Source organism: Danio aesculapii, chromosome 14, assembly GCF_903798145.1.
Source record: "Danio aesculapii chromosome 14, fDanAes4.1, whole genome shotgun sequence".
Classification (NCBI taxonomy): domain Eukaryota; kingdom Metazoa; phylum Chordata; class Actinopteri; order Cypriniformes; family Danionidae; genus Danio; species Danio aesculapii.
The window spans coordinates 4,422,807-4,483,754 of NC_079448.1; the positions used below are offsets into that span (position 1 = coordinate 4,422,807).

Sequence of the window (60,948 nt, forward strand, 5' to 3'; positions counted from 1 at the left end):
CTAATTTCGAGAGGAGCACGTGATATGATTGAGCACGTCTGGCCACTCATCTGTAATCAGTAATAATCCAATCAGAGTGATCCTAGTTTACCATAAATGGATCATTTTTTCCTTACTGTTCTATCTTCGTTTGGAAGAATCCCCCCTTCCACCCCATCTCCTCCTTTTCCTTCCTTTTCTAAAGGGGGAGCTCTCGAGAGCTACCTGATCTCGGATCTCCTGATATGCTTATCGACCGGGCGGGAGCCCTGGGCTCAAATATCTTCGAGCTCAAGGTTCTCTCCCGGGACAGCATGCTAAACCTGCTTTATACGCCAAGCATATCTAAGTGGGAACTCTTGAAATTACATTGTTAAATTGATTAATAACATTAAAAAATCCTAAAAATAAAATATATGTTCTTTGGAAGAGTGCACTTGCATTGTGATGATATTATATTGTCATTCTGGCATTATTTAAATGACAATAATATCGTTTATCGCAGTATATTTTGGTGCAATATATCGTACAACAACAAATAGGTATCATGACAGGCCTATGTTTGGATGAGTTGATGGTGAAAAAGTAATGTTTTCCCTAAAAGCTAAGCAGATTGGTGTGTTTTTGACACTGATCTTGATCTTCTGACACCTTCAAGACTGCAGTAAATAAACACAGAAAAGTGAAACTCTGAAAAGGACAGTATTTATTATTATAAGACTTACTCATTGAAGGCATTTTCGTGATCAGCAGTCACAGACATCCAGTGCTCTCACAACAATCACTCCAAAAATATAATGTACTTTTACCGTTAACAGCATTCGCTTTACACTGTTTATTAGTAGCATTCAGTAGTATTTATATTAAAAATAAAAAACACAGTTGAGGAAATGCGAGGTGCAGCTTTCATTCATGATAAGGCTTTGAAGGACTATTAACACACAGATAAACAGTAAGACATGACATGAATATAATCAACAAATCTCATATACAACACGTTGACCATTAAAAAAAAAGATTGCATAAACATTTCTCATAATATGAACATATAAACATGGCAGTTTGTGCTTTCAGAAAGAAAACATCGGGTCTTTTCTGCTTATACAGTAGACCGCTGGTTAATCACATTTTAATGCAATCTATAAAGATTCTCTGGCAGTGTTTAATGCTACAGTGAAGGAAAATACTTGGAGAAATAAAGGTAAAGATTTATTTTGAGAACTACATTTTCTAGATATACTATAACTATATATACACACGAGTAGTAATATATATATATGTGTGTGTGTGTGTGTGTGTGTGTGAAGGCAAAAACATGCTAAGAGGATCCACTTTCTGTAAAAATACTATTCCATAATCCACAAACGAACAGGAACAGAGAAAACAACAGGAGCTCGTACATAAGAGCAACATTAACAACACTGACTGAAACACAAGGGTCTTTTATACAGGTGCCAACAGTTAGGGTAAACAAGGGGGAGGAGACAATAATTAACAGTTAACAAGGGCGTGGCACTATGGAGTTAGCTTTGTGACAATTCCGCTCACAAAATTTCATGTTTCTGTGCAAAAAAAAGGTCATTTTTTGAGCGGGCAAGAAGCATTTGTGCGTGTGATGGTGATGGTGAAATGAATCTTTCTGAACTAGTGAACCGTTCGACTCAATTGTATCGGAAAAAGGTTCGTTAGTCGAAGCTTTCCAAATCAGAGCTCAATTAGGACCTCTTCTTGTTAAAGCAGTGTTTCCCAACCCTGTTCCTGGAGGCACACCAACAGTACATATTTTGGATGTCTCTGTTATCTGACCCATTAACTTCAGGTTTTGGAGTCTCTTCTGATGTTGTGAGAAGATGATTCAGGTGTGTTTGATTAGGGAGAGGTTGAAAATGTGGACTGTTGGTGTGCCTTCAGGAACAGGGTTGGGAAACACTAGGTTTAAGCATGGGAAAGCAGCGTGTTGAAATATGTTAAACGTTTACAACTGACCAGCTCATTCATGTAGTAATAGAACAATGGTAATATAAAAATTACTGTATTAACATGTGAGGGGTTACATTACACCACCGATGACTGTAGTAAAATCCAAGGTGTTCAAACGTATACGTTTATGGTATTCCAATCGGTCCTACACCCACACACTCGTTCCTAGCGGGCATCGAACCAGCGAGTCCTGCATGGGAGGTGAACGCTCTAACCGTATGTTCACAGCGAAAGCAGTGAGAGCATCAAAGTAGCCGGAAGTCATTCATTTTCAATGCGAGCCGGCTGCGATAAGCGGCAAGGAGCAGCGCGACGCGTCTTTGCTGGTGTGGGCGTTGAGAAAAAATCAAGTCAACTTTATGGTAATGAACTATGATGCGGTTCGGGGGCAACCAATCAGAATGTATAAGTCCACCGCATTAGAAGAGTCCAGAAAATAAAGTCCTGTGAACTTGTGAACAGTTGCTCCCAAGGGTTTGATTATTGCTTTCGTCAGTTTTCCAATTGTTTGTTTTCTTACATAAACATACATTTAAAAAGTTACTGATGTGCATTAATGTTATAAATTTGTCTTTAAAAAAGCGGGAATCTCATGCGACAGTACAAAACAGTATTGCTGCTTCAGGATATTTCAGACATGTGGAGACATTGGATAATTAAGTGGAGCAAAGCTGCACCACATGCAACTTGATCTTCCATTGTTAATTAAATTTGATAAGAAGTGCGCAACATTTTCACGCTACAAAGCATGTTGTATGTGGAAGTGTAACTGATATGATATGCTGCAACGGCTCCTTTAAATACGAGATCAATGTAGCGAATTTTAACGCTCTTGCCCCCGGAGCTGAAGACAGACAGCGTTGACGCCAGGGCGGCCAGAGCGACCTTTGACGCTCTCACCGCCTTCGGTGTGAGTGCACTGTAAGGAGGAGGCTATGGGAGTGAGGCTTTTGGACTGGGCTAGCCAGCTAGCTTCCGTTACACACTATACTATAATATGCAGTGGCCTTCTTTAAAAACATACATAAATAATACACTTTAATATAGTTCAAAAGCTTTTTACTATAAATTACTACTGTATTTTAGTTGAATTACTGGTGCGTGGGACCGGTGCAGTGCTTTGAAACAGCAGAGATGTATGTAATCGACGCGTAATCTCTCGCTATAAACGTTACTAACTCACAAAGGTGTTTAAACCTTTGAATCAAAATCTGAAGCAGTCACGTGGGTATAGGTGAAAATGAAGCTTCGGACGTCACTGATCACATGATTATGGCAAACAAATCAAGCTCCGGTATACTGCTTTACTGCGAGATGAATCTTTTTTTTGATATATGCTTTGAAGCCTCAGTTCACAACATCACATCACTACAAAACATGATCTTATGCGTGCAGAATTGCTAATGCGTGTGCAACGACATTTTGCACACTCAAAACATGACCTTTTGCATACAGAACTGCTAATGTGTGTGCAACAAGGCTTTTTGCACACTCAAAACAAGATCTTTTGCAAGTAGAGTTGCAAATAAGGCTTTTTGCACACTCAAAATATGATATTTTGCTCTCAAAATTGCTAACACTTGTGCAACAAGACATTTTGAGCATTCTAAACATGATATTTTGTGCACAGAACTGCTAATGTATGTTTAACAAGTCATTTCGAACGCTCAAAACATGATCTTTCGCACACAGAATTGTTAATGCTTGTGCAAGAAGTCACTTTAAATGCTCAAAACATGATCTTTTGTGCACAGATTTGTTAACGCAAGTGCAAGATGTCATTTTTAATGGTTAAAACATGATTTTTTGTGCAAAGAATTGTTAATGCACGTTCAAAAAGTCATTTTAAATGCTCAAAACATGATCTTTTGTGCACAGAATTGTTAACAAACATACAATAAGTCATTTTGAATGTTCAAAACATGATCTTTTGCTCACAGAAATGCTACTCACATCCAACAAGGCATTTTGCACACTCAAAACATGAACTTTTGTGTACAGAACTGCTAACGAGTGCGCAACAAGCCATTTTAAATGCTCAAAACATGACCTTTTGCATACAGAACTGCTAATGTGTGTGCAACAAGGCGTTTTGCACACTCAAAACATGAACTTTTGTGTGCTGTATTACTAACGGATGTGCAATAAGCCAATTTGCGCTCTAAAAACATGATCTCTTGCATACAGAACTGCTAACGAGTGTGCAACAAGACATTTTAAATGCTCAAAACATGATCTTTTACACACAGAATTGTCACAAATCTAACCCCATATGGCACAGGGGAGAACAACACACATAACAAAACTGGGGCCTGTACTATAGAACTGAATTAGCTGGCTAGCCAGTTAAGTTTCAGTTTAGTTTGCACCAATCTTGAGTCTTAGGTGAGATGAAAGCAGCTCAAGTTTAATCACTAGTTTATTACATTTTAGTTATTCGAAAAGCAAAATAACCTGTCTAAAGTATGAACAAAATAATAAAGATTCTGATTAAAAACAGTAATGGTATTTCTTATATTAATGCTATCTGTTTTCCAATACAAACACCTAAACATTCTTAAATCAACGTACATTTACTAGCAATGCAATATGAACTGAAATAAGAGTTTAACAATTGCATTACCTCACTGCTAACTTTAAGCATAAACACTTAATACAGTTTATTAGTAGCAGTTTTGCATTAAAAATAAACACACAGAGATGTGAGGTGCAGAATTCCTTCATGATAAGTAAGTAAATACATTATTATCCAAGTAAACAAGCACATTTTTCATAAAAGAAGATTTTAAATCATTATTCTCAAGTAACAGCAGCTCGATTTTAAGTCTAATGTGATGTTTGTTCTGTAATATGAGATAAAAACAAGTATAGCTGAGTATGCGTTCACAATAACATGAAATGAAACCTGTTTAGCTGTCATTTTAAGTTAGAGGAAAAACAAATGCTTAGTTTTCCTTCCTATTAAACGTGTGCGGTCAGTCAGTATCGTTCTGAAGGCTTTTTAGGGTTGTGGTTAATGAGAACGCCCGATTGACCTGCAGTTAATCTGGAGACGTGAACGTGTCCTGTAAACCTGCGCTGACCTCAACTATCATTGCAATAAAACAGCATTTAGATTCGGAACTGGAGCAGGAGACACAGATTATGGAGTGCTTGACCTGCGCTTCTTACATTCAGGCCAAACAAATCCTGATTTTCTGATGGAAAACTTCATATTACAGATGTGACGACAGATGTTTGTTTGTTTCTTTCCGGTGACTGGAGAAGAAGTGCATGTAAAGTGGAAGTGGAACATGCAGCGTTTGCACATCGAAACGCTGAACAAGCTGCTTTCCAAACATCCATGACAGAGAAGTTCAAGTAACAAAACAAAAAAAGACACACGTTTGCCAAAAAAAGCACGTTGGACGACACAGATTTAAGCTCTGTGTTTTTCCACTTACGCATTTGGTGGGGAAGTGAAACCGGATGTTTTTTTTTTTTAAACATGCCTTTACTTAGTTTTCCAGTATATCTAAATATTTATAAAGTATATATAATATAAATATTATATATAATAATAAGTATATTATAATATTAAGTTATTTGAGATGTAAAATGTCTCATGATACTACTTAAAGAAAGTTTTAAAAATATATCCCGGACGAGCCCCCACTCCCCAAAATCTTGTTACAATCTTGCATATAGAGGGTCATATAGATAGAGATTAGGTAGCATAAATAAAAATGATTGAACTATATAAATAATTTGGTAAAAATTGTCACTTTTAACAAATTATTAACTAAGACCTTTAGCTCAATTAACTCCTAATTTGCTGCTTATTAATATTTATTAAGGTAGTTGTTGGGTTTAGGACAGGAATGGGGATGTAGAATAGGATATGTAAAATAATCATAAATCAGGATTAATTTATTTGAGATGATCTCACGATACTTTTTTAAGATTTTATTTAAATATCCCGGATGAGCCCCCCAAAACTTTTACAGCCTTGCATATAGAGGGTCATTTATTTATTTATTTTATTTATTTATACAGGGACATGGTACAACATGTTGTACCAGAGTTAGCTATAAAGCTAATTTACATCTGTAGTCCCAGGGCAGGAAGTTGTAACAAATTTAATAGTAAAAAATAATACATTATACACTTACAATACAATACATCATTGTCAGTAAAATCAAATCAGTGGCTGTATATTTGATTTTGTTTAAGCCAAATTTTAACCATTTTAAAATTAGTAAAAGTAGTACTCTCTCTGATATGTGCTGGTATTTTATTCCATCTTTTTGCTGCTCTGACGGAAAAAAACTGATTGTCCAGTTTAAAGATAGATAGTTCATATAGATAGAGATTGGGTAACGTAAATAAAAATGAGTAAACTGTATAAATAATTAGGTACAATTGTCACTATTAACAAACCATTACCTAAGACTTTTAGCTTGATTAACTCCTAATTTGCTGCTTATTGTTAGTTAATAAGGTAGTTGTTGGGTTTAGGGCAGGAATATGGATGTATAATAAGATATGTAAATCAGGATTAATATATTTGAGATGTAAAATGTCTCATGATACTTTTAAAGAAAATAAAAAAATAGATGCCGGACGACCCCCTAAAATCACGTGTTTCTTTGCACATATAGAGGGTCATATACAAAGGGATTACATAACGTAAATATAATTTTAAGGTATAATTGTCACTATTGACAAACCATTACCTAAGAGTTTTAGCTCAATAAACTCCTAATTTGCTGCTTATTAATAGTTAAGGTAGTAGTCCGGTTTAAGATTTTTAAAATATCCCGGACGAGCCCCCAAAATTGTTACAACCTTGCATATAGAGGGTCATATAGAAAGAGATTACGTAACGTAAATATTAATAAGTGGACTAGATAATTAATTAAGATCACACTCTATTTTTAAGGTACAATTTTTGATAATTAGACTTTTAGCTCAATAAACTCCAAATTGGCTGCTTATTAGTAATTATTAACGTAGTAGTTGGGTTTAAACTGGGCAGGATTAGGGATGTACAATAAGATCATACTTTATAAGAACTAATAAACAGCTAATATCTTATTTATAAGCTGGTAATAAGGCAGTAGTTATTAGTGAAAACTGGTACTTAAATTAAAGTGTTACCTTGCGGGGAAAAATTCATGTCCGTGGTGTCAGAAAATACATTTAATTAAAAAACACGAGACTTCTTGTTTAAAATGTAAAGATACTTCTTTCAAAATAAGATTTCATGAATTGATTTGACTCATTAAAGTAAATACCTCTTGATTTAAGAACAGAATTAGATATTTGTACTGGAAAACAACATATAGACTTGTTCAGGACTGTTTACGAGATATAAATCACCCAGAACCAGCATGTAAAATCACCCAGTGAGTGTATACGAGGACAGACAGAATGAATGCTGGCTTTACGTGTGTGTGTCTGCAGCTGTTGTGCTGTTAGTTACTTGGTTGATTAGTTCTAGATGCTCAACAGAACTGGTAGTTGTTGGGCTTCATGAGCGGCTGGTCCTCTTCTTCCTGGTCACATGACGTCTCGAATGACTCGTCTTCATGCTTCACGGGGTCACATGACTCCAGCTGCTGCTCTGATTCAGCTTCAGCCGGGATGTTCTTGTATTCCTGAGTGTCCTGTGAAGGATTATAAGGGGATATGAGTCACTCATTACTCACAGACACTCTGGCCTGGGTTGAAAATAACAGTCTTTCTGTCTAGTACATCATTGAATGCCTTCTCAGTTGTAAGTCTCTGTGGACAAAAGCGCCTGCTAAATGACTAAAATGACATACTCAGTGTAATATTCATAACAATTACTAAATTATTGCAGATAATAAATAGCTCTGTAAATGAGCATGACAGTGTTTTTGAGTGCAGGTTTTGAGTTTACCTGTTGCTCAGGTGTTTCTCCCAGCATCCTCTGGATCATCTGGCTGATCTTGCTGAATGTGGGTCTCTCAGCGGCGTCCAGGTTCCAGCACATCTTCATGATCGTGTACCTGCGGCCACAAACAAAGCCTGAATCGGACTCACCACCAATGACAGACATAAGCATGTCTATACTGCATTTAATAAAAGAACCCTCTGTTTTTGTTAAACTACTTTTACATGGTGTCATTAGACGGTTTTCTATCCTAATGTGAAGCTAAACCTTTCAAAGGTTGCAAAAAAAGCTCAAATGGAAACTAGGTGTGCTTTAATCAAGTTGTTAGAGTAGTCGACTGTAGTATTGGTTACTTAGCAACCAATAGTAAACAAGACAGGAGACATGGAGACCATAGATCAGAGGTGGGCAAACTACGGCCCGCGGGCCATATGCGGCCCGCTGAACACTTTCATCCGGCCCGCGAGGGAGTTTTTAAAATGCTGCTTCTGAGTAACGGTTTGGTTCAGAATTAGTAAATTAATGATGCAATACAAGTGAACGCCATTTGATGGCAGTATTGCATGTGGTACAGTTAGTGCAACCAGTAGAATTAGAACAAACTCTCGGATATTAAAATGCACTCAACCGTTAATTAGGGATGGCTGACGTGAAACTGACGTTTTGACACAGTGTCGAAATCCCGAAGCGCAAGTGTTTCGAAATACTGCACCGAAGCATGATCCGAAACACCCAGGTCACGTGACTAAAGTGATTCGAAACACCTGGTCACGTGACTAAAGCGATTCAAAACATCGATCAGTTCAGAAGCGCTTCGAGACCTGGAGAATCTGCATTTGACGAACAGAGTCTGTTAAATTTTCTGTCTAATATAGCCTAGTGGACTTTGCGTGTGCATGTTGTTACTCAAATTACTTTTGGGTTCGAATCCCGCCTTTTACAAATACTCCGAATTCATGATTTTATGTATTTTAATAATGTTACTGTGTTATAGTGTTGTCTAGATAGGATACTGCAGCTGATACGCCATCAATTCAGCATCATTTTTGAAACACTGTAAAACAATAATGAATATGTCACAGAACTGTGATGGTTGTTAATAAAATACAATGGGAAATTTATTGAATAATATAAATAATTCTTGTTAACTTCTGGCCACAACCATGTCTGATCTAGCAACAACCCAGTTTTATGACCAAAACAAGACATATTTATTCACAAAGTGTTTATTCGGATGTCAGACCAATGTTGAAACAAAACGATACAAGAACAAAGCATCTCAAACTGATATTAAAGTATTTCAAAATAGCTTCATCAGCCTGGATTCGAAGCCAGCATCACCACACGGTAGTCAGCAACCCTAACCGCTCATCTAATTCACTAGTAGATCCTATCTTACAAAGGGGGGTTTAATACCTCAGTTTGCTCAACTGTTCTTAGCTGAAGCTATTTCAGTGCAATACATAAAAATGACCACTATGTGTCACCGTAGAGTGGCGTTTCGAAACGTTTCGACACATTTGCTCCGACTGTTTCAGTGTTTCATGAAGCCTCGCTTTGCCCACCACTACCGTTAATGACTGAAAATGAGTCATGCAAAAAAAAAAAATTGCCTCTGAATGTTGTGTGTTTAAGGAAGAATGGACAGCACAATACTTCTTCACAAATATCGGACGGAAAGCGGTAGGTCTAATATGCCAAGAAAGTATTGCTGTTTTTAAAGACTACAACCTTAGGGACTGTTCATACCGAACGTGCATTTACGTTCCAAAATCGTGAGGTGCACCGCACTGCCTTTTTGTTGACGAAAAAAAGAGCACGGCGCACTTGTTTTATGTCGTTAGGCAACGACTGAATCAGCTAGGTATTTTGCGAGGGTGTTGCTGTCGATATTAATATAACTTTATTTTCAGGCTCATTGTTCACATTACACACCTCATAATAACATTGACTTGACATAACAAAGACTAAGATTCTTCTTCGTTTATAATGGTTGATTTGAGCATATTAATACTAGCTCAAATGAGATTATTGTGAATTTGACTCAAATTATATCATAATTGCTGGTTAAATGTGTTCATTTTTGTCATAGAATATATTTTCCATGCATATATCCACATTAAAAAGTTCTTTCATCAAAGATTTGTTGTTTTATCATGTTTTATGATGATTGAGCTGTATATTCTAAAAGCAGTGCAAATTAGATTATTGTACATTTGACTGAATAATAAACTTTAGGAATTATTTTTAATGTGTTAATATGAGATTTTTTCTATCTGACAATCTTTTCTATTCTCCACTGAAAAAAAGGATTACATTATTATTATTATATTTTAATATACGTATTTTATTGTTTTATGATGATTAATAAGTGAATAGCAGTGCAAAATTCATTTGACTTGTAAATTTGACCCAATAATAACCATTAAAAAATCTGTTTTGTGTTAGTGTGACATGTTTCTGTCCGATATTATAGAAATAAAAAATATTATTAGAAATAAAAGTTCTTTTTTGAAGGACTTGACATGTGGCCCTTCACTTGCTTTGCAAAACTTGATGTGGCCCTCGGCTGTAAAAAGTTTGCCCACCACTGCCATAGATATTTACATTAGATGTTACCTATGCTGTTGCTGTCTATTGGAAGGAATGCATCAATAGAGCCGCCATTTTAGTACAGGGTAGCGCTCCTTTAAAATGAATGTGGGACCAAGGTGCAGTGGAGCAATGGCCATCCGCTGCTAGCCACAGCAAGCTGAACTGGCGCTCTTGGCAAACGACGATCACACCGCCCTCAACCCGAAAGTGACCAGTTCGCGAAGTGAAGAGTGTGGGGAGGCATTCGGGGGTCCTGCGGATGAAAGTGAGGACTGTGGGAGAACGCGCCGGCCCTGCACACAATCATGTTGCACTACTTGTTCTCTTCAACCTTAAATAGCTCTTTTGCACATTATTATTCTGTCTTATGTAAACTTACTTGTATAGTCTGTCTTATGCTGCGTTCACATCAGACGCGGAAGAAGCGTCAAGCACCATTGATTTACATCTTAAGTCAATGCAAAGACACGAATAGACATCTTGCGGCGTGATTAGCGAATGAGGCATCGTGAATGACGTGATTCACGCGAATGCAGCGGTGCGAGTTGAGCATTTTGCGCGTTTGATGTGAATCGCTCGTGTTGAAAAATCTGAACTTCAGCGGACATTCGTACTGCGTTAACCAATCAGGAGCTTTCTCTTGTAGGGACGTGATTATGACGTAATGCCTGTTGTTGGTGTGCCAGGGGAAAATCCTTCTGCCGACACCAGACAACAGTTCATCAAACTGAGCTGGGCTTCCATCATCCAGGTAGTTTCTGGAGGAGTTGATGAGCTCACAGAGCTGGGTGCACCTCAGAAAGGATCTAGCGGACTCAGACACGACTCCAAACGAATCAACGCTGTTTTTCAGCCTTCCTAAAGCACATAAACACAGCTACTCTCTTAATAAAATCCATGTTAGCCATTTAGCAACGAAGCTACAGTCACCGGGCAGACAGAAGCCCTGCCCATGACGCAAATCTGCATCTGTTGTGAAGTGAATTTGATGCGCGAATGAAGCAGATTTGACGAGCGAATGAAGCGAGTAAACTCAAAATGTCCACGCGTCTATTTACAAGCAAATAGTATCTGGTGTGAACACAGCATCAGGTTACGTATATAGATACATATTTAAAGTATACGTATAGTTAGATTACCGCTCCGGTAAATTAGTTATGTAAAGGTTTAAAATAGCTTTTACGTCGAGTGTTGTTCATATTTATGATCTTGTTTAAATGTAAATTTGATGTAAATTTATGTTATATTTATTCGTTCCACTGTATGTCCACACACACATGTAGTCCACTGACAATAAACCCCGACTTGACTTGAAGATACTAGTATTCAACTTATTTCCTTATTTATCAGGGGTCGCCACAGTGGAATGAACCGATAACTATTCCAGCATATGTTTTATGTAGCAGATGCCCTTCCAGCCGTAACCCAGTATTGGGAAATACCTAAACACTCTCACATTCACACACACACTCATACACTACAGCCGATTATGTTTACCCAATTCACCTATAGCGTATGTCTTTGGACTGTGGGGGAAACCGGAGCACCCGGAGGGAAACCCACACCAACACGGAGAACACGCAAACTCCACATAGAAATGCCAACTGACCCAGCCGGGGCTCGAACCAGCGACCTTTTTGCTCTGAGGCGACAGTGCTAACCACTGAGCCACCTTGCCACCCTCAACTTATTCAATATATATGAAAAAAATAAGTAATTATTTATTATAAACAATAGGAAATACTGTGAAAAATGTCTTAGATGAGTACACATTAAGCACATCTACTGTTACTCAAAGCTCAATCCATTTCTTTTTCTGTGACAAATTTTCAAAGGGAAACCAACACAAGAGTTTTCTTATTGCTTTGAGTTGATGGCAGCGTAACTAAACACTTGTTTTTGGGTCACATTGTGTTTCGTACGCAGCTCTACTGCCGTGAAACTGAAGAAACAATCACATAATCTCTCCACGAGAACATCAGCTCAATCAATTCTCTTCACTTCTGTTTCATAACTCTGTTATAACCATGCTTTAACTCTTCAGAGTTGTTTCAAAGTTATGAAAAATACCGTTTACATATTTTGATACTGTATATATAGAGCGTGTATATAGTCTTATGTTACACGGGTATATTTTTCATCAATGACCAAAAAAATATAACCAATTGTATGCACCAAAATGATCATTAAAAATGACCAAAAATCATTATAATATTTAGCAAAGATCATGTTTCATGAAGATGTCTTGCACATTTTCACTTGTAAATATTTAAAAAGTGAATTTTATGAGTATTATTGTGCATTTATAAGCACTTCAATATTTGGGTAATTAAAATAAGTATAGTCCATTTTGAGGGATGTAAACAATAACAGTTGTCCTAATCTATTTCTTGTATTACATTTTTATTTTCCAAAGCTTCCAAGAATCCAAAAAGGTCCACATATTGATAACCAATTTTATGACAATGTTTTAATGTTAAGATATGATTAAATTGCCTCTCGTTACAGTTCTGCATTTCGTTGCCTTGTACTTGTACATGTGTGATGACAATAAATTGAATCTAATCTAATCTAATCTAATGAAATAGTTTAGCAACAACATGGCCTAGTGACAGCGCCACATTGAAATGGTCTATATCTCAAGCAAACATTTTCCATTCTATAAACCATACATCAGTGGAAAGCTTATTAATTCAGTTTTCAGATGGTGATCATGTGGTTCAGGGTCACATATTATATAATCTACTCTGTAACAATATTTTTAACACCTGCAGAAAGAATTTAATAATCTCGGAAACTTTACCTTTAATTCATGCAAATTTAAAGAATGTAATTTTTGTATTTAATTATTTACATATTATTATGATAATTATTAATTCTTTGAATTAGCTTTAACTGTAATATTTCAATTTTTATCCTCTCAGTATTTTGATTTTCACATTTTTATTAATATACATTTTTGCTTATAAAAGCCTTTAGCAAAACATTAATTTAGCTTGAGTCATTTAATGTATAAACTATTATAAAAATGATTCATATTTTGAGAAGGCCTTTATATTTTAAATTTAGTACTCTTTTTTTTATAATTTTTCGCTTATATTTGTATATTGGGGGCAGCATGGTGGCACAGTGGGTAGCACAATCACCTCACAGCAAGAAGGTCACTGGTTCGACCCCCGGTTTGTTGGCATTTCTGTGTTGAGTTTGCATGTTCTCTCAATGTAATGCTTAACATAAAATTTAAAAGGCAGATTTTATTGAAACAGGGCAAGATGGTGGCTTAGTGGTTAGCACTGTCGCCTCACAGCAAGAAGGTCGCTGGTTCGAGTTTGGGTCAGTGGGCATTTTTGTGTGGAGTTTGCATGTTCTCTCCATGTTGGCGTGGGTTTCCGTGGGTATGAGTGTGACTGAGTGTGTATGGATGTTTCCCAGTGATGGATTGCAGCTGGAAGGATATCCATTGTGTAAAACATATGCTGGATAAGTTGGCGGTTCATTCCGCTGTGGCGACCCCTGATTAATAAAGGGACTAAGCTGAAAAGAAAAAGAATGAATGAATGAATTTGTATATTGACTTATATTTGTGATTCAAGTTTTTATTTTTGCTTGTTTATTTATGGCAGGGGTCAGCAATCTCTGTCCTGGAGGGCCGGTGTCCCTGCAGGATTTAGCTCCAACGTGATTCAACACACCTGTCTGGATGTTTCAAGTATACCTAGTAAGACCTTGATTAGCTTGTTCAGGTGTGTTTGATTTGGGTTGGAGCTAAAATCTGCAGGACACCGGCCCTCCAGGAACAAGTTTGGTGACCCCTGATTTATGGTTTTGAATTGCATTATGGGACCTTGATCTCTCTTTCAACAACTTTTAACCTTAAAAAAAAGGACTTTTTATTTTTTTAATAGTATAAATTGATATATTGTCTGGGTGTTGTATATTTTTATAAACCGGCAGAACATTTTCTGTTATTTTACAGACTTATTTCTCTATGTATTTATTATTTCTTATACATTATATTATTTCAAGCTACTAAAATGTCGATAAAAGTCACTTTGTTAAACTGTAGAGTTGAATTTTCAACATCAAAATATGTAAATCACAAAATACGGAAACTGCTCATTAACAGATTATTTTTTACAATACATATACACTGATAGTTTTTTAAATATATATAAATAATTAGTACTTTTACATCTAATATTAATATATTTTGTATGTCTAAAATTTATTTTTTATTTACAGCATCTATGCTGGTGTTGCAACACTTAGGACTACTCTTCTGTATAGTACATTAGGTTAGGGGCGAGTGCCACCCCTTGTGCTTTTTGGATAAACAGATAGAGTAGACAGTCAGGACTCGGAAGACTCTTCGCGTGTTAATTATTTTGTTTTCACATAGTTAGTTAGCTAGATGCTTCTGGGAAGTTAGATTTAGTTTGGGTTTTGTTCTTCGTTTTTTTAGCGCCGCCCACGTCCCTTCTGCCAGCTCTCCTGTTTTCCCCGTCTTTGTATTTGTCTCAGTGTTGTAAATAGTATATTTTTGCCTTACTCTATTTTGGATTAATTCGTTGTTTTTGTTCACTTTTGGGTATTAATAAAGTCACAATTTTTGGTATTATTTTGGTTGTCTTTTGCACTTATTCACTGTTTGTATAAATATATTTTAATTACATAAATGTCAAACCCCACCATCCCCTAGACCAGTGTTTCCCAATCCTGTTCCTGGAGGCACACCAACAGTTCATGTTTTGGATGTCTCCCTCATCTGACCCATTAACTTCAGGTTTTGGAGTCTCTTCTAATGTTCTGATGAGTTGTTTCTGGTGTGTTTGATTAGGGAGAGAATGAAAATGTGTACTGTTAGCGTGCCTTCAGGAACAGGGTTGGGAAACTCTGCATTAGAAGAGACTCTAAAACCTGAAGATAATGGGTCAGATGAGGGAGACATCCAAAACATGAACTGTTGGTGTGCCTCCAGGAACAGGGTTGGGAAACACTGCCCTAGACTAACATCAGGGGTTTGTAACAACAGTAAAGAGTCAGACGGCGTGGCTAAATCTGTGTGAAATGTGTGGAAAATCCAGGCCTTGGAGTGGGATCATGTGTTCAACAAGCAGAACGGAAGATCTGTATAAATAAAGGGCAGATGTGAGTCACAGACAGACGCGGAAAATCACACTCTTTTTCTCTTCTTTTTTAAGTTTTGTTTAGAGTTTGACGAATTGTGCTGCGTTTTGTCGTTTCCATCAGAGACTCCAAACTGATAAGTTTAATCACCGCCTGTTAATTATTAGTTAATTATTATTATTAGTCTGTTTTTTTTCTGCTGAACACAAAATATATACAGTATTTGTGGTGTTGGAAGCAAACGTTTGTCTCTGTTGTTTAGCACTGTGGCCATGTTTGCATGTTCTCCCCATGTTGGCGTTGGTTTCCTCCGGGTGCTCCGGTTTCCCCCACAGTCCAAACACATGCGCTATAGGAGAATTGGGTAAGCTAAATTGACCGTAGTGTATGGTGTGTGTGTGAATGTGACAGTGTATGGGTGTTTCCTAGTACTGGGTTGCAGCTGGAAGGGGTATCCGCTATGTAAAAAAACATATGCTGAAATAGTTGGCGGTTCATTCTGCTGTGGCGACCCCAAACTAAGCTGAAGGAAAGTGAATGAATAATTTATATTCTTCAACTGCACATGGTGGTTGGATATTTGACAATTGCTACACATTTGCATTGTATTATTAGCACTATCATTGTTAATTGTGGTAAATATTCCTAATAAAGACAGGTTTTGTTTGTATCTGCACTCACTCTCTGGAGGAGCGAAGTCAGGTCTGGACATCTGATAGCCACACTTGATCATTTTATAAAACTTTGAGTCCACCAGGATGTTTGGATACGGACTCTTTCCTGCAGAAACAAGAATTTTAGACATTCGATCAAACATTTGTGCATCATTGTGTTCACATGAATCACATTGACTCCTGTATATCAGCATCAGCCAACACATAGAAACACATGACTGTCTTTATCCTCTACATCAGTGTTTCCCAACCCTGTTCCTGGAGGCACACCAACAGTACATATTTTGAGTGTCTCCCTTATCTGACCCATTAACTTCAGGTTTTGGAGTCTCTTCTAATCTTCTGATGAGTTGATTCAGGTGTGTTTGATTAGGGAGAGGTTGAAAATGTGTACTGTTGGTGTGCCTTCAGGAACAGGGTTTGGAAACACTGCTCTACATTACATCTTCTGATTTTGCATTTCAAACCATACAATCTCCTTTTTGCTCAAATCTGAATGTAAATGATGTTTGGAAAAAACAAAAAAAAATGTTGTTAAAAACTGACCTCCACTAATTTCAAAATATTCACTAAAAAGCGTTAAAAATATTAATAGTTAATACTTCTCTTCACACACAAATCCCTAAATTTATTATTATTATTATAAATAATTATATTAGTTCATTCATTCATTGTCTTTTCGCTTAGTCCCTTTATTAATCTGGGGTCGCCACAGTGGAATGAACCACCAACTTATCCAGCACATGTTTACGCAGCGGGATGCCCTTCCAGCTGCAACCCATCTCTGGGAAACATCCATACACACCCATACACTATGGACAATTTAGCCTTCCCAATTCTCCTGTACCGCATGTCTTTGGACTGTGGGGGAAGCACCCAGAGGAAACCCACTCAAACGCAGGGAGAACATGCAAACTCCACACAGAACGCCGACTGACCTAGCCGAGGCTCGAACCAGCAACCTTCTTGCTGGTGAGGCGACAGCACTACCTACTGCGTCACCCCGATTATATTAGTTACATTTTATTATTATATTCTTAACTCAAACCATACATCTAAAACCGTTTTATTAATTTGTTTATTAATAAATAGAAATGATTAACACCACAGAAGAAAATAAACAAATCTGAAAATTCAATGAAAACTCATAATGTATTCAAACTAGTCATCAGTAATTTACTGGATACTGAAATGAATAAATATGAGCACACAATTTGATTATTTTATGATTATTGTTATTTTGAACAATTTATTTTACCTTAAACCTTTTCTCATAAATGTATATTTTTTATTATGAGTACAGTTAATAAATTAGATTAAAATATTCAACTATATATAACAATAAAGATGTACAGGGATTATGTAAATTTCCTCTGATGCATTTGTCAAATGCTTCATTCATTCATTCATTCATTTTGTTTTCGGGTTGGTCTCTTTATTAATCCGGGGTCGCCACAGCGGAATGAACCGCCAACTTATCCAGCATATGTTTTATGCAGCGGATGCCTTTCTAGCTGCAACCCGTCATTGGGAAACATCCACACACACTCATTCACACTCATACACTATGGCAAATTTTGCTTACCCAATTCACCTATAGCGCATGTCTTTGGACTGTGGGGGAAACCGGAGCACCCGGAGGAAACCCACGTGAAACTCCCACACAGAAATGCCAACTGACTCAGCCTTTTTGCTGTGAGGTGAACATGCTACCCACTGCGCCACCATGACGCCCTCAAATGCTTCAAACATTACATTTTGTTTTAGCCTCTTGTGTTTTTAAAAGTGTAATTGTTAGGACTCTAAGTGAGCATCCAATGCTATTATTAATACAATTTCACAATGATTATAGTAAAACAGCTCTACAGATATAATACAAATAATAATAAAACGAGATTTTATTTTATACAAAAAGGTGTCAATAACTAACATTTTAATTTCAAATGTAAAAATGTTTTTCTATTATCAGTATTGCTAATAAATTTAAATATTTAATTTTTTATTAAAATTAACAAGCAACTATAAAAATGTACAAGAATTATGTAAATTTCTTATTATAAAAGCATTTGTCAGGACTCTAAGTGGACATCCAGTTTTATTATTAATACAATTTCACAATTATTATAGTACAAAAAAAAAACTCTACAAAAATAATAATAAATAATAATTAAAGACATCTTATGACGTCAACTGAATTCAAAATAATTCACCGAAAAGCATTAAAAAAGCATAAATAAAAGAATTAATCTGGATTATTATATTTAAAACAAAAACCATCTATCTGAAACTACATGATTAATTAGCTCTGTTACTTACAAAGACATTATTAAAAACCAAAAAATAGTCAGCGCCAATGGTGTTGTGGTTAAGTGTGTCGACGCATGCACTCCGGTGCTCACGGCGACCCGAGTACGATTCCCAAATCATATCAATCCCAAACAAAGCATGTCAAGTTTTTAAAGAAATGAACTGGAATTTACCACAGTTTTAATGTTTTGATTCCAAATGATCTTTTAATGTGTATTGTATTATGCTTTATCGTGAAAATTTGTATTTGAAATTATTTTAATAAAAAAAAAATCAAAAAAAAAAAAAAAAAAAAGCAATGCCCGATCTCATCTGAACTCGGAAGCTAAGCAGGGTTGGGCCTGATTAGTACTTGGATGGGAGACCGCCTGGGAATACCAGGTGCTGTAAGCTTTTTAAAAAAAAAAAAAAAAAAAAAAAGTTTGATTCCCGCCTCGTGGTCCAATGCCTAACCTTCCCCTCTCTCTGCTCCCCATGCTTTGCAGTCAACACTCTACACTTTCCTATCCATTAAAGGTGAAAACCCCAAACACAGAATTATAAAAAAATACACAAAACTGAAACTGAAAATTGTAATTCCAAATGTAAAAATGTATTTATACCAGTAATATAGCTATATATCAGGGGTGGCGAACCTGCTTGGCATGATGAGCCAAAAAAAAACTTTATCACTGCAAAGAGCCACACAACAGATGCGCAAAACATACTGAATAGTCTTTGAATGCTTAGTAAATTTTCGGAAAAGCTGAGTTTGCTTTTCTGCCTGACCTTTCAGTGTCTTTACCTTGTGCTTGCGAAGTTCACTGCCTTTGGGAAATTCCCGGGCTACGGCAGAATGGAGAGAGGTGAAATGGCGCTCGAGATTTGAAGCCATAAAATGTGACAACGAAGTCTGGCATATCAAGCACAATGGCTTTCCATTTCTTTCAACAAAAAAATATAAATCCTCCCATTCAGATAAAAATGTTCTGCGCTCATCTTCGTATTTACGCTTAGCTGTACGCTTTCCTGACTCTGCTATGACGATTGATATTAACGAACTGCACGTCACTCGTGTTGCGCCCCAATCACACGGGGCTTCAGTGTCAACCCTTGACTGAAGGCGTGTCTGAATTTAGAGCTGAAACGATCGTCATAGAAGCGTCAGAAAATGAAATTCAGTCAGCAATAGGCCACTGTCTAGCAGGTGTATTTGCATACAGCGATCTGATTGGCTGACGCGCCCGTTGGCGCTTGAAAAGTTGAGCTACTCCCAGCTTCTGCAGCGAGCAACGCTGAAGCCCCATGTGAATGGGGCATTAGTCAATTGGTTAATGTATGTTAAATCGCGCGAGAGGTTGAGCCGCACAAGAGCAGTAAGCGAGCCGCGGGTTCGCCACCCCTGCTATATAGGGGTTAGATTTTTTTTTTTTTCACATGATTAGATTTTTTTAATTGCATTGAACAACCCTTTTCCCTCCAAAATTAAAATAATTAACTTCATATTAAAATTAACATGCAACTATACATGATAATAAAAATGTAGAGGGATTATATCAGTTCTGATAAAAGCATTCGTCAAATGCTTAAAAATTCAACTTAGGCTTTGCCTCCTGTGTTTTTAAAAATGTAGTTATTAGGGCTCTAACTGAGCATTCAGTGTTATTATTAATACAATTTTTATTACACCCATACACTCACATTCACACACACACTCATACATTACGACCAATGTACCAGAGCAATGGAAACCAGAGCACGTCAACCCACGCCAACACAGGGAGAACATGCAAACTCCACACAGAAATGCCAACTGGCCTAGCCGGGACTTGAGCCAGCGACCTTCTTGCTGTGAGGTGATAGTGCTAACCACTTAGCCACCGTGCTACCCATAAAAGGTAAATGTATCCCTTAATTCTAATTGGCTGATTGGAATGTCGTTCCAAGATCAACATAGATGTTAATCGTTCTTGGTGAAATCTGGATGGCGGATGTTGTTGCATGCATATATTTTGGGCTATAGCCAACAATAACATGCAACTATACATGATAATAAAAATGTAGAGGGATTATATCAGTTCTGATAAAAGCATTCGTCAAATGCTTAAAAATTCAACTTAGGCTTTGCCTCTTGTGTTTTTAAAAACATAGTTATTAGGGCTGAGCATCCAGTGTTATTATTAATACAATTTTTATGCGTAATAACTTGTACAATCTCATTCAAATGAATGTGTGTGTGTGTTTTTAAAAAAAAGCCCCTCTCCCAAAAATAACCATCATTGATGCAAGAGCAGATTATACAAAGAGGAACACATAACATCATACAAAATTCCACTGTTTGCCACTAATTCAAGAAAATACAGTACAGGAATAGTCATGTGACTGCATTGGCTTATTCAGCAGTGTCTTTACATGCATGGAAATAAGCAGACAAAATGTTCAACAATATTTCTGACAACTTAAAAAACAAAACCAGAGCTTCTTTAACCCTTAATGCTGATTTTCTGACTCACCCAGTGAGAAAATCTCCCACAGCATGATCCCGTAAGACCAGACGTCACTCTGAACCGTGTAAACACACTCGAAAATGCTCTCTGGAGCCATCCACTTCACTGGGAGACGAGCCTGAAAACACACACACAGACATATATGACCACAAACCAGTATGATGTTGCATGCATGTCATGATTTTGCCAAGTACGGTGCGATCCTGGATTAACATCTATGTTGATCCTGGAACATCGGTAGCTCGAAAATGTAATCCATACCTATTCCCTACAACAAAACTGTAAACTATTCCCAAAATCAAAGGGTTTAAACCTAACCGTAAGCCTAAACTTAACATAAACGGTAAACTCATTCATTCATTATCTTTCGGTTTAGTCCCTTTATTAATCAGGGGTCACCACAGCGGAATGTACCGCCAACTATTCCAGCATATGTTTTACACAGCGGATGCCATTATAGCTACCACCCAATACAGGGAAACACCAATACACTCACATTCACACTCACACTCATACATTACGACCAATGTAGTTCATCCAATTCACCTATAGCGCATGTGTTTGGACTGTGGGGGAAACCAGAGCATGTCAACCCACACCAACACGAGGAGAACATGCAAACTCCACACAGAAATGCCAACTGGCCTAGCCGGGACTTGAGCCAGCGACCTTCTTGCTGTGAGGCACTGAGCCACCATGCTACCTATAAAAGGTAAATGTATCCCTTAATTCTGATTGGCTGATTGGAATGTTGTTCCAGGATCAACACAGATGTCCATGCATATATTTTGTGCAATAGCCAACAATACACTGAATAGATCAGATTTATTGGCAAAAAAAATCAAATATGACATAAAAAATCCTGTTCCGTGAAGGTATTTTATAAATTGTCCTATTGTAAATATATCTAAAAGTCAATAGTTAATAGGTAAAGTGCATTTCCAAGCACTTCATTTAGACAAAATGAAAGAATTTTGGATTTTTTTGAACCCTCAAGGCTCGTACACACCGGGTCGCTTTTCATTTGTGTTTATCGTCAGCGTTTTAACGAGACGTTTTTCCGGATTCACACTCAAGCGATTTTCACTGGCATCGAGCAGAGGAGTATGCAAAATCACTACACGCTACACAACTTTAAGCTTCTGACACCCGCTTGTAACACAGAAGAAGACGGAAAGTTGACACGCTTGTTGTTATGGATGGTTCAAGCTGCAGCTCCATCTCTAGTGATGAAGAAATTATTAATGTTCACCAGTGCAATAAGCAGCTCCACATTCATATGGCCTCTGGACATCTTCAATGTGCGCTCGCATTGACAGTTTTGTGCTTGAGCGCTAACAAGGGCTGTTTACTGTAACTTCATCAGCTTGCAGGTGAACAAAAGTGCCAATCTGATTGGTGAAGGTTTTGGCGCGGCGCGTCAAAACAAAAAAACGACCATGACGCCCCATTCACACGAGGCGTCAGCTTCAACGCTTCCCATTCCCTTTGAATGGATGACGTCAGGCATTGCCGAACTGCATTGTGGATCCGTCAGCGCTGCTTCAGAGGCATTGCTCGGTGCAGAAGTTGGGACTTGCTCCACTTTTCAAGTGCCGACGGAAGCTGCTATGATGATCGCGTCAGCCCCAACTTCAGACACGCCCTCTGTCAAGCGTTGAAGCTGAAGCCCCGCGTGAATAGTGCGTGAGGCGTTTCTTTAAAAATGGCGCTTTTACGCTTGCCGTTTTGCACGTTGGTGTGCATGATCACATTGGCGCCCTTTATTTAGTCACGAGGCGTTAACGTCGACGGAAACGCGAGCAAAAAGGCATCCTGGTGTGCACAGGCCTTCAGATTAGATTGTGAAATCTTATGGCATCCTCATAATATGACCTACTTTTTTGCTATCAGAATTTCTTAATTTCTGGTTTCGGATTTAAGAATTTTGAAACTTGAAACCTTGAAATCTGCAGTCTATGAAAATATGTCTAAAAATCAGCCTTAAAAATGCAGTGGTCCTAAATTTCAGGTGTTCAATATTTAAGTTATGAATTCAAATTCAGATTGTTTGGCATATTTTAAGCTCCATAATAACCATACGGGCGTCACGGTGGAGCAGTGGGTAGCAGATTGCCTCACAGCAAAAAGGGTCGCTGGTTCAAGCCTCGGCTGGGCCAGTTGGCATTTCTGTGTGGAGTTTGCATGTTCTCCCCGTGTTGGCATGGGTTTCCCCCACAGTCCAAAGACATGTGCTATAGATGAAGTGAATAAGCTAAATTGGCCGTAGTGTATGTGTGTGAAAGTGTATGTATGGATGTTTGGGTTGCGGCTTGAAACATATGCTGGATAAGTTGGCGACTCATTCCGCTATGGCGACCCCTGATTAATAAAGGGACTAAGCTGAAATTAAAATGAATGAATAAACCATACATCAATTCAATTCAATACACACTATTCCAACCTCCTGTCCCAACTGCTGTTCATCTATAAAATCCAATTCTGTCACATTCAGTCGAGTTTAGCGATTGAGTTGTTAGAATGGAAATTCTGCTCATTTTGAGTGGCCATTGGGCTGCTTTTGTTGTGAAAACCTGGCAACCTTGCTCCATTGACACTTATAGTTTGTTTGTATGTATCTGAAGTTGATTCTCAGCTCTGTCCTATTGACCTTATTCTGCGATGCTGAAGTGTGTGATTGTTTTTGAACTTCTGATTCAGTGACCAATGAAGCGGAAGTGTTCTACCCAGGGATCCGGTTTGGTCACGTGACGTTCGACATATACTCTATCGGAGAAATGACCAGGAATAACAAATGGCAGAAAACGGTCAAACTACTTGCTCTAGAAGCAAGTGTGTTCATGACTATACATAAAAAGTAGAATAATTTATTAAGAAAAAATCAGTTTGCAACATTAAGCAGCATAATGAGGTGATTTTAACGTGTAAAAATCAATAGAAGTGAATGACAGCGGAGATTCCAATGGCGGCTCCCGCTCATACGCGAAGAATAAGGTCAATAGGAGTATAACTGTGGTGTTTATTTCCTCACATTTCCTTTGACTACGTAGTTGGAGTCGTTCATGATGTCTCGAGCCAGTCCGAAGTCACAGATTTTGGCCACTCGGCTGTTGGTGAGCAGAACGTTTCTGGCCGCCACGTCTCGGTGGATGCACTGCAGATTCAGCACAGTCAGAGCATCAGTAACACAAAACATCGCTTCATTACATGTAACTTCCCTCACACGGCTGTAAAGCTGTTGTTTTTATTCAGAAACTCACATTTTTAGCAGCGAGAAAGTCAAGTCCCTGCGCCACCTGAGATGAGAATCTGAGTAAATCATCCATGTCCAGCGGCCACGAGTTCCTCCTGACCACTCCGACGAAGAATCTGGAGAATGTTAAAATATAAAATTGAAAAGGTGTGTGTTTGCTATGGAAATTATTAACTTAAAAGTGAAATCAGTTTCTCTGGATTTACTGCTGAGGATATTTCTTCTAAATTTAGTATTAAAAACTGGCCATTTGGATTTTTTATTTTTTTTTTTAAATCACAAAAAATGAAAAATATGATGTTTTAACCCAGCGGCATTGTCTTGAACATTGTCTTGGAAGAAGTATCATCAGACATTTTATACCACACATATATACACTCACCGGCCACTTCATTAGCTACACCTGTCCTACTCGTTAACGCAAATTTCTAATCAGCCAATCACATGGCAACAACCCAATGCATTTAGGCATGTAGACATGGTCAAGACGATCTGCTGCAGTTCAAAGCGAGCATCAGAATGGGGAAGAAAGGGGATTTAAGTGACTTTGAACGTGGCATGGTTGTTGGTTCCAGGCGGGCTAGTCTGAGTATTTCAGAAACTGCTGATCTACTGGGATTTTAACGCACAACCATCTCTAGGGTTTACAGAGAATGGTCTGAAAATGAGAAAATATCCAGTGAGCGGCAGTTCTGTGGGCGCAAATGTCTTGTTGATGTCAGAGGTCAGAGGAGAATGGCCAGACTGGTTCCAGCAGATAGAAAGGCAACAGTAACTCAATAAAGCACTTGATACAACCAAGGTCTGCAGAAGAGCAGCTCTGAATGCACAACACATGGAACCTCGAGGCGGATGGGCTACTGCAGCAGAAGACCACACTGGGTGCCACTCCTGTCAGCTAAGAACAGGAAACTGAGGCTCCAATTCACACAGGCTCACTAATATTGGACAATAGAAGATTGTAGAAACATTGCCTGGTCTGATGAGTCATGTTTCTGCTGCCACAGTTGGATGGTCGGGTCAGAATTTGGCATCAACAACATGAAAGCATGGATCCAATCCTGCCGTGTATCATGGTTCAGGCTGGGGTGGTGTAATGGTGTGGGGGAGATTTTCTTGGCACATTTTGGGCCCATTAGTACCTATTGAGCATTGTGTTAACGCCACAGCCTACCTGAGTATTGTTGCTGACCATGTCCATCCCTTTATGACCACAGGTGTGCCGATCTTCTGATGGCTACTTCAGCAGGATAACCCGCATGTCATAAAGCGGCGAATCATGAGACTGTTTCTTGAACATGACAATGAGTTCACTGTACTAAAATGGCCTCCACACTCACCAGAATCTCAATCCAGTAGAGCACCTTTGGGATGTGGGTGGAATGGAAGATTCGCATCATAAATGTGCAGGCCGACAAATCTGCAGGAACTGCGTGATGCTATCATGTCAATATGGAGTAAAATCTCTGAGAAATATTTCCAGTACCATTGTTGAATCTATGCCACAAAGGATTAAGGCAGTTCTGAAGGCTAAGGGGGTCCCACCTGGTACTAGTAAGGTGTACCTAATAAAGTGGCCGGTGAGTATATATATAACTAACATAACTCTATCTCTAATTTATATTCTCAGTTTGAGTGATGCATTTATGATTCCAGACAGAATGATTCACATATTTACACACACACATGATGTGCATGTATTTCAGGTCTGTGGCCTCTGGTCTCATGTTGATGTTTATTTGAGGACAGTGCTTTGCAGACTCACCCAGAGCAGAGTTTGTTGGTCTGGATGTGACTGGTCTCATGTCCAGGTAGTGATCAGAGCAGGTGCTGGAAATCCCACTGTCACTGTCAGCACAAACACAATCAAAACATACCATTAATAACTCAATCTGAATATGACTGAGTTCATAACCGACTTTCAAGAAAACTAACTCTTTAGTATTTTTACTACTTTTATTTACGAATAGCATCACCACATTATTGACAATGCTTGTTTTATTTTTCACTAAATAGATGTAGTTGCCTACCCCAAAATTGAGCTAGGACATCAAAGACTAGTAAGTAGAACCACATCTAAAAGGAGTAACTGTGGACGCAAGAGGAAGCGGTCTGAAAGGGATGAGTGGGTGCTAACCTGGATTGTATCCAAAAACATAAAACCACAGCTGCCCAACTCACTGCAGAATTAAATGTGCACCTCAACCTGTTTCCACCAAAAGTGTTCGTCAGGAGCTCCATAGGATCAATATACATGGCCGAACTGCTATAGCCAAACATTTGGTCACTTGTGCCAGTGCCAAATATTGGTTTCAGTGGTGCCAGAAGTGAAAATCTTGGGCTGTGGACCATGTGTATTGTTTTCGGTTGATTCCAGTTTTACTATCTTTTCCACATCTGGGAGAGTTACGGTGTGGAGAAGCCCCAAAGAAGCATAACACCCAGACTGTTGCATGAGTGAAGCATGGGGGGAGGGTCACTGAAGGTTTTGGGTTGAAACATCATGGCATTTCCTAGCCCAATAATTATGCTAAATCGCGCATCATTGCCAGGACTACCGAACCATTCTGGAGGACCATGTGCACCCAATAGCTCAATCATTGTATCCTGAAGCTGGTGCCGTGTGTCAGGATGATAATGCACCCATACAGACAGCAAGACTGGTGACAGAATGGTTTGATGAACATGAAAGTGAAGTTAAACATCTGTCCATGGCCTGCACAGTCACCAGACATAAATATTATTGAGCACTTTGAGGTGTTTTGGAGGATCGAGCCAGGAAAAGTTTTCCTCCACCAGCATCACGTAGTGACCTAGCCACTATTCTGCAAGAAGAGCTGCTCAAAATCCATCTGGGCCACCGGGCAGGATTGTATCTGTCATTCCCAAGACAAATGAATGCAGTATTTCCATCATATTATTGTTTTTAAAGAGTAAATGAGAAATTCACTGAATATCACAGTAACAGAGTTGACAATTGTATCCTAAATATTTTATAAAAATTATGAAAGATGAATAAATGACATGAGAGAGGAAGTAAACGTTACATATTTTCTCTATCAGTGCTGTACAGATTGATGCCTTTTTTTATAACTGATATAACAGGGTTGACCAGAGCGTAGGGTCAGACACAAATCATTTTAGCACAACCAATGATGACTAAATCTAATGATCGCTTAGCTCATATCATATTATTAAGCTGTGCAAACTATTATTATTGTTATTACTTGTTCACATATGTTAATACAGTATTGTGTTTAGTACTGCGTGGACTAATAGCGGATAGCTGTTTGTTAAACTGACCTCCTCACAAACATTCGTTCGGTGCTGACGTTCTTATAATCCGTCACGGGCTCAGGAAAGTTGGGAATGGTCATCACGAAGTTCAGGAAGTTTTCCGCTTTGCTGCGCAGGAAGTTCAGCAGGTCGCCATGACAACAGTACTCCGTGATGACAAGCACAGGCCCTGTAAATGCACCACAGATGAAGCAAACATGGTACAGAACGGAAAGGAAAATCCAGTGTGTGTGTGTGTCGTACCTCCATGTGTGCAGGCGCCCAGCAGGTTGACAATGTTCTTATGCTGGCCGAGGTGACTGAGGATCTTCAGCTCAGACATCAGAGCCTCACGTTCATCGGGATGAGCACTGGCTGCTCCCAGTATGCAACACAACACAACACTACTCACTCCAACTGTCCATACACTGAATAATGACTAGTGCTGGGTACACTCACATCCAAAATAAAACTTTGTTTTGACATAAGATGTGTGTTATTTTATATATTTATTAGGTATATGTGATACAAACGCATATATAAAATACCAAACTTTTTTTGCATATTTTAATTATATTATTTATATATATATATATATATATATATATATATATATATATTATATATATATATATATATATATATATATATATATATATATTTTTTTTTTTTTTTTTTCCTTTCTAAATATACATAATAATATATGCATGCATGTGTGTATTTATATAAACCTAATAAATGTACACTGTACAAACACACACACACACACACACACACACACACACACACACACACACACACACACATATATATATATATATATATATATATATATATATATATATAGAAAAAGTTGTAGATCTATTAAGCTGACATGGTGTATATAATATTATAAATGTCAAGCTGCTATCAAACAATCCATATTAAAGTGTTCGGTAATAAACATGGTATTTCAATAATTCTCAAACCATGGTACTACCTTAGTGTGTATACAATACCGTACTCTTTACACTATATATAAATGTTATGTTTGTTTGTATGATATGTTTTCTGACCTTTGAGCATTTTCACAGCCACTCGTGTGATGTTGTCCTCTTTACCCAAACCGTAAGCTGTGGCCTCCACCACCTTCCCAAACGCACCAGCGCCAAGAGTCTTACCTACACACACACAAACACACATCAGCGTTAAAGGTCCCATGAAGTGCTTTGAAATGTGCATTTTTCTAATTCGAAATTTGCCTCACGAAAAGAGGGCGGGGCATATAGTAGCTCCGGCCCTTTAAAAAAATCAGCCAATAGTGTGTTGTTTTTATGACAGCTCTGCCAGTGAGAGTGATTTAGCTCAAGCACATCAAATGAAAATCAAATGAGAAGCGTCTTGAAGGGGGCGGGGCATGTCAGATACTAGAGAGCATTTGATTGGTCAGAAGATTTGATGAATAACTGAAGTATGAAAAAAAACAGATCCATTTAGGTGGAAGAGACAAAGTACAAGTTTTTTTTCAAGCTTATATGAGGTTTATTTCATCTAAATGTGAAATTTGTCACTGTTTTAGAGCCACACTAGCTTACTAATATCCTTAAAACTAACATATACTGATACTGACATCTAAAAAATGCTATTTTAATTTCACAGGATCGTTAAAACAGGCCAAAAAGTGACATAACTGAAAGAAAACATCTATATACATTGCACCTTTGATTACATTTCAGCAAATGCTTCGGAGTCTGTGTTGCTTCTGTGTTATAGTCTATGTTTGGTAAAATATTTCCAGCCTTTACTGATGTTGTGTTCTGCTTTTTATGTCTTCAACAACCTTTTTGAAGAGGCATTTCATGGTCATATTCCACTGACAATGCTGAGATTCATCTGGCTCAAATGGGGAAGAAAGGCTTCATTCGAAAGAACTGACCGCTCATAAATGAACTGACCTGAACCTCAACAGACAGCAGTTTTCTCAGGCTGTGATAGAAGAGGTGCTCGCATTATTAACACAAGGTCTCAGACAAAATTAATGAACTCTTAATTAACATTTCACAAATCAATCATTTAGATGCCTTGGATCCCAAAATATGAAAATATATACAGTGGAAGTCAAAATTATTAGCCCTCTTCTTTTTGTAAATATTTCCCAAATGAGGTTTAACAGATTCAGAAAATTTTCACAGTATTTCCTATAATATTTTTTCTTCTGGAGAAAGTCTGATTTGTTTTATTTCGACTAGAATAAAAGGAGTTTTTAATTTTTTAAAAAACATTTTAGGGTCAAAATTATCAACCACCTTAAGCAATATTTCTTTTGGATTGTCTACAAAACAAACCACTGTTATATAGAATTACCCTAACTTTACCCTAATTAACCTAGTTAACCTAGTTAAATGTCCCTTTAAGCTGAATACTAGTATTTTGAAAAATATCTAGTCAAATATTATTTACTATCATCATCAAATATAAAATAAATCAGTTATTAAAGATGAGTTAAATATATAAAAATATTGAGGAGTGCTAATTATCCTGACTTTAACTGTATATACTGTATATATGTACTGTATATATACTGTAATAATGTTTATATGTGTACAACAGTCTTTTATTTATGTATTTATTTTTACATTTATTTAATTGAGCACTTTTAGATTTCATTTTACTCTGATTTATAATCATTTGCATTGATTTTATAAACATAGCTACTTTTATTCAACCAGCTATAGTTGTTGTTTGACTGGAAATGACGCAAACTTCTAGAAAAAAGACAAAAAGGTGATGTAGAAGAGGCATTATTGTAGAAAACAACATATTTCTCAGCTTTTATTTGCATTTGAACAAAAAGTGGCATGCTCTAAATGATTCATATCCTTTGCAAACTCTCAAAAAAGAAGGGAAAATATAAGTTCAAAGCATCCTAATTACCCTGATTTATTGGGAAAAGCTGATTTAATCAGCTCAACAGGTGAAAAACAAAAACTCTGTACGGTTGGTTTGTGGACAGTCATGGCTAAGACAAAATAAGTATATATATTTTTATACGGGTGGCACGGTGGCTCAGTGGTTAGCACTGGTGCCTAACATCAAGAAGGTCGCTGGTTCGAGTTCTGGCTGGGTTTGTTGGCCTTTTTTGTGGAGTTTGCATATTCTACCCGTGTTGGCGTGGGTTTCTTCCGGGTGCTCCAGTTTCCCCCACAGTCCAAACACATGCGCTATAGGTGAATTGATGAACTAAATTGGCCTTAGTGTATAAGTGTGTGTGTATATGTGAGAGTGTATAGGTGTTTTCTAGTGCTGGGTTGCGGCCAGAAGGGCATCCATTAAGTAAAATTATGCTGGTTTAATTGGCGGTTCATTCCGCTGTGGCGATCCCTAATAAATAAGGAACTAAGCTAAAGGAAAATGATATTTTTTATACAGCTTATTCTTTCAATATTTCTCCAATAATTGCAGAATGAAACACTTTCTGAATCTCTGTATTGTCATGCGGAAAATGAGCATGCGATGCGTCTTCTGACACGGTCATTTAAGAAACAGAAAGCAACACACAGCATCAGTCACAGCTGCAGGAATTATTGCCAAACATTTAACACGCAAGAAACATGATGCACCAATAAAACTCCAAGCCCAAAAATCAAAGCTAAAACACAAGTAAATAACAGAAAACTAAGTCACTTGATTGTATCTGACAGGAAACCAATTAGCTGTCATGTGGCAAAAACAACAAACAAAAAACAAAAAAACAGGAAATGACATCACAGTGAAGAGCTCTGCAGATCTTGAAATTGGGGAATGAAATATACAGAGGAGCTAATAATTCAAAAGCATACCTGCCAAAGTCTCCCGTATTTCAGACCTATCTCCCACCACCCTCCCGTTTTGTTATTTCTCCCAGGAAAACTCCTATAATGTCAAACATCCCCCCCTTCCCCAGTCCTCAACATTTTAGTTAGTCTGTGAAGCCCCTGGGTCACCAACACTGGTATAGGATCCTATCGCAGTGGCCACACGAAACACGCTTCATAGTAGTAACTAACACAGTACACAGTTCTCAACAGTGTTATTCAGACACCTCACCCCCGAACCTAACATCCATCCCCCGCCCTCACCCCGGTCTCCCGGATTTTCAAGGACAAATGTTGGCAGGTATGTTCAAGAGGGCTCAAAATTATGACTTCAACTGTATGTAAACCTGTAAATAATAAAAGATCAAGTACAGACCGAGTTTGAGTTTGTCTCGAGGAAACTCCCATTTCTCGTTGTACGGCAGCTGTGTTGGGTCGATGAAGGTGTAGTTGTTTCCATTTGTGGCTTCGATGATTTTCCAGCGGATCTCATATCTGGGCTTCTGCGCACAGAGCAAACACACACTGCTCTTTAGAGGATTTCACACACACACACTCATAAATAAAAGCAATTTGATTAAATTAACAGTGTTAAAATATTTTAAAACAGCATGTGATGAATCATTCATGAAGTTAAAGAGAGTTAAAAGGTCAGTTTTATAATGCTTTATTTATATTTATTTACATTTATAAAGTGCAGCAGGAACGGCTTGTTTTTTTATTTAATCTAATTTTCTGTAAAAATAATAGCTCAATGGGGTGGCATGGTGGCTCAATGGGTAGCACTGTCGCCTCACAGCAAAAAGGTCGCTGCTTCAAGTCCCTGCTATGCAAGTTGGCATTTCTGTGTGGACTTTGCATGTTCTCCTCGTGTTGGCGTGGGTTTCCTCCACAGTCCAAATAAATGCGCTAAAATTGTTTGGCTAAAACTGACCTGTTTGTACTTGTAGATCATGAAGATGAGCAGCAACCCGAGCAACACCATTGCCACCGTCGATCCACACATGGCACTGGTGAAGATTTGATCTGACACAAAACACAGTTGAATAAAGTCAAATGATTTGCCCTCCTGTTTAACAGATTCAGGAATTTTTCACAGTATCTCCTATAATATTTTTTCTTCTGGAGAAAGTCTGATTTGTTTTATTTCAGCTAGAATAAAAGCAGTTTTAAAATTTTTTTTAAACCATTTTAAAGTCAACATTATTAGCCCCCTCAAAGCAATTTTTGTTTTCGATCGTTCTACAGTTATACAATGACTTGCCTATATACCATACCTTAACCTAATTAACCTACTTAAAGAGCCCCTATTTTGCATTATAAAAGGTCATATTTTGGTTTTGGGGTCTCCAACAACATGCTGATATGCGTGCAAGGTCAAAAAACACTTTCATTGTCTTATAATATGCATTTATTTTTACCTAATTATCCCAGCAACTCCCATATGATTAGTTTAGGGATTCATTTGTTCCCAAACCCCTCCTTAGCGCGAAGCTAATCTGCTGGTAAAGTCTAGATCGGATACGTGGCCGGCCAGAAGTGCGATGTTCACATTAATATAGCTGCATTTTTTTATGACACTGTATAACAATAATTAATATTTTTACAGTACTGTGGGTTTAGGGTTGGGGGTAGGTGTTAAAAAATACAATTTATTGGGTAATTTAATAGATAAATTAAATAATACTCAGTACAACTACTGTTTTACATTACTGTGACGGTTGGGTTTAGGGTTGAGGTGGGGGTAGACTAAATAAAATACAATAAATGGGAAATTTCATAAATAATATAAATAAATCTCGTTAACTTCCAGCCACATCCATATCCGATCTAGCAACAACCGTGATTGCTCCGATGACCCAGTTTGTTGCGATTGGTTGGCTGCGTTCAGCACGAGAAACACCCACCACAGCTACAGTATGAAGCAGCAGAAAGTATGCGAGAGCCCAATGCAGGGATACAATAAAGCAATGCAGTTAAACACCAGCATATTACTCTACTCTTAAACCTAACCCCAAGTAATAATGACACACGTTCAGTATTAATCCACACAGTGGCAAAAGTTAAACTATTTTGAAATTGACCACGCCGCGAGTGTGAGGAGCAGCTGATGGTGGCCATAGCAAAGGCAAACAGCAGAGGATCGCCAGTTCAGAAATGCATCTAAATCAGTAAAGGAAGAAGCACGCATCACGTCATTTTAACGTGGTTTTGGAAGCGTTACGTGAACAGCCCCATACAGATTTAACCTGAGAGATACAGTACAAGCACTAATCTATTTACAAGCCGTGTGGGGCGATTACAACTTATAACACACAATTAAACAGATATTTTGTGAACTACACACAATGAGGCAACAATTTTAATGACACTTACATGTTATGATCCGGAGGAAGAAGAAACTGGTCCATATGAACTGTAAAACTTACTGGCAGAATCCCTGTCATAGTCTGACAAAGTCCCATAGTCTCTGCTGCTCCTTCAATAGCAAACAGCCGACGAATCCCTCGTTGCAGTGTAGGTTATTGTATCAATCATCAGAAAAATGACAAGAGCAAACACAGCACTACGTTGGCAATACTGTGGTGTTGTTGTGAAAATAACCTTTAACCCTTTATTCCCCGCAGCCGAATCTCCATCTGTCAGTGATCGTCATCTTAGCGTCATGATCAGTCCCGTGATCCCCCGCGCCTCCACTAGAGTCTGAAGTGAAAGCGCTTGGATGTTGTACAGGAACTGGAAGTATATATTTGGTGATGTACCGTATCGACGTCGATGCGATCAAACAAAAGATCCGAACCCTACTCGATTCGTTTATTCGACTCTGAGTCAACTATTTTGCTGAAGAATCGATAGTTTTAAACACAGTGCACTTACAGATTTAATCCTCAGCTGGATGTTTTCATTCACTTAGTGCTGTGTTACACACTGCATCGAAGGTCTCTTTCAAAAACCCATAATAGGGGCTCTTTAAGCATTTAAATGTCATTTTAAGCTTGAATAATATCTAGCCAAATATTATATACTGCCATCATAGCAAAGATAAAAGAAATGAATTATTAAAATGAGTTATTAAAACTGTTTTATTTAGAAATGTGTTGAACATTTTTTTCTTTTTTTCTTCCCAATAAACAGAAATATACAGGGAGGTTAATAATTCAGGAGGGCTAATAATTCTGACTGACAATGACCAAGAAGGATGAGCTTATATAAACTGTCTAGTAAGCTTCAGTACCAGAGACGTCCATGGAGAAGGTGTCACTGCCCTGACCGACCAGGTTAAAGGCCACACAGACAACGGTCATCCTTTGGTTGGGGCCCACGGTCAGAACACTTTCCACTCCAACAGCCCCGAAACTCTCCTTCTGGAACTCCACCGTCTGCGTCTGGATCGGCTGCAGATCTGTGGTGTTTTCAGGACAGCTGTTCGACACATAAACACAGGCAATTAGGAGACAGGGGAAGAATCTAACTAAGGATCTGAAAATCCTTGTAGTAAACTTATGTGTGTGTTGTTTCAAGAAAGCAACAGTGTTGTGTTTTATCTTTCATTTGTTTATATTCATTTATTCTTCATTTAATTACTTTATTTAATCATATGATCATTAGTCATTTATATAATTATATCATGTTATTTATGCTTAGATCATGATTTATTATTTGTCATTTGGTTGTTTTATATTTTATTATTACTATTCTTCTATAATTATTGATTTATTATTATTATTTCATTTTTCCATATTGTTATGATCTTACGACTGTGTGGATTCAAGCGACACTTGTTTTCATGAGTAAGAGGTAAGAGAATGTCTCCATTTTATGGTCTGTATTGTCTCTGGACAATGTTGTGATGCAGTAATTTCAACCCAGGCTCATTCTGAGAACAGTCCCATGGACGTTTCTGGAGACCGCGAATTACGTAGCCGGGGGTCCGTACGGCTGCATTTCATTTTTTAAGCGAACGCTGCAGGGCGGTGTGACGCCGTTCCTTTCGGCGCTCGCCTCTATGTGGATGGCTTTCCCGCTGCAACCAGTTTGTCCAGTTAGATCTTCGTGTACTCTGGCGGACTCGAGACGCAGAGAGGGGCTGACCACGACTACGTCGGCGACCGGGTCCGAGTCCGGGGAAGAGCGGTTCCAGAAATCAGGTAAGAAAACAAAAACAAAATCTAAAAAATGAAGCGAACAAGTTCGTCACAGGGTGAGAATGTGGACGAAATCCGAAAACGTGGTAAAAATCAGACGAGGGCTTTTCTTTTTCTGGACGGCTTTTGTGAATCGTCGTTGGTTGGGTTTAGGGACGGAGGAGGGTGGGTCAGCCGATTTGCCGGTCGCACGGTCAATCATCTATGGAGAGAGATTAGACTCAATAATAATTCACGCAAAAGACACGATGTACACATGCGTAGCCAAATTCACGTACGTAAAATATTTATTTATACTTACAAAAACAATTCACATGCACAAAATAAAAATACATTTTCATAAAATACGTTTCACAAATGCAAAACACCATTTGCAAATATATAAGAGTGTACAAAAAGTTTTGAATGTTTAAAATTCACGAGTTCATCCTGAATGAGAATGTGCAAATCCTCTCTCACGTACGACTCACCCTGAATACGAGTGTGTGCATTTTTGAGACTTCGCGAAAACAAAAACTGCACAAATACGTACCTCCCGGGACGTATTTCGCGGTCTTCAGAAACGTCCCCGGGACTACGTTCTCAGAATGAGCCTGGGTTGCGTAATTTTCCATTGCTGTTGCTTGTGGTATAATAACACTTGTTGGATTTATTAAAGATTATTTATTAAACTCTGCTCTTTATCATTATGACTTTGTCTCCTGCTTCTGCTCCTCTCTGGATTTCTCAGTCAACTCTTATATTGATAGGAGACTGTTAATTTAGTTGAATACTGGTTATCAGGTTTGGGAAACTCTGCTGACTTGTCCAGATACCCAGAGAAACAGATATTTTTTGACAAGATCTGGCGTCCGGGGCTGGATCTTATTTATCTGGCATAAAGAGTGTGATCTACCACTGGATAACAGTATCATATATACAGTTAAGGTCAAAATTATTAGCCCCCCTGAATTATTCGCCCCCTTATTTATTTTTCTCCCCAATTTTTGTTTAATGGAGAGAAGATTTCTTCAACACATTTCTAAACATAATAGTTTTAATAACTCATCTCTAATCACTGATTTATTTTATCTTTGCCATGATGACAGTAAATAATATTTGACTAGATATTTTTCAAGACACTTCTATACAGCTTAAAGTGACATTTAAAGGCTTAACTAGGTTAATTAGGGTAACTAGGGAGGTTAGGGTAATTGGGTAAGTTATTGTATAACAATGGTTTGTTCTGGAGACTATCGAGAAAAAATAAAGCTTAAAGGGGCTAATAATATTGACCTTAAAATGGTGTTTAAAAAATTAAAAACTGCTTTTATTCTAGACAAAATAAAACAAATAAGACTTTCTCAAGAAGAAAAAATATTATCAGACATACTGTGAAAATTTCATTGCTCTGTTAAAAATAATTTGGGAAATATTTAAAAAAGAAAATAAAAAATTCAAAGGGGGCTAATAATTCTGACTTCAACTGTGTGTGTGTGTATATATATATATACACACACACACACACACACACACACACACACACATATATATATATATATACATACACACACACACGCACACAGATAAAGTCAAAATTATTTGCCCTACTGTGAATTTTTGTTTTCTTTCTGAAATATTTCCCAAATGTTTAACAGAGCAAGGAAATTTTCACAGTATTTCCTATAATATTTTTTCTTCTGTAGAAAGTCTTATTTGTTTTATTTTGGCTAGAATAAAAGAAGTTTTCACTATGTTTTAAAATCATATCAATATTTCTTCCAATAGTCCTCCAATAGTTCTGGGTAACACTTTAGTTTAAGTTGACGTAGTTACATATGATTCATTACTTCAGTAATTACAATGAATTACATAATTACATGCAACTAAACCTAAACACACAAGTTCTCTTTAACTGTCAATTCTGTTACCTGCTGTCAACATCGTTACCTTAAAAAGTTACAGTAAAATAGCTGACAATTTTGCAATTTTTTAGCCAAAAGCATTAATGTTGTAGGAGCTCATGGCACTATTGAAATCAGGTTTAAAATATTTCTTAAATTGACCAATGTGTGATCAATGCAATATGCTGTTTTCATTTTCAAACTGTGTAAGTGTTTTTAAAATCTTAAAAACATCTGTATAATAAATATGTGTGTGTGTGTGTGTGTGTGTGTGTGTGTGTGTGTGTGTGTGTGTGTGTGTGTGTGTGTGTGTGTGTGGTCGTGGTATAGTTGGCTGACATGTATGTTACATATGTTTGTTTAATCGTCTACTCCTGTAACTTGTGTATCTGTATAATAAAAATGTGTGTTTATGTGTGTATAGATATAGTATATATGAAGACGTACGTGGTTCTGATTCCTGTGCACTGGTACCAGAGGATGCTGGGAGCTGGATATCCATAAGATCGACAGGACAGAGTGGTGACGTTCTCCCATTTCACCCTCGCAACGGGCTTCGCTGTCAAACACAATCAGATTTAGTATTTCAGAGGCGTTTCTGTTGCTTCGCAGAAAGGATATGGGTTTAATACTGTTCAGCTCAGTCGGCAACACTAATACGGTAACATTAAAATAATGACCCATTAGTTAAAGTTTTTACTAACACAATTAACAAGTATTAGTAAATGTTGAATTATGATTAATAAATGCCATACTTGATGTTAGTAAATACAGTAACTAATAGACCGATATTCTACATTTTACCATTAATACTGATGTACAGATATTTATTAGTTCCACGTTTTATCTTTTTATTTTGCATTTGCAATACACATACAATCACAAACAACAGGCCTTATGAAATTTTTCTGACGTTAATTTTCAGATCCACATTTTTTGTCTGAATTAATTCTGGAAAATATCTTTAACATGTTTATTATAATACCATTCAATAAACAAGTGATTTAAAATCATAGCTAATTAAACTAGCATTTTTCTAGTAAATGTTATATCAAGAGAAATATCATTATCATGATACTTAACAACAATATCGAATATTTTCCAAGTATCGCACAGCCTTAATTTGTAATGTATATACAGTTGAAGTCAGAATTATTAGCCCCCCTTTAAATTTTTTTCTTTTTTAAATATTTCCCATATAATGTTTAACAGAGCAAGGAAATTTTCACAGTATGTCTGATAATATTTTTTCTTCTTGAGAAAGTCTTATTTGTTTTATTTCGGCTAGAATAAAAGCAGTTTTAATTTTTTAAGCACCATTTTAAGGTCAAAATTATTAGCCTACAGATAGTCTACAGAATAAACCATCATTATACAATAACTTGCCTAATTACCATAACCTGCTTAGCTACCCTAATTAACCTAGTAAAGCCTTTAAATGTCACTTTAAGCTGTATAGAAGTGTCTTGAATATTATTTACTGTCATCATGGCAAAGATAAAATAAATCAGTTATTAGAGATGAGTTATTAAAACTATTATGTTTAGAAATGTGTTATAAAAAATCTTCTCTCTGTTAAACAGAAATTGGGGAAAAAAAATAAACAGAGGGGCTAATTAATCAGGGGGGCTAATAATTCTGACTTCACCTGTATATAAACAGAAGTAAACTGTACTTACTGTACATTTTAATATCAAAAGTAATGGAGGCATTTTTCATGCTGTTCTTGACATTGAGCGTGTATTGGCCGATCTCCTCGAAGTTCAGTCTCTTGAGGAACAGCAGTGCCTCGTACCTGCAAAATTCACCACGATGAGCTCACATTTATTAGTCTATGCTACATTCATCTCGCTTGTCATAGTTAATAACCACATCTGACTATGTGTAGTCATTTATTCATGTTGGTACAAAATTTAGACATTGTCTTGTACCCTAAAAAAAAATTATTCAGTGGATTTATTAAGGCAGCATGGTTGCTTAACAGTTAGCACTCTTGTCTCACAGCAAGAAGGTTGTTGGTTCGAGTCCCTGCTGGGTCAGTTGACATTTCTGTGTGGAGTTTGCATGTTCTCCCTGTGTTTGCGTGGGTTTCCTCCGGGTGCTCCGGTTTCCCCCACAGTCCAAACGCATGCGCTATAGGGGAGTTGAATAAACTAAATTGGCCGTAGTGTGTGAGTGTGTTTCTCAGTAGCTGGAAGGGCATCCACTTCGTAAAACATATGCTGGATAAGTTGGCGGTTCATTCCGCTGTGGCGACCCCTGATGAATAGAGAGACTAAGCTGAAGGAAAATGAATGTATGCATGAATGGTTTGAACTGACCTGTCATTATGGTTGTAAAACCTGTTCTCTTGGAGTGAGGCATTAAGGGATGTGGGCGTGTCCCACTTGTGTGAAGTCAGAGGAGGATACGCTTCGATCAAAACCCCGAGATCCACATCGTCTCCTTCGCTCACCTCGATGGACAGACCACGGTGCGTGAGTTTAGACGAGAGCTTCGGTGAAAGTCGAATGTACGGCTCGTCTGTCACAAAACAACAAGTGCAATAGTAGATTTATTACTTTATTTATTTAAGCTTTTATTGCAAAGTGATACAATTCACAACATCAGAAGACATTTGTCACTTTTCCAGTTTAAATTCCCTAATCAGGGATAAAAGAGGAAACATACATTTCTTCAACTCAGGCTCATTCTGAAAATGTAGCCCTATATACATTTCAGGAGAGCGCCAAATACGTCCCAGGACGTACATTTTTTAGCAGGTTTTGTTTTCATGAATCCGCCAGAGGTTGTGTATGCTTTTTCAGATCTCAAATTTCTCTCGCGAATGCTGTTCTTGCGTAAATCCACCAGAGGCCGCTGTTGACTGACTGACAGACTGACCGACTGTGTTTTCAAAAGCACTGATTGACCCAATCACACCCTTCCCTAACCCTAACCGATATTGTTTTCAAAAGCACTGATTGACCCAATCACCCCTTTTCCTAACCCTAACCGATATTGTTTTCAAAAGCACTGATTGACCAGCGCCCACCCACTTCCATAAACCCAACCCGATAGTGTTTTCAAAAGCAACCTAGAAAAAGAACAGCCCTTGCGGCCACCTGATTTTTACCATGTTTTTAGATTTTACCATATTCTCACCCTGTTCTTTACTTAGTTATTAGATTTTTTTGCTTTACCTGCTTTCTGGAACCGTTCTTCACCGGATTTGAACCCCGTCATTGCAGTCAACTCTGCTACACATCACACAAACTGGCAACAGCAGAAAAGCAGTCCATATGTAGGTAAGCGGTCAGCTGGTGAGCATGAAAAGGAACGCCATCATACCGCCCCTGTAGCGTTCGTTTTAAAGACGAAATGCAATCATGCGTTGCTCTGCCTACATAATTGGCGATCTCCAGAAATGTATATTGGGCTACGTTTTCAAATTGAGCCTTTGTTGTATTTCTTTATGACAGTAACAGAACAACACATCCCTTTGCATTATCTTATTCTCTATTTACAGAAGAAAGAGGAGTGCGGAAGCAATGTTTACAGTAAAAAATAAATCTTAAAGTTCTCTAGCAAAAAAGACATCAGGTTGAATTGGAGTGTGTTGGAGTTGGAATGTACTCCATGCATTTGGACCAAAAGTCAACAAATGTTTTTTGGTTATGCACACAGTATGTAACTTTGCATTTGTAAATTTAAAGGGGGCCTATTATGCCCATTTTTACAAGATGTACAATAAATCTATGTGTGTATGTGAAGTATCAGCTCAGAATACACTGCAAATTAAAATACCACTGCCCCCTTTCAGGCTTTGATCCCTATTATGCCGTTTTGGTGACTGTCGCTTTAAATTCAAATGAGATTTTTAAAAGAGTGCGGAGCTGTGTGAGCATAGCGACAGATATAAAACAGGACTAAAGTTATGTGTGTACAAAACTGAAAATGTCAAAAGAAGTGGCTCAGAAGAAGGTCGACTATGGAGACTACAGTTGAAACACGAATGGCAGACGGCTGCTTCTCACTCAGGGCTGTCTATGCTAATGATGGCAAGATCGTCACAAATAGGTGGAGCTTTCCCCCTCTGACGACACGTACAAAGGGAGAATGTCAATCAAAGTGTGCCACATTGTTGCCACACAATTGTGTTTAAACCCATCAAGTGATGTTTGCATAATAGGTCCTCTTTAAAGGAAACAAACGTCAACAATCGTCTCCGCTTCTTACCTACAACCAGCAGCTGTGTGGTGGAGCTGTTTGCCCCGGCTTCATTCTGACCCGTACAGGTGATGTTCCCAGTGTCCGACCGCTGAACAGACGGGATGGTCAGGATGCTCTCGATGGCTAAACGGTCGCCCTCCATTGTTGATCTCTCTTCTGCTTTGGGCAGCTAATAAACAAAGACAAATACATCAGTTATCCTAGATGCTCAAAATAAGTCTCTTCTGTGCACCAAATCTGCATTTGAGTGATTAAAAATGCATAAAAAATTGTGAAATATATATATTTTTAATTTAGAATAAGCGTGTCCTATTTTAACATATTAAATATAATTATAAAATATATTATAATACTAAAATATTATGTATTCTTCTGATTCAAAGCTGAATTTTCAGCATCATCACTACAGTCTTCAGTGTGAAAACATCCTTCAGAAATTATTTAGTGTTGATTATTGTTGAAAACAATTCATACTTTTTATATATTTTTTTTGAATATTATATTTTATTTTCTTATAACAACACGGAGCGATACAGAAAGCAACAACGATTATAAAGACAAAACAGAAGCAACGAATAAATAAATAAATAAATAAATAAATAAATAAGACAGAAAAAAAAAAAAAAAAAGATTTTAAACCATTTTTACACCAGTTCCTCCAATATTATACATGGGTCAACAATGTTACGTATTTATGTCTAGGCTAGTGGGCGCAGGCAAAATGGTGATCTTACAGATGATAACAGGGTTATACCTTTAAACTGTTATCCTGGGCATTTGATAAATAATTAAGAAAGGGTTTCCAGGTGGCTTCAAAGCCGGCAATGTTATCAGAAAGATTGTGTCTTAGCCTCTCTAAATGTAAAGTGGTAGAGAGTTGTAAAAGCCAGGATTTAAAAAGTGTTTTTGATGGCTTTTTCCATAAATAAAGAATAATTTTTTTAGCTAACACCATTCCATATTGAACAGCTTTTTTAATTTGATGACTAAACCCATGAAGTGAGTCAGACCAACCAAAAACAGCGATTGCTGGATCAGGGGCAAGGTCACAAGAATAAGCCTCAGAGTAGAAGTTGAAAATTTCGCTCCAAAACTCAAAAGTTTTGGGCATGACCAAAAAAGATGTCCTAAAGAGCCCTCCGCAGATTCACATTTGTTACATTTAGAGGAAATGGAGGGGTAGAATTTATTAAGTTTAACCCTAGAATAATGAAGCCGATGTACTACTTTATATTGGATTAGTTGATGTCTGGAGTTAATAGAACATGTATTTATGACCTTGACAGACTTTTCCCAGTCCTCATTGGTAATTTGAATGCCTAAATCTTTCTCCCAGGAATCTTTATACACTTTATATTTAAAAGATTTTAAGTGGAGTGTTCAGAAGAACAGCATTTATTTGGAATATAAATATTTAGCTAAATTCCTAAATATTTTTACTGTCACTTGAATCAATGTAATGTATTTTTGCTGAAACAAATTTTGAAATATATCTAAAAAATATCCAATTAATCTCTCTATTTATTTTACAACTACAACAGTTTTTTATTGTTCTGAAGAGTCAATAATGAGATGACTATATACAATTACTTCACAAAAAAAGCTCATACCGTTCTTGAGGAGTGTGTCCATGTGACGTTGTAGTAAAAGTTTGGATTATTTGTCGTACAACTGATCTGAAGTCTCTCCCCAACCAGTTTTACATACTCGTTCCTCTTCAGGTACACATATGGTGGAAAACGTAACCCTGAATCCAAACAAAGAAACGAATAATACAATAAAGATTATAGTAAAGGAAGTATGGTGCAGTTTTTAATTACTGTATCTTGCTTCAAATTTCAGCAGCAGGGACAGGGAAACTAGTCAGGATTGAGAAAAAGATTTAAGTAGAACTACCCCAGCATTCTACACTACTTTCCTGTTTACCTGAATTGCTGGAATGTTCCCCAATTTAAAATATTATGGCTTTTACTCTCTTTTCTTTATCTATGTTAGGCTGTTTTGACACAATCTGCATTGTAAAAAGCACTATAGAAATAAAGATGAAGAATTTGGACTGTGGGACAAATCCGTGAATGCGCTTGAGTGGGCCAGCCAGAGCCCAGACTGGAACCTGATTGAGTATCTATGGAGAAAAATAAGCAAACTGACACTTAAAATTCAACCTGATGGAGCAAAAATAGGGATGTCAAGCTTGTAGCATCATATGCAAAATGAGTGTTCAATGTTGGGTGAATTCTCCCTTTAACTAGTCATCAATTCCAGCTCAGGAAGCCATGATATATAACTTTCATTTAAAATTGAGCATTCTGTAATTTTGAGATTTCAATAAAGAAGTTTGTTAAATCACAAAATGTTAAAACCATTGAAATCTTACAGGAACACTTCACTTTTTTAATTTTAAAATTCAACTCCCTTGAGTTAAACGGTTGAGTTTTAGCATTGTTCAGTCCACTCAGTGGATTTCTGGATCTAGCGGGCACTCTTTTAGCTTAGCTTAGCATAGATCATTGAATCGGATTAGACCATTAGCATCTTTCTCCAAAATGACCAAAAATTTTTGATAATATTACTATTTAAAGCTATTGTTTAGTTACATCATGTACTAAAACCAATGGCAAAATGAAATGCTAGGAACTATGCTCTCATTCTAGCAAAATAATCAGGAAACTTTGCTGCCGTATCATGGCTTCAGCAGGTACAATAATATTATGCATCAGCAGAAAATAATCCCCAGCACCAATCTTAAGTGTAGAGCTTGGTACTAGTGAATATTTCTCAAGTGCTGCATGACCATTGTGCCTGCTGCAGCCATGATACAGCTGCAATTGTATTATCGAAACTCTTTGGTCATTTTTGAGCAAGATGCTAATGGTCTAATCCGATTCAATGATCTATGCTAAGCTAAGCTAAATTGCTCCTTAGAGTAAGATGCTAATGTTCTAACCCGATTCAATGATCTATACAAAGTTAAGCTAAAAGTGCTTCTTTGAGGGAGATGCTAATGGTCTAATCCTATTCAATGATCTATGCTAAGATAAGCTAAAAATGCCGCAGCTAGACCTGGAGATCAGCTGAATGGGCTGAAAAATGGTAAAACTCAAATGTTTGACTCTAGGTCCCTACTGAAAAAAACAGCTTAAACCAGCCTAGGCTGGTTGGTTGGTTGGTTTTAGCTGGTTGACCAGCCTGGTTTTAGAGGGGTTTTGGCCATTTCCAGGCTGGTTTCCAGACATTTCCAGCCTGGTCTTAGCTGGTCAAGCTGGAAAATGACCAGCTAAAACCAGCTTGACCTGGGAGCCCAGCCAAAACCAGCTATGTCCAGCTTAAATCAGGCGGGTCAAGATGGTTTTAGCTGGTTTTAGCTGGTCATTTTCCAGCCTGACCAGCTAAGACCTGGAAACCAGCCTGGAAATGGCCAAAACCCCTCTAAAACCAGGCTGGTCAACCAGCTAAAACCAGCCAACCAGCCTAGACTGGTTTAAGCTGGATTTTTCAGCAGGGGTGACTTAAAATATGAACCTATTTTTAGGAAAAATGGAGTGTTCGTTTAAAATTTGGAGTTGAAAACTCACGTTGAATGACGTTTATCGAGAATATCTTTGACACTTTCTCAGCTCCTCCGATTCTAGCACTGCAAATGTAGTCGGCGTTAAATCCAGGATGAACGTTGCGGATCAGGACACCCTTTCTAGGGTCGAAGGTGACGTTCATGCCGTAGGGCGCTGCTGAGCCGTTGTCCATGCGAAATGTGAAGTCTGTGGCCTCCGGGTCCGTCAGAAGACATGGGAGCAACAGATCTTCGCCTTCTTTCCGCACATAACGCAGAGACGTACTCGGAGAAACAAAGAGAACTCGAGAATCTGTAACAAACACAGATGAGGTTAAAGAACATTATCATTAACATCATGATGTGCTTCTGCAAGTGTGGAACTCAGAAGGAGAAGTTAAAAGGTCACTCACCCCTGACAAACACATGAACTGAAGACGACGAGTTTGAATCATTTTCATTCATATAGACGCACTTGTATGTTCCTGTGAAGTCCACCGTTGCCTTTTCCACACGGAAAGTCCGGATTTTCCCCGCTTCTTTGGATATGTAGCGCTTGTGTTTGGCAAGACGGGGAAGAAATGTCACTGGACCGTCGCCCTCACAGACCAGCTGAAGGGGAGATCCGGAGTCCAGGATCACATCTGTGCCGGCCAGAGCTCCAGAGTTCAGTCTGATCCGCGGTTCAGACCAACCTGATGATCAAAACACAGAACAAAGTATGATTGACAACTAGTGGTTGAACTAAGTATTGCGATTTAAAATATCGGATTTGGCCTATTCTGCTCGGGTTTAATGCACATCCAGGTTGCCAGATTGATGACATCCAAAGAGTGAGCATACCTGACAGTTTCAGTAGTATATGTATTGTTTGTAAATTAAAAACCACCTTATTTGGATTTTTCAGGAACTGGTTTCAATTTCGCTTTGCATTCGCATAATATTGTAACAGTGGCTTTATTATGACTCAGAGTAGGGACATTTGGAATGCTCTCTTGAACTCTCATATACACAAATCTCCTTACATTTCATAATAGATAAATTTCAGCAATTTCACCAATAGTTACTGAAACTCCTTCATCTGGAAAAACCACATCAAATTCAATCATTTTAGATTCTTGGTTTCCCAACTGAAAGATGACACTTCTGTCTTCTGCCACAGATCAAACTAAGGTTTAAATTGGTTACACTTTTTCCCTTTTCCTGGAAAACTGATTTGAAACAATGACATAAAGCACTTTATAAATAAATGTGACAAATTGATATGTGTGCTATATGCTATGTAGTATATACGGCAAGCTATATACTGTACTACACACTTAAAAAATGACTTTTGCTGCTTGTTGAAACTACTTGGTTAAAATGAGTTGAAATAATACAATTCTTAAGGTGTTTTTGGACAGCGTCATTTATTTTTTACTTTTTTCCCCGCATTTTTTGGATACATTGTATTGCATACTCTACACTGCACACTACATACTCTACACTGCACACTACATACTCTACACTGCTCACACTGCACACTCCACACTGCACACACTGTATACTCTACACTGCACACTCCACACTGCACACACTGTATACTCTACACTGCACACTCCACACTGCACACACTGTATACTCTACACTGCACACTACATACTCTACACTGCACACTACATACTCTACACTGCTCACACTGTACACTGTACACTCCATGCTGCACACACTGCATGCTCTACACTGCTCACACTGCACACTCCACACTGCACACACTGCATACTCTACACTGCACACTCCATACTCTACACTGCTCACACTTCACACTGTACACTACAAACTACATACTCTGCACTACACACCGCACATTGCACACTTCATACTACACAAACTGTATGCTCTACACTGCTCACACTGCTCACTCCACACACTGCATACTCTACACTGCACACTGCATACTCTACACTGCACACTACATACTCTACACTGCTCACTGCATACTCTACACTGCTCACACTGCATACTCTACACTGCACACTACATACTCTACACTGCACACTGCATACTCTACACTGCTCACACTGTACACTCCATACTCTACACACTGCACACTCCATACTGAACACACTGCATGCTCTACACTGCTCACTCCACACACTGCATACTCTACACTGCACACTACATACTCTACACTGCACTCTGCATACTCTACACTGCACACTGCATACTCTACACTGCTCACACTGCATACTCTACACTGCACACTACATACTCTACAGTGCACACTGCATACTCTACACTGCTCACACTGCATACTCTACACTGCACACTACATACTCTACACTGCACTCTGCATACTCTACACTGCACACTGCATACTCTACACTGCTCACACTGCACACTGTACACTACAAACTACATACTCTACACTACACACCGCACACTCCATACTGCACACTCTACACTGCACACTACATACTGCACACACTGCACACTCTACACTGCTCACACTGCATACTCTACACTGCTCACACTGCATACTCCACACTGCACACTGCATACTCTACACTGCACACACTGCATACTCTACACTGCTCACACTGCATACTCCACACTGCACACTGCATACTCTACACTGCACACACTGCATACTCTACACTGCACACACTGCATACTCTACACTGCACACACTGCATACTCTACACTGCACACACTGCATACTCTACACTGCTCACACTGCATAGTTCACACTGCATATTGCATACTCTACAGAGAAGGGCGGTGCGGTGGTGCATACTCTACAGCAAGAAGATCGGTGGTTACAGCCTCAGCTGGGTCAGTTGGCATTTCTGTGTGGAGTTTGCATGTTCTCTCCGTGTTTGCATGGGTTTCCTCCAGGTGCTCCGGTTTCCCCCACAGTCCAAACACACGCACTATGAATTGAATAAACTAAATTGTTCGTAGTGTATGAGTGTGAATGAGTGTGTATGGGTGTTTCCCAGTGATGGGTTGCAGCTGGAGGGGCATCCTCTGCATAAAACATATGCTGGATAAGTTGGCGGGTCATTCCACTGTGGCGACCCCTGATTAATAAAAAGACTATGCCGAAAAGAAAATGAATGAATGAATAGATGAATGAATGAAAGTACAGAGAAACCTCAAACCAATCACCATGGTCATCTAGTTCCTTTCTGATTTGCATAAAACTATAAAATCAAATAGATAGTAAATATCCTTTGGTAATTTACCTTTAAATTTACAAGACTGATCAGATGTGACACACTTCTTTAAAACCGAAACACAACGCATTACTCCAGCTCTCTGATGTGAATGTGTTGAAGTGAGGGATGAAAAATGAGGAGAAATGAAAGTGGTGTGTGTGTGTGTGTGTGTGTGTGTGTGTGTGTGTGTGTGTGTGCGTGTGTGTGTGTGTGTGTGTGTGTGTGTGTGTGTGTGTGTGTGTGTGTGTGAGTGTGTGTGTGTGTGAGTGTGTGTTTAGAGAACATGATGAGGAATCAGTAATCTGCACTGCGAAATCACACTAGACATCCTGATCCTGCTCTCACTTCTGCTATCCTCACACACACGCACACACACACACACTTGCACACACAAATGATTAACATCTGCCTGTCTAACAATAAACCCCCAAGAAACTGTGTCTCTGTCTACCACGGCCACAACCTTCTCAAAAACAAATCAATACATCATCTAATTTACCACAAGAAGAAAAAAATGTCATTTTCATCCTCAGTAATATTTAAAAAAAAAAACTAAAATCCTAAATGAAGATGATACATTTACTGGAAATTCATAAACTGATCTGAATGAAGTGCACTGTAAAAAATAGATCTGTAAAATTTGGTTGCCAGTATTTTACCGTTAAAAATACGGTACAAACTGTAAAAGTAACTCCTCATTTTTACAGTAAACTACCGTATTTCATTAATTTATAGAGGTAATATGTCTGTATTTTGAATTACCGTCATCTACACATCTTTTGTTACACAGATAGCCACGTTAACACAGCCATATGCAGGTGGTGATGAGTAAGTTACATAATAAACCAATGCTCAAACAAACAACTTTTCCCACAAGCAGAAAAGTGTATCAGTATATTGACCTTATTCTTCAATGCGGAAGGTCGCTCATTTTTGCGATTGTTTTAGAACTTCCGATTCAGCTGTCTATGGGAGAAATGACTAGGAATAATAAACGGCAGAAAACGGTCACACTATTTACTCTACAAACAAGTGTTTGCATGACAATACAGACAAAGAGGAATAATATAATAAGAAAATATCAGTTTGCAACACCAAGCAGCAAAACGAGCTGTTTTTAACCTCTAAAAATAAATGGAAGTGAATGAGACTGGAAGTCTCGAGTCAAAATGATTCAAATGGCTGCGCCCAAACAATATTTCAATATTTATAATGATCTGACTGATATCAAATGAACTACTGTAAACCGCTCTCCATCAGCGCTAGTCGCATGATGACAAATGACCTCTCCTTAAATGTTTACAGATTTATTCACAGCACTCATAAATGACAATAAACGATAATTCAACATTAATATCAGCACCACATTATCACAATACAGCCCTGATAATACTTTAATTTCAATGTCAAATTCAACATTTTAATGCCTGCAGTGAACAAGAACCAGATCAAGAATCGCTTCAGATTCATTTAAACGCAAACAAAAAGTAACATTTATGAACATGTGCATAAAAGAAAGATTAGTAAAAATATGATTTATTTTTTTACTCCCAAATTTCTCTTTAATTTAAATGTTAATCGCCATTTCTTAATAATTATTAGCTAAATGTACTAGTAATTTCTGAGTTAAAATAATCGTATTAATTTTTAGTAATTTTTAGGTATATCTTACCAGATATTTTTCAAGACACTTCTATACAGCTTAAAGTGACATTTAAAGGATTAACCAGGTTAATTAGGTTAATTAGGCAGGTTATGGTAATTAGGCAAGTTATTGTATAATGATGGTTTGTTTTGTAGACTATCGAGAAAAAATAAAGGGGCTAATAATTTTGTCCTTAAAATTGTTTAAAAAAAAGTTAAAAACTGCTTTTATTCTAGCCGAAATAAAACAAATAAGACTTTCTACAGAAGAAAAAATATTATCAGACATACTGTGAAAATTTCCTTGCTCTATTAAACATCATTTGGAAAATATTTAAAATAGAAAAAAATTCAAGGGGGGCTAATAATTCTGACTTCAACTGTATTTTGTATAAATTTACTAGTAATTTCTGAGTCAAAATAATCATATTTTTAGTAATTATTAAGTATCTAATATCCTTTTGATTTCCGACCTGTCTTTTGTCAGCAAATTTAAGCAAATTTGAAGTTTTCTGGTCTTTAATACCATTTTTCAAAAAGAAAAACATTATTTATGCATCAATTATACAATGCTTCATTTCTGAAATGCTTTAGTTGAACGTTCATCTATCCTGTTTCTATGTTACTACTTTCAGAAGGTTTATATAACATTAAAATTTGCATAATATTTGCATAATTCATTCATTAATTTTCTTTATTAATCTGGGGTCGCCACAGCGAATGAACCGCCAGCTTATCCAGCACATGGTTACGCAGCAAATTCCCTTCCATCTGCAACCCATCTCTGGGAAAATATTTGCATAATATAATATAAATGACAATTATTTTGCTCAACATATAAAACTTTAAAATGTAAAGCTTTTATATGTTAAGCAAACATATAAAATTGAAGTTTTACATTTGCTCAGTGTATAAAACTATATTTTAAAAATCAGGACTCAATCGGGTTTAGGCTAGGTTTAGGTTCAGGTCAGTTCATTCATCCCAGAACATTTGATCTGCACATGTGTCATTTGACTGACACAGTCACGCGTACAAAAACAGAAAGAGAAACAGTTTCACACATGATCATAATAAAACTAATTCAGAGAATGTTTAAAGCATCATTTTGTTGCTGTGACTCTTAAAGGGATAGTTCACCCAAAAATCAAGATTTACTCACTATTTACAGTACTCTCCTTCAAGTGGTTTCTTTCTATTGTTTCTACTGTTGAGCACAAAAGAAGAAAGGAAAAATGCTGTAACCACTGACTTCCATTGTAGGAAAAACAAATGGAAGCTAATAGTTACCGGTTTCCAACATTCTTCAAAATATCTTCTTTTGTGTTTAACAGAAGAAAGAAACTCACAAAGGTTTGAAACAAGTCAAGGGTGAGTAAATGATATTTTTGGGTAAACTATGAGCCCCCATCAGAGAATAAACCCCTGAGATCTTCTTGCAGGTTTACAGTAAGATTATTGCTGATATTCTTACCCTGAACTTGACCGAACAGGATCCCGATGAGCAATAGGAGCGTGAAGAACATCTCAGAGCCGCTCCTGCTCAACAGTTTAGCAGTCTTCGGCGTCTCAGAGGAAATACAGACTGATCCTTCGCTCCTTCAGTATAGACTTCTCATTTCAGTCTCACAGGATGTGGCAACAGCGAGAAATCAGCTGATGGGAGAAATAATTCTGGAATTAACAACAATAACAACAATAATATTAATAATAATAATAATAACAATATTATTATTAATAATAATAATAATAATAATAAACAAATAATAATAATTTTAAAACAAATAACAATAATAATAATAATAATAACAATATTATTATTAATAATAATAACAATAAACAAATAATAATAATATTAAAACAAATAACAATAATATTAATAATATTATTAATAATAATAACAATACTATTAATAATAATAATAATAATAATAATAATAATAATAATAATAATAATAATAATACTACTACTACTACTACTACTACTAATATAGTAATAATATTAATAATAATAATAATAATAATAATAATAATAATAATAATAAAACATAATTATTAAATGTGTTTAAAAAAAGTTAAAATATCCAATTATGCAAAAAAAAAAATAAATAAATAAAAAAAAAAGTTTCCTGGAACCAATAATAAGCATGTTAAAACATTCATTCCTTCATTCATATTTCTTCGGCTTAGTCTCTATTTCAGAGGTCGCCACAGTGAAATGAACCGTCAATTATTCCAGCATATGTTTTACGCAGCAGATGTCTTCCAGCTGCAACCCAGTACTGGGAAACCCACATACACACTCTCACGTTCACACTCATACACTACGGCCAATTTAGTTCATCCAATTCACCTGTACCGCATGTGCCTGGACTGTGGGGGAAAGCGGAGCACAGGTCGGAAACCCACACCAACACGGGGAGAACATGCAAACTCCACACAGAAATGCCAACAGACCCAGCCGGGGCTTGAACCAGTGACCTTCTTGCTGTGAGGCGACCCATTGCGCCACCGTGACACCAAAATATGTTATTGTTATTTATTATTATTATTACCTTGCATAGATATTTTTCAAGACACTTCTACACAGCTTAAAGTGACATTTAAAGGCTTAATTAGGTTAATTAGGTTAACCAGGCAGGTTAGATTAATTAAGCAAGCTATTGTATAATTATGGTTTGTTCTGTAGACTATCGGGAAAAAATATATAGCTTAAAGGGGCTAATAATACTGACCTTAAAATATTTTGTAAAAAATAAAAAACCTGCTTTTATCCTAGCCGAAATAAAACAAATCAGACTTTCTCCAGAAGAAAAAATATTATCAGACATACTGTGAAAATTTCCTTGCTCTGTTAAACATCATTTGGAAAATATTTTAAAAAGAAAAAAACCCGAATTGAGGCGAATAATTCTGACTTCAACTGTATGTATGAAGAGTTCAGATGCAAAAACCTCTAAATGCCATCTAAACTTTGGTACTAAAATGAGCATTTTCTCAGGCTCTTGTTGGTAGGTTCAGTAAATTTACTTTTATGTCAATAAATATGGTATTTTCATCATCTGTAAAGTCAAATAATTGAACATGAATATAGTAGGTTTCGAAAAATGCTCGTTTTTGAAGGAAATTTCAAATTTTTCAACATTTTAAAGGTTATTGCATCTAAACTCTTCATATATATATATATGAACACATTATATATATATTATTATATATATATATATATATATATATATATAAACACATTAAAATTAAATGAGTTTATCATTAAAAGACAAAGAAAAGCGAACATATATAACATAAATAAACCATTTAAACATATTTCTAGAAAAACTAAATTATCTTCATGCAGGTAAATGATTCTTTATTAAGAGGTAAAATTGTATAATAAAAATTATATATATATAATATAGAGTCACTTGCTGTCTTCAAAAAACGACTAAAAACTCATCTATTTAGTCTCCACTTTCCTTCCTAATCTGTAACTGCCTCTCTCTCTCTCTCTCTCAAAAAAAAAAAAATAAATAAATAAATTTTCTAATGCTTTGCTTCTTAGACTTTACACACCTGAAACTTGTCTATAGCACTTGTTCACTGCTGCTCTTATTGTTGTGTAAATTGCTTCCTTGTCCTCATTTGTAAGTCGCTTTGGATAAAAGCGTCTGCTAAATGACTAAATGTTGATATATATATATATATATATATATATATATATATATATATATATATATATATATATTTATTTATTTATATATATAGTGTCCAACATAAATGTCATTCATTATATGAACTCGTCTCTTATACGATGTCATTCTTTATAGAATAACTCACTGATTTTTCCCATTTACAAACAAAGTTTAGAAATTTGTTTTGTAAAAAATAAAAGCAAAAGCACAAACTAAGCAAATCTTTTGTTTACAACCCCAAAACGCAAAGCAAAGCATGTTTTATTTACCTGAGTGTGAGTAAATCCTCAGCGCTCCAGATCTTCAGCGGCTGATCTGATGTCTGAAGCAGAGCAGGTCTCAAACCGTCACACTCCTCCCATGATGCTTTGGGTTTTCCGTCGACATCGCGCTCCTCAAGTGAAACAAATGTGATCCCGAGCACTGGAGCGCCGCGAACAAAACCAGCCAGTGTTCAGACAGACTCATGATCACAGAGCAGAGCATCGGTGTTTACATGTGAAAAACAGCCCATCAACAGCTCCCTTTGAGACCACATCAAGAAACACTGCGTTTGCTGACTAGCCAGACACATAATCGATTCTGCTCACTTTCAGGCTCTTTTTGTGTTTTGTTTTTCTGAGATGGAGAGGGCTCGATAAGGGAAATACAGAACAACTGCATTTAAAAAATTACATATGCTGTTTTTTATTTAAATTACTTATATAAAATGAGTTGAAACACAAGTTATGAGGAAAACCTAATTGTTTTATGTTCAATCCGCTTGATTTAAGTTCACTTGAAGTTCTGGGTTTCTGCAGGTTTAATTAAGTCAAATTTAAGACATTTTAAGAACTTTTCAAGACCTTTACAGATTATGGATTAAATTTTAGACTTATACAGGGGTAAACACTAATGATTATTTCTAATGGCCTATTTGGTTGCCACAATTTTTTTTATTACACTGCCTGACAAAAGTCTTGTCGACGATCCCAGCTGTAAGAGCAACAAATAATAACGTCAAGTTGATCATTTGGAAAAGTGGCAGAAGGTCGATTTTTCTGCTGAATCATCTGTTGAACTGCATCCCAATCATCACAGATACTGTAGAAGACCTACTGGAACCTGCATGGACCCAAGATTCTCATAGAAATCAGTCAAGTTTGGTGTTGCAAAAATCATGGTTTGGGGTTCCATTCAATATGGGGGCATGCGAGAGATCTGCAGAGCGGATGGCTACATCAACAGCCTGAGGTATCAAGACATTTGAGCTGCCCATTACATTACAAACCACAGGAGAGGGCAAATTCTTCAGCAGGTTAACGCTCCTCATACTTCAGCCTCCACATCAAAGTTCCTGAAAGCAAAGAAGGTCAAGGTGCTCCAGGATTGGCCAGACCAGTCACCAGATATGAACATTGTTGAGCATGTCTGGGGTAAGATGAAGGAGGAGGCATTGAAGATGAATCCAAAGTATCTTGATGAACTCTGGGAGTCCTGCAAGAATGCTTTCTTTGCCATTCCAGATGACTTTATTAATAAGTGATTTGAGTCATTGCAGAGATGTATGGATGCAGTCCTCCAAGCTCATGATGGAGTCAGACACAATATTCATTCTTTTTCCATTGCAGCATGACTTTATATTCTATACTGGACATTATTTCTGTTCAGTGACAAGACTTTTGTCAAAGCAAAGTCAGACCTTTACTGTCCTAATGAAATAATTAAAAATCATATTTTATTTTGGTCAAATAAGCGAAATCTAGAGGCCTTTGCTCTTCATATAAGCCACTTTTATACCAAATGATTAACTAGAAGTCAAGTTATTATTTGCTGTTCCTAAAACTTGGATAGGTGACAAGTCTTTTGTCAGGTAGTGTATTGATTAGTGACATATTTTATGTGCCAAAACAAGAAAACTGTAGTTGTATACACTTTTTTCAACATGATATATATATATATATATATATATATATATATATATATATATATATATATATATATATATATATATATATATATATATATATATATATATATAATGACATAATACAAAAATATACATTTGTTGGCTTTTATTCCAAATTGATTGAGTATAATGTTTCATTTAACATGATATGTAGCTCTGTTATTATCTTGAGGAATTGTGTAACGTTAATTGCAAAAAATACCGAACATAATGCTCGCGGCATAATGCGAGTTCGCCCGCCAATTAAAAGGATCACATAGCTGATGAATAGATATTACCCATACCTGAAATTGAATATATATAAATAAAACTTACCCGCACAAATCATGTTTTCACAGCACCATGAGTTTCTGTGACAAGGAGGGGCGTGGCCTCCAAACGAATATGAATGATGAAATTAGAAATTACTTTTTCAAATGCTGAAATAATGCAACATAATAGGATTGTTGACACCATACTGATTGTTTATCTTGCTACGAGTATTGCCACATATATATATATATATATATATATATATATATATATATATATATATATATATATATATATATATATATATATATATATATATATATATATATATATATATATATATATATGGTAAATACTTTTTATTTTTTTAAAAAGCAATATAGGCTTTAGCCTAATATAAACAAACTTACTTATACACTCAGTCTTAATATAGTTTTCTACAAGGATATTACGATCACCTACCCTGCTGAAAAATCCTGTTCAAACCAGCCTAGGATGGTAGGTTGGTTTTAGCTGGTCAACCAGCCTGGTTTTAGAGGGGTTTTGGTCAGGCTGGCAGATGACCAGCCTAGCCAGACTGGGAGACCAGCCAAAACCAGCTATGTCCAGCTTAAACAAGGCTGATTTTAGTTGGTTTTAGCTGGTCATTTTCCAGCCTGACCAGCAAAGACCAGGCTGGAAATGGCTGGAAACCAGCCTGGAAATGGCCAAAACCCCTCTAAAACCAACCAGGCTGGTCAGCCAGCTAAACCACCTGTAAACAACCGCCTAGATGTACATTAACACAGCTACTTGCCACAGAAGTAAACAATCTGACACAAAATTCTGATCTGAGCTGTAATAACATACTCGTAAAGCTTGCAGAAAGAAATGCAGCCTAAGCTAACCTACTTATTATTTAGTCGCAAGATGGCGTTTAACTGATAGAGATGGCCGCTTGACTGATAGTGATATCAGTAATACGCATTAATACATCTGAATGTTATGAGTATACTCACTATTAGTAATGGTCAAGATGAATAGTAGTGCATAGAGAGCTTGTGATGTTATTAGTTTGAGTGGTTGTTATCTGGAAATAACCCTAGAATATACCTTAAGAGACTTTGGAAAAACATACTTTGGACTGCCATGGTTAACCAATCAGACTCAAGGATTCCAGAGAGCCCTAGTTTACTGTTGTAAAGTACACCATGGTATTTATTACAGTTTATCAGTTCGTTATCGTTACTAGTACAGTAGGTTATGCTATAGCGTTCATTAACAAAGAATTGTAAATACTATGGTGACACGTGGCTCAGTGGTTAGCACTGTTGCCTCACAGCAAGAAGGTTGCTGATTTGCTGATCTCCCCTTGTTCGCATGGGTTTCCTCTGGGTGCTCCGGTTTACCCAACAGTTTAAACCCATGCGCTATATGGGAATTGAATAAACTAAATTGGCCGTAGTGTATGTGTGTGAATGATCGTGTATGGGTGTTTCCCAGTAGTGGGTTGCAGCTGGAAGGGCATCCGCTGTGTAAAACTTATGCTGGATAAGTTGGAGGTTCATTCCCTTATGAATAAAGGGATTACGCTGAAGGAAAATAAATAAATGTAAATACTACAGTATAATATATACAGTACATACAGTATAATACAATAGCATGGTTCAAAAACACTATAAAATTTACTAATAGAAACACTTTTTTAAAATCCTTTCAGCCAATCAAAAACTTCAAAAGAGCAGAGCTTTAAATATTACAACTCTTTGGTCATTTTTAAAGTGAGATGCTAATGGTCTAATCCGATTCAATGATCTATGCTAAGCTAAGCTAAAAGGGCTCCTTCCAGACCCAGAGTTTGGCTGAATGAGTTAAAAAATAAGGCGTATTTATAATATTTTCAAAAAAGGTGTAGTGTTCCTTTAAGAGTCATAACATTAATGATGATGTATGAGCTACAATAAACCATTAAGAAATGAACACAAGTTCTCTTTATGATTCTCAGAGACTTTAATGACACTAAGAGCAAATGAACTCTGGCTGAACTCTGTTGTTGACCAAATTGGTACTGTAAAGCATTACTAACATCTCCGTTTAGCTTCTCAAGCCATGAAAGAGCAACATCTCCAGTGTTGCTCTGTGGCTAAAACAACAGCAAGCAGACGATAAAAGGCTTTATCACAGTTTTTATTGTTTATCGTACATAGTATGTGTAAAAGTCCAATGTACAAAATATCTATACAAAAATATACTCGTAAACATACATAAAGCTTTGGTACCTTAGAGTGACTTTACTTACTAAGTGATATACTGTATCGAAATGTGCAATTTAATAAGGCTTTGTGCATACATACAAATAACAAGTGTTATATTTGAGAATAAACAAGACAAACAAACAAGACGAAGCCTTCATTAACATCCTCTCAAACTATTATTATTAAGTGTTTGCATTAAAATAAAGCTTGTTCGTACTCAAAGACTGGACTGATTTTGTACTAGAACTGGTTAAATGCTAGAGTAAAACGCTCTGGATGAAAAACATTTGCTAAATGACTGATTCTAATGTACCGTGAGTGATTCAGATGTACTTTTATTATGAAAGAGACATCGATTCTCTATGCTGCAAAAAATAATGAGTGGAAAAAAGGACAACAATACCAAAGGGGAGAAAAATAAAAGCTGCACAATCTATCCTAAAGAAGAAAAACACCATCGGTCTTGTGTTCTGTGTCGAATCCCTTTACAGAACGAAACCAAAAATAGAAACTAAAATCACATGTGTGTATTATGTTCGATTGCTCATAAACATTAAAGTGCAAGTTTGCTACAAGGATTTTTACATAAAAAGTTAAAAAACAAATGTCACAGGCTGCTGCCTGACTAGAGAAAAGAAATATGCAATACTGTATACAAAAACTATTTATTTAAAAGCTAATATCTAAAAACATCTCATTTCTGTGCTGATCAACATTTGATGATTGATTTTAAACTGTGTACCGTATGCATAAGAACTAATGTACAGTATATGCTGATTGTAGCTTTGCCTTCCGCAGTTTATAATACTGCATTTAATAAAAAGAATAGAGAAACTGGTCTGGTTGAAGCCTAAACCTTCACATATGGTCCTTTAAGAGCACATGAGGACGTATAGCATATACAGTTGAAGTCAGAAGTATTAGCCCCGCTTTGAATTTTTTTTCTTTCTTAAATATTTTCCAAATTATGTTTAACAGAGTAAGGAAATTTTCACAGTATGTCTGATAATATTTTTTCTTCAGGAGAAAGTCTTTTTTGTTTTATTTCGGCTAGAATGAAAGCAGTTTAAAATTTTTTAAAAAACATTTTAAGGTCAAAATTATTATCCCCCTTTAAGCTATATTTTGTCTACAGAACAAATCATCCTTATACAATAACTTGCCTAATTATCCTAACTTTAACCTAATTAACCTAGTTAAGCCTTTTAATGTCACTTTAAGTGTCTTGTAAAATATCTAGTCAAATATTATTTACTGTCATCCTGACAAAGATAAATTAAATCAGTTATTAGAAATGAGTTATTAAAACTATTATGTTTAGAAATGTGTTGAAAACATATCTCCATTTAACAGAAATTGGGGAAAAAATAAACGGGGGCTAATAATTCAGAGGGGCTGATAATTCTGACTTCAACTGTACTCTGATGTACAGTGGGGGAAATAAGTACTGAACACATCATGTTTTTGTTTTTTCCTGGGAATAATATGTCTAAAGAAGCTGTTGATATGGAATTGAACCAGATTTTGGTAAAAACCCCCAATACAAACATCAAAAACAGTGCAATGACAGAAGGAGAAAGTGCTGAACTACTGAAAGTTATGTAATAATATATATATATATATATATATATATATATATATATATATATATATATATATATATATATATATATATATAAAACTTTTTTGGGAATGGCAGCTTAAAGACGGCTCTCCTATGGAAAATGAAGTCACATGCATTGCTCAGGTGTGAGGTTTTTCACAGAATTCAACAGAGTGTAAAAATCATAATGGTTCTGTGGGTCTCGTCTATCAAATCTGATCTTTATTTTGTATTTTCCAATCCAGCTGCTGCCACCGTGGCATAAAAGACGTGACAGGACGCTACTCTCGAGGCCCGGGACACTTTTGAATTTCTGTGTTGTGTGTCAGTGAATCAGTGCAATCTGTTTAGTGTGTGTTACAGTTTGATATATGTCCTTTTCAGCCTGATCTCATGAGAAAACGTAAGTATTTTACGTTTTGCCAGTTTAGTGGCTAATTCGTACGAATTCTTGTGAGTTCAGTCGTACGAAATTGTACAATTTTAAAAAGGAGGTGTGGGTCAGTGCCTATGGCGTAGTGGAAAGTGCACCGACACATGCACTCTGGTGTTCGCGGTGACCTGGATTCGATTCCTGCCTCGAGGTCCTGTGCCGATCGTTCCCCTCTCTCTGCTCCCCACACTTTCCTGTCAATTCTCTCTACTGTCCTGTCAAAATAAAGGTAAAAAGCCCTAAAAAAAAATTAAAAAAAAGGAGGCGTGGCACCCAACCCCACCCCTAAACCCAACCGTCATTGGGGGATGAGCAAATCGTACTATATTGTATGAATTAGATCGTACGAATTAGCCACTAAATCAAAAAGTTACGAATTGCCCTAAGATTGTGTTGGTCCTTTTTTGACTATTCTCCATTTGTCCACCGTCAAATTAACGCGCATCTGAGGTTGGAAAGTAGGACAGGTAAGAATGTCGCGCGACATATATTGTGCACACGTAGGCTTTGACTATCACTTTTGATAGACACACTAGGTAAGGGGCGAGCTCCATCTGCTGTTTTTCTGTTATCTTAGTGTAGGTAAGGTAGTGCGTCAGAGACGTGAATATTTTCTTTTCAATATTGATATATTTTTCTTTTTGTATAGTCAGAGTAGAGGTTGGGCCAATAGAATAAGTTGTTTTGTTTTATTTATTTCTTTTATTTATGTTTGGAGGCCGCCTGCGTCTCATCTCTCCAATTCTCCCA

General features: G+C 37.0%; 1 protein-coding gene across 1 annotated transcript; it reads right to left on the reverse strand.

Annotated features, from left to right (window-relative positions):
- Positions 1 to 667: 667 nt before the first annotated feature.
- Positions 668 to 54,222, reverse strand: csf1ra (colony stimulating factor 1 receptor, a). The gene is made up of 22 exons (XM_056471679.1): positions 53,998 to 54,222; positions 51,518 to 51,717; positions 45,613 to 45,894; positions 45,225 to 45,512; positions 43,260 to 43,396; positions 41,656 to 41,818; positions 39,759 to 39,960; positions 39,117 to 39,232; positions 37,885 to 37,996; positions 34,645 to 34,832; positions 32,344 to 32,435; positions 31,786 to 31,912; positions 28,632 to 28,736; positions 27,841 to 27,951; positions 27,604 to 27,766; positions 26,048 to 26,148; positions 24,308 to 24,402; positions 24,079 to 24,201; positions 21,054 to 21,165; positions 16,258 to 16,360; positions 7,865 to 7,973; positions 668 to 7,607 (listed from the first exon to the last, which is right to left on the reverse strand). The coding sequence occupies exons 2-22, from the start codon at positions 51,567 to 51,569 to the stop codon at positions 7,446 to 7,448; spliced, it is 2,943 nt and encodes a 980-aa protein (XP_056327654.1). The 5' UTR covers positions 51,570 to 51,717; positions 53,998 to 54,222; the 3' UTR covers positions 668 to 7,445.
- Between the last annotated feature and the right edge of the window lie 6,726 nt (positions 54,223 to 60,948).

What these genes read in the sequence shown, in the direction of transcription:
- csf1ra (XM_056471679.1), bottom strand. Translation starts at nt 51,569, where the DNA reads ATGTTCTTCACGCTCCTATTGCTCATCGGGATCCTGTTCGGTCAAGTT. An exon ending in GGGCGCCTGCACACATGGAG is followed by an intron (nt 27,767 to 27,840) that starts GTACGACACACA and finishes GTGCATTTACAG; the next exon opens with GGCCTGTGCTTGTCATCACG. An exon ending in TTCGCTCCTCCAGAGAGTGA is followed by an intron (nt 7,974 to 16,257) that starts GTGCAGATACAA and finishes TTGTGGCCGCAG; the next exon opens with GTACACGATCATGAAGATGT.